Source organism: Olea europaea, chromosome 16, assembly GCF_002742605.1.
Source record: "Olea europaea var. sylvestris chromosome 16, O_europaea_v1, whole genome shotgun sequence".
In the NCBI taxonomy this organism is placed as follows: Eukaryota; Viridiplantae; Streptophyta; class Magnoliopsida; order Lamiales; family Oleaceae; genus Olea; species Olea europaea.
The window spans coordinates 17,900,545-17,961,685 of NC_036252.1; the positions used below are offsets into that span (position 1 = coordinate 17,900,545).

General features: G+C 34.6%; 3 protein-coding genes and 1 pseudogene across 3 annotated transcripts; 1 reads left to right on the forward strand and 3 right to left on the reverse strand.

Moving 5' to 3' along the window:
* Positions 1-14,310: 14,310 nt before the first annotated feature.
* LOC111412865 lies at positions 14,311-28,444 on the reverse strand (annotated as a pseudogene).
* Positions 28,445-34,919: 6,475 nt separating this feature from the next.
* On the forward strand, positions 34,920-35,871 carry LOC111412866 (putative germin-like protein 2-1). The gene is made up of 2 exons (XM_023043741.1): positions 34,920-35,099; positions 35,202-35,871. Exons 1-2 carry the CDS (start codon positions 34,988-34,990, stop codon positions 35,735-35,737), a joined length of 648 nt encoding a protein of 215 aa, XP_022899509.1. The 5' UTR covers positions 34,920-34,987; the 3' UTR covers positions 35,738-35,871.
* A 356-nt stretch (positions 35,872-36,227) lies between these two features.
* On the reverse strand, positions 36,228-39,039 carry LOC111412351 (tubulin beta chain). The gene is made up of 3 exons (XM_023043247.1): positions 38,531-39,039; positions 37,229-37,498; positions 36,228-37,137 (listed from the first exon to the last, which is right to left on the reverse strand). The coding sequence occupies exons 1-3, from the start codon at positions 38,922-38,924 to the stop codon at positions 36,470-36,472; spliced, it is 1,332 nt and encodes a 443-aa protein (XP_022899015.1). The 5' UTR covers positions 38,925-39,039; the 3' UTR covers positions 36,228-36,469.
* Positions 39,040-46,437: 7,398 nt separating this feature from the next.
* Positions 46,438-47,718, reverse strand: LOC111412712. The gene is made up of 2 exons (XM_023043635.1): positions 46,886-47,718; positions 46,438-46,507 (listed from the first exon to the last, which is right to left on the reverse strand). Exons 1-2 carry the CDS (start codon positions 47,716-47,718, stop codon positions 46,438-46,440), a joined length of 903 nt encoding a protein of 300 aa, XP_022899403.1.
* Positions 47,719-61,141: the final 13,423 nt, after the last annotated feature.

The following is a 61,141-nucleotide window of genomic DNA, read 5'->3' on the forward strand; positions in this document are numbered from 1 at the left end:
TCCATATTCCACACAAGAGCTAATACTTTGTCTGCATACTGCATAGTTTTACAGCTCTCTGTCTGGCCGAAAATTTTATTTTTCTGTTAAGTTTTGGTGATATTGTTCGGATACTAAGCCCGTTCATTAGAGTAGTATCTACAGTGCTTGGACTCTACTAATTTTCCGTTGTATTCTAAAAAATAGACATTCAAACTAAACCTCAAGCACCTAGGGTAGGAAGCAAATCTGTTTTAAGAAGACTGTTTTTACACGAACCTCGATTAAAAGTTCATTCACACTTTTATTACTTCCTGCAATTTTAAGTTATTTGTTCTATTCTTACTGTTATTAATAAATTTATTTTAATCTACAATATTGTGGGTAACAACTAATACCTTAGTGTTTGAAGTAGACAAGTTAACCTCTATTAAATAGTAGTGTAAAGTTGAGGCGTCAATAAACTTCTTAATCTTCAATTCGATTATAAAATTCTTATGCTTTTACTTCTATTACCTTATGATGTGTCCAGGGTTATCTTATGAAGAGCCTTCCCAAACCATTTAGTGCTTGATAACAATTCTCGAATAATGATTTTAATCCAAGAAATTCAGTCCAATAATCTTATTAGCATAAATTACGCTTGCAGTTGTTCTTGATTTTGTTTACTTTCGATTTTAATTCTTGATTCCAAAGTTCCTTGAAACGAATCTTATTTCTATATAGTCGACTAATTCCCATGACATGGGGTTTGAGAATGTTTTCCTAAGAGATTTACCACGTTATATCGCATATTTACTGTTTGAATCTTATTTTAGCTACATTTTTTACTCTAATTGATTTCTGATTATGTTGTTGACAATAATTGCATGCAAGTTTAATCTATAGAATAATTCTAAGAAGTGATTATATAATTGTCAAGCTCAATTAGTTAATTTCTATGTTGCAGGATGGCACATTGTATATATTCTGATTGTGTTGTCAAGCTGCCTGAATGGCTTAACTATATAGGCAAGTCAGACGATCACCTAAGGCCATTTCCAACGCTACATCAAAATTTGTACCATTTTGCACTAAGTCTTGCACCAAACCAAAATTTTTCTCCAACTATTACATCAAAATTTACACCAAATGAACAATGCTTTATTATTTTATTCATTCTTTTAATTTTTGACAATATGTTTATTTAAAAAAATTATTTATTTATTTATTCATTTTATAACTATATAAATTAGTAAATCATAACTTCGTTAATTAACAAATATATTGATTACTAAATTATTCACGTGTTTTATATATTATGTTAAATTGACAAAAATAATTGATTATATTATTAATTTATGATGAACAATTACGTTAAATTTACAAAAATAATTACTAAATTAAAAAATCCTTCATTATTATTGATTATATTATTAAAAATAATAATCTTTAATAATATAATTAATAGTGTAATTAATTATTATTATTACTACTACTATTATTATATAGAACGAAAATGACAAAAATAACTTTAATCAATATTTTTGAAAAATGAAAAATAAAAGCAAAACAGACATTACACCATTTAGTGCAAAAAAATGATACAATGAACGCATCAAAATGGTGCAATAGTTGGAGGAAGGTTTGCAACAAATTTTGGTGCAATTTGGTGTAATAGGGCATCCATTGGAGATGCCCTAAGTTCTCGGATTCAATGAAAGCCCCCCAAAATTTTTAGAATTATAATATTTCTGCATTTTTTCTCTTTTACTAAATAGTAAAAAAACTAAAAAAATCCAATATCCAATAATTTTTTACTTCATTCATTTTTTCTCCTTGCTCTTGAAAACTCGAGATTCTATTCTATTATTATTACAATTTGTACTTAACAAGCTCGTTATTATAACTAACTTTGATTTGCAGCAATGAAAATCTTGAAAAACATCACATGTGCCTATGCAATTTTCCAGCAAAAAATCAATAATCTTCATTTGCTAGCCCTTTCATGCATTCTCATGGAAAACAAATGATGTCATTTTCTTGTCAAGTAAAATCATTTTCTTGTATCAACTTCAAGAACAAAGAACACTTCTTATACAAGAAGAATATAATATTAATTTTTGTATTACCTAATTGTGTTGAAGGTGTTTGTAAAATGTGCTTGCATGCTTATAACCGAGTTCCAAATAGTTATACTTACTTGAAATCGCAAAATCGAGGTTGAATTATTTTGCTTTCAAATCTCCAAAATCTGCATTTTCTTGTACTCCAATGGTTCAAATCCCGATCACAATAGAAGGGGATTATTGTCCACAATCTAAGTGCCATTTCTTGTAAAATTTCATGCCAAAAATGTGATTCTAGGGACTTTCCAATTTTGAGGTGAATTTTCATACGAACTTTTTTCACATTTTTTTTTCATGTCTTGCATTTTCCTCTCTTTTCCATAACTTCTATATATGGAAGTTCCAAGTGGTTATTCAGGGAGTTGTAGGGAGTTATGAATTTAAATTCTATTTAAAACATTCCCTCCTTACCACTTTTGAAATCTTGTGGGTCGGGTCACCCAACATGGGCAACCCATTATCCGTATTTTTCAACATCTTCCACTCGCACATGATGGGGTTGATCCGAACCACAAGTGACAACGATTATCACACCTTAGATCCTTCTCAAGATCTATCTCACAAAAATTTATATGGCAAATAGATCGTGCGACCAGCGAGTAATAATAAAGCTCACAACACTATAAACTTGTTAGGGATATATAGTAGCTCTTTTAGAGGAACATCACATCTCGCTATACCCCAAACTTATTTTCCAACATTAATTCAAGTATTTTTGATCCCTCAAGTATTTATGAAACATACTTGAATCCCATATTGCATCATTGCATTTACAATTGTGTTATATACTCTAAAAATGTCAGTCAAAATAGTTTTCCTTTCCTACTTGAATCTTCAATTTGAAATTAGCTGCTTTCCTAGATATTCCTCATCAAATCGAATCAATCATAGTCATTGACAACGTGTTAAAGTAGCAACACTGAAATAAGACCTTAAGAAACAGTCAAAAGTCATAAAGGTATATATATGAGGTTACATAAACGTCAGGGTCTCACACAATGAGGAAGTAGGGATCCATTCACTCATTTACCCAATATTAGTCGTAAAAGCACTCGTGGTATGAAACATGTGCTACGATGTTTTCTCCCTTTCTTTGGGTGTACGTCATATTCTTTTTGGTAAAATAACACCGTACAAATCCTAGTTCAGGCATTCTTCGTTACCTAAATTGAGTTCTCCTTATATTCATTCGTTCAGGCTTTCTCAAATCAAGAACTCGTTCTGGATACTAAATGGGTTTAATGGATAGCAAAATCCATTTCGATTACTTATTGTATTCTCATCTTGATACCTTATCAAGGCAACTGGATCATGTACACAACATGATCACTTTGTTTCATCTCAGCACATCTCAAGACGTCTAAGGCGATTACTCGTGTGAGTGAGCCATTCTCAACTCATTCGACATACTTTATATGTGCATACAAATTATTTATCTCATAATCCCAACATTAGATTACAGATGAACTCAAAATTGTTCATCTATGGGCATACAAAAAACTCAATCAAGAGTTTTATGATACACTAAGTATCGTATTCTACGAAATTCTAGAGATTCCACATTACCAACAAATATATCTCTAGACATTTTTAGAGTATGATGATTACATATCATCATTTACGTAGATATATCGTAAAGATGTTTTCTTTGCTAATGTCTCTCCCAGAAATACCATCAAGCGTTTGGTTCCAACTTGATACTTGAAATCTTAACAAATAAGATAATTGCGTAACTATTATAGATCTCATATTCTCAACCAGTATCATTAGATGCTCAATACATCTATACCAAACAATTTCTTTAGCTGCCAAGATATACATTACAATATATGCTTATTGCTACTTTATGTAGAAAGAGTGCACAAATCTAATAACTAGTTGCGCTCGACTAACTCTCATTTTTAGTCGACAATTGTATATCTATTTCAATCACAGGTTCTTCCTTTGACAACAAAATAGAATAACTAACAGTAGCCCCTTCAAGTATCACAATACACTTTCAAAAGATAATGTTGATACCCACCGACTAGATCCATGGCACCAATGTTACGGCAAGTATACATCATAATATACCTCTATCTCCTAACTCTTAATCGTACTAGATATAGTTCTCTAGATATTTCTTTGTACCCTTATGGAGTCATTGGACATTTATGAAGAATTTTATGATCACATTTCGATATAGGAATATCAACAGGGTATCAATTCCACATGAACATTTATAGTATAAAATTCTTGTGATAGAGTAAGAAGATACGAATAGTCTTCTTAGCACAAATCATAAAATTTGCTAAACTCATGTCTTTTCTCTCAAAAATTGAAGACAACCATTTCAAAATGGTCTCTATACATTCCTTATCATGCTTAGCCAATCCAATTTCATCAATATCAAAGTTAGAATTACAACCTACCATCAGACCTTTACACAAATACAGTAATTTTCATACAAATGTTGAAATTCTTATACGAGATTTAACCTTATTAAAAAAAATTCAAATACGGCTGTCAAGATTTGTATTAGGCCATGCATGTAACTATAAAGTTACCACAATACCAAAAAAAAAGCCTTTAACATGAAATCTAAAAGTCGATTCATGTTGATCTCTCTAATCATTTCTCCATTGAGAATAAAAATGCAGTTCTAGGTCTATTTGGTGTAACTCTAAATTTATACATACTATCAAGGCTAGCGTAGACGTACAAGAAGTTGATCCCATCATTATAAAAAATTTTATCCAACTCAATACACTCACGTTGAGTATAACCTTTTTTAAAAATGAACTTTATCTATCAGAAACTCATTAGTCTTCCACTTAACTTTCAAGAATTTGAATATTCCTAGTAAACATAATGTCCTAATAGAATTTTCATCATATCCCAGATTAGGCTGAAATTCTATACTCCATATATATACTTCCATCACTTTTCTCAAAATTCCTCTTCTGATTTTCTGAACCAAGAATCATTGGCATTAAATAGCTTATAGATCCAACTCAGAACCAAGAATCATTAAAATTATATAGTTCTTAGATGGCACCCACTCAGATAGAAAGCTCTCAGTCAAAACCAAAAATCATGGATATTAAATGGCTCTTAGCTCCCACTCGAAACAAGTATCATTGAAATTAGATAGTTCTTAGATAACTCGCACTCGGATAGATAGGTCCAACTTGAAAACAGATTACTCTCACTTGAATTAGAAGTTCGAATCATTTCTTATATATTCAAAACTAATTCGTCAATACATATAATATCAATTTCAACGATGTTCTCCAATCTTTTCTCTCTTACTGGAAAATATATCAAATATCACTTCATGTGACTCGATATCCATCCAAAATTTCACTTAAATACCTTTTTGGAATACATGTATGTCATCGAGACTTATCTAGTTCTTAACAGACATATGTTCTTATACTCATTATCGAGAACATATATAGTCCATTAAGAATCTATGATAACCCATATTCGATTATTTACGTGTCCAAAACTTATATATTATGAAGATACCAACATTGAAAGAACTCTATTAATTGATATGTTGAGTTAGCCAACGTTCTTTCCAAAACCAAATACGTACTACATATCTTGAACTGCATGTCTTGAATCTCGTCAGTTATCATATTCAACAATATTTCATTCTTTCAATCCAATACACCATATAATTATTGGACATTGAAGAATAGTCAATCCAATAAGAGTTTCTCTCATTACATAGATCATTGATATCTCGTGATAGAGATTCACGTTGTCAAATAGTTCTTAAAATTTTCACTTCCATAATCTGATTTTCTACTCGATCTCATAAAAGTCTAAATCAATACAATAGCTTCAACTTAAGAAAATTGGTCTCATAACTGAAGTGTGCGAATCTATCTATAAATGTAATGAAAAGTAAAGTTCTATCTCTATCTCTTTTAATTACGGCCCACAAAGAAATTCAGATGGATTTATTCTATGGAAGTTCATCTCTTACAACTTTGAATGGTTTTCTCAACTCAAAACCTTAAACCATTGCACAAATATTTAGAACCGTAATAAACATCACCACTGTGAGTACGAACAGAACTACCACGTACAAGTTCAAGTACGAGACCACTCTTTGAAGAACAATAACTGAAATCAAATTTAGTGGAGTTTTTTATACTATCTTAATATCAAATAGGAGGCCATTTTTTCCACTTTGCTACACTAAGTTGTAATATTAGTCATATAAACCTCCACTCCATCTTCATTATCTGTATATATCTATTTTGTATCAAGTAAAAGACTCGACAATAGAATAATATACTTCTTGATCTCATATAAAGTGGGTTTCTACCTTCGAATCCACTATCCACACAAGATAAGATCCATTATGTATAGTGTTGATGCGTAAAAAACACTGAGAGAAATATATTCAAGTACAATATTCTTTAGCTTAACCACTTTCGAGCTAAGAGCTTCAAACCATATAGTTGAAGCACTTGAACCTTTATAACATTAATACTCTACCAAAACCACATTCATTGACTTACTGACCTGCATTTGTTCTAGCTCATTTAATGCTTAAGATTCAAAATCTTATGCGAGCTAGAACATTGCTACACAAACATGTCCTCGAGACTTAACAACATCAAGTCGCATGTCTTTTAACTCACATAGCGGATAGTGTCAATAGAGAAAATTGAAACTTCAATTTTTAAGTCACATTGACTTTCAAAATTCCATATATTGAGAAGAGACTATTTTGAAATTACTACTCATCTAAAATTAATATGACCAAAGAAAATGTTAATACTATGCTAATCACCAACTAAGTCACATTTGAGAAAAAGATCATTTATAATAGAACTTAACAATTTTAAATGCTCGAGTACTAAAATTCACATTTTTCCTGTACTCGACTAAGTTCAATTCTGATATTTATTCTCTAGAGTAGTATGACCTACATAAAGTCTTCTATTACGTGGTTGATGCTCTCTAAAATATCATGTCCTTCTAGTACACTTAAAATCTTATTATACCAAATGTTATCGCATTTAGCTTATCACCTTTATTAAGGTTAACTATTATAGATTTTGATGCCATAATCTATCAAATTTTTAGAGATATTTTATTCTCAATCAATGCCCATTTATGCACATATTTAATTTTTACATTAACGCAAATTAACGTCTACGATAGTTTAACGTTAGGCACAAAGTCGAAAGTTCACAATGTTCCCAATCATTGTCCGCAATCCTATTGTTTCACTATCATAAACTTAATTTAATAACGCAAAATTCCATGGGTTCTAAATGAAAATTGCATTAATTCTTCCAACTTCAGAACTCCCACTCAGTTGATGAATCAAATAGTTCTTGGTCAGATTTTCTCTAAATCTTTCAATCATTGAACTATCACTCAACTGACAATCAATAGGTTTAAGTAAGAATCTCACTAATCTACTAACCTTAGCACTTATAACAATACATGAGTCATTGGATATCATGTATTTCCATAAAATATACACATTTATCCAATAATCTAATTTCATAATGTGCAATTATCACATATATCATGGTTGTCAACCACAGTTTAATATCTGTTGCAACACAACCCCAACGATGGGAAGTGAATCAGAATTTTCATATTCTGTTTAACACCAAAAAAAAATGTCCCAAAAAATATTCACATATTCCACTAGTTTATGTTTCAGATCCATTTATTTTAAATTTTAGTGAGCATGTTGATTTTCAACAAGTCCCATAACCCTTGTTTCTCTAGCCTTCCCTATTATAAGTGTGCATAGATCCAATAATATATGATCAAGCATAAAATTGTAAACAAGTCACAATGGATCACATAATCTAATCAAGACCCACACATCTCATGAAAATATATAAAATGTGGTATTTCAAATACATTCAGAGTATTTTTCATTTCCAAAAAATGAAACACTTCAAAAAAAAAAAAAACTTCCATTGAGCAAATACCATTTAACAAATATTCTTGACCTTTATAAAAGAATAATTTCAAAAATTAAATTGAGTCCACAAAAATATTTTTTGATCATCTGAAAATTAATTTTAATTGCACGCAAAAATCAAGAATATTTGAAGGATCAATTTATAATTTTCAGAATTGAAGTCGGGTCTTGCATGTATCTTCATATGCATGGCCAATTTATAATCTTCTAAATTGAATTTCGATTAATCAATTTCCAAAAGAAAATAATTTTAGGACTAGTATACAACTTTTCAAATTGGTATTAGAATAAATAACATTTAAAAATAGTTTTGGAACCAACATGCAATTTGAAAAATTGCATTTGGTATAATCAACATTCAAAAAAAAAAAAAAAAGTGCGGGGGACCAACATGCAATTTTTCAAATTGCATTTAAAAACATTCAAAAGCATGGGGACTAACATGCAATTTCTCAAATTACATTAGGAATAATTAACATTCAAAAGTGTGGGGACTAACATGCAATTTCCTTATTGCATTTGGAAATATTTAAAAGTGTGGGGACTAGCATGAAAATTTCTCAAATTGCATCTACAATAATTGAGGGACTAACATGCAATTTTCAAAATTTGAATCCTACATCCACGGCAATAGTTCTGTTTTTTTCCTAGCTACTGTTCATCATCCCCAAAGAAACAATTTTTTTTCAAATTTCAGTTGAAATTTTAGAAGACCATAGCTTCTTAAATTTAAGGTCAAAATTTGTGTTCTTTATACCGTTGAAAAGGTCTCGAGAAGATCTACCCAACCGTATAAAATGGGAAGCATAAAACTTAACGTGCAATAAATTATTATGCGATGAAATTTCAATTTTCTCAACTAAGGTTCGATTTTCCTCCCAAAATACAAAGTCAAATAACATGAAATTTTCCAGATATATTCTCCATAATATCATGAATATGCAGTATAAATTTTATGAATTAATATGAAGTACACGAAAAGTTGCCATTAACGACATTCAAGCTTTGAAAGAAAATCGAAATTCATGCATTTCAATCATTCTAGAACATTTTCAACATGTGTTTAAGCAAGAAAACAACTTACTTAGGCTCTGATACCAATTAAAACGTGCTTGCATGCTTATAACCGAGTTTCAAGTAGTGATACTTACTTAAAATCGCAAAATCAAGGTTAAATTACTTTGCTTTCGAATCTCCAATATTTGCATTTTCTTGTACTTCAATGGTCCAAATCTCGATCACAATAGAAGGGGATTATTGTCCACAATCTAAGTGTCATTTCTTGTGAGATTTTTCATGCCAAAAATGTGATTCTAGGGACTTTCCAATTTTGAGGTGAATTTGTATACGAATTTTTTTTTTTACCATTTTTTTTCATGTCTTGCATTTTTCCTCTCTTTTCCATAACTTCTATCTATGGAAGTTCCAAGTGGTTATTCACATAGTTGTAGGGAGTTATGAATTTAAATTCTATTTAAAACATTCCCTTCTTACCACTTTTGAAATCTTGTGGGTCGGATCACCCAACATGGGCGACCCATTACTTGTAATTTCCAGCAGTGTTAGACAAATACGCAATATTCTGCACCTTTCACTACACCAAAAATCACCTTTTACAATGGACAAAAAACGTTGCCAAAGGTCTACCGCAACGTTCAGGCGTCTGTTGTGGGTTGCGGTGTTGCCATAGAGTGAAGAGTTTTGGCAACGTTCATTAAACGTTACAAATAAGAGTTTTGGCAACATTCAATGAACGTTGCAAATAACCTTTTTGGCAACGTTCATTGCCTGTTGCCGTTTACGATTTATTTTTATTTATTTATTTTGCAGATTTGTATAGTAATTTACCAAATCAACCATAAAATAATAAACAAAATTTGGGCCCGAATGAAATTGATATAATTTTATTAATTCATACCAAATAGACAAAACACACATCATTGTAATAAATTGAAGAAAATTTTGATTTACATATTGCCCATCAAATAAACATCATCTTACACTTTTAAACAAAAGAAAATTATTGTATAAACGACTAGCTCTAAAAAATCCTTCTCGTTACTTTCTTCTTGGCCTACATCAAAGAGCCTCCCGCCTTGAAGATACTTGGTGCTTTGCCAAAACAGCATTTGGAGTCTATGTTTCTTCAATCCATTGTGAAAGAGGTTTATTATCAAATTCTCTGGAGGGTACTCCAGCAATGACTTTAATTAATTCATTCGCTATGTGATTTGATTCCGTGGTTTTACTCCCTGGAGCCTCTAGAAAATCTGTAGAACCTCAAAGCTTATTTACTTGTAAGCAATCTTGTAAGCTCAGCCAAACATACTCCTAGGAAGTATGGCAATAACTCTGGGTTTCGATGCCTAATTCTGCTAAAGCATTTCGCGAACAGAACATTAGTCACATTTTTATCTTAGACATTCAGCTAGAGCAATAATATGGGGTTCTAACCATAATTCTCTAAAAGACTGCCCAACATGTTATCTTCATTAATCAATATTTTCATATATACACAAATTATAGTAACACAATTCAAAATTAAAATAAAGTGATACTAATATGAACCCATTGAATTTATGGTGTCAAAATAATACTGCTACCATCTAGTCTTAAAGGCTTTAAGTAATTGTTTCTCAAGGTAAAACATATTTTGTTCTTCCAGAATCAACATCTCTATCATGTAGGAGCCAACAACCATGTCATCCACCAAGATTCTGGACAATATTCAACTTAAACTTACGAACAACTCCATGACCATGCCACCGCACTGAGGTATAACTCATTGTTGCACCTTAAAGAATCAATTTCCATAGCTTCGACACATAAGTATATGTAGTGTAAGCACTGCAAACACAAGGCTCTGTCATTATTCTATTTAAAAGTATTAAATCAAAGCTGATGCATAATGGTCAAAATACAAAACAAATAACCTATGGGACACGAGAAGAAATAGAAGGCATGCTAAACTGCAAATTCAGTTCATTTCAAGGCACGAAATTAAATTGAAGCACCAGATGATGATTGAGAAGACATAGGATCTGATAAAAATAAAAATCTATGAGCATTAGCAACAAAAAACTGAACCAAAAGTGCCAAGAAAAGATTTCTCCATGATAATGCATTATATATCCGAATCAAAATAAATCACTTCTTGATGATCTATCAGATACCATTGCAACTTCAAAATGTCTCTGTTAGTAAATCTTCTTTTACCCACCAAAGTTTAAAGCAATAAATTATGGTAGAATTTATTAATTACTAACAAAAATCAATATTCAATGAAATTTAAAAAAAATTGTGGGTTTTAGATGAGGAAATGCTCTAGAATATAAATAAGCTTAAATAAAATAAACATGTATATAAATATAAGAAAGGGAATCAGCATGACAACTAAAAGAAATCCAATTAATTACCAGCCAAAAAACTAGAATTTCACACTGGTCCAACCAATCGCTTTTAGGCTGACGGTTTTCCTTCATTATTCGTACCCCACTCTACATCAGCCTCGTTAGAGTTGACTAATACAGCACCATCTGTTGAGTCAGCATCCACCACAACAGCCTCTTCTTGGCCCTCCTCATGTCATGCCCCTTTTCGTCTACATCATCTTGCCCACCCCCCACCCCTCTTGTGCCTCTTCCTCTCCATTCTGCTTTGCAACCTGGAGAAAATAACAGAAACCAGCATTCAAAACCAACTTATAAACTGAATAACAAATAATCTAAAAATATAGTTGGAAATTCAACAATATTAACACTTGAAGCACTCTCAATTGATCTGGAATTTCTCTAAATCATAAAGCCCAAATTCCAAAATTAAAAATCCCTAAATCAAAAAATCCTAAATTGGTAAACACAATTAATTACAGGAATGAATAATATCTAAATCAAAATTCAAAAAACTAGGATAAAACATTAACATAGAGTTGGGCCACTGTAGAGAGATGGCAAATGCAAACCATAGAGTTCCAACGATGATGGGAGATGATCGGCACTATGTAGACGATGTACGAGAGGAATGGATTAACTCAACTACTCAAGAAGCAACGCGTAGACTTCGAAGTGGAGTACCGGTGAAGGCGAAGCGCGAGAGAGAGACATGGTCACGTCCACAGCCAAGGGCGAGAACTAGGAAGGAATACCCAAATTGTGAAATGGGAATTATGTAAGTTAGGTTAATATTTTAAACAAAGGGGCGAGACTTTTCGCAACGTTCGTTTTTAAGAACGTTGTGAAAAGATTTATAGCAACAATCATATACACGTAGCGAAAGGTTACTTTTCGCAACGTTCATTGAACGTTGCAAAAGAGTGTTTTAGCAACTAGCGTTGAACGTTGCAAAAGTGTTATATTTTTGCAACGTTCAATCAAAAAGTTAAATTTTTCGCAACGTTCAATGAACGTTACCAAAAGTGACATTGGCAACATTCATCTAAAGAATGTTTCTAAAGCTCAATAAAATTAACCAATCGCAACATTCACATATTAGAATGTTGCCAAAAACTCCTTTAGCAACATTCAAATAATGATTGTTGCCTTTTGAGTGTTGCAAATGAGCATTTTTTTGTGTAGTGTTTCTATGATTTTTTTTCTAATTTTTGTATGCTTTGTCGGGAATGCTATTGCATTTGCAGAAAATCAAGTTCCTCAATCTTAAATTCATGAGAAAAGCGACTCTCTCTCTACCTTTAATAAATGCTTCTTCCTGATAAGTATCAGCATAAAGATTTTTTTGTCATTTGAATTTTATGAATATTCGATTCGAATAGTTCTTTCATATGTTAATTTTACGAATTTAAAACAAGATCTGGTGATTTTATTTTTTGAATTTTTCGATTGAATATAATTTTCTAAGCGGCAATCAAATCCATCAATTTCTTATATGTTTTTGCCCCTGTTTGGTAGCCTTTATAATTTTAAAAAATTATGTTTTGAAAATTATTTTTTGGAGAATACGTAATTAAATAGTAGGAAAAAATTTCGGATGTATGTATAAAATATTTTATTGTGTTAATATGTGATTGGAAATGAGTGTAAAAAATAAATTAATGTAAATTAAAGGCTATCAAACACGGGCTAAAGACTTCTACATGTATCTGGGTTGTCAAGGTCTTAATTTATTCTATTGGACAGTTTAAATTTCAAATAGTTTTTTCTTGCAATTCACATATGACAACAATGCGAGTATTAACTAAAATGTTAAAAATCAGTGTACAAATAGCAATATCTTTTAGATATTATCACTTCTTGTATTGGAGAAAGTTGCTTGTACACCTTGCCTTACACCATGAGCCATGATGTACAACCCTCTCACATGTTGAAGGGGGTCACATGAATAAATTAATAGTGGGCCTTCTCATTGTGAGGGGGTTGTAAGAGTGTACACCAAGCAAGTCTCGTGAATTCATTATTATTCTCTTCTTTTAAACGATGTAAAATATTAAACTAAGTATGTGTTTGGTTTCTTTAAACTCATATTTCCCTAAAATTATTTTCAATCACACATTTCATTGGGTTCATAACTTTTGAACTATATAAATTTCATTAACGTTTATCAAAATCCACTAAAAATTTGATTATTTATTTATTTATTTATTTTTATCTACTAGAAACGTGCATTTGAAGAAAAAATAATTTAGGGTTTGATACCTTAAACTTACCGATTTTTTGCCAATTTACATAGCTTAGGCTAACGGGCACTTTATTATTTTATCATGAATTATTTTATTGTCAAAATAAGTTTTTTAAGGATTAGTTTATAAAAGATTTATTTTATTATCTATGTATTTAGATTAGTTCCGTGTGTGTGCGTACATATATTGTTGATTGGTCCTTTAATGAATAAAAATATTGAAATTTTGTATCTAATATAAAATCGATATTGACCGTATCAACTATTTGTTGAACAAGAATCAATTTTCAACATTCATGCATGAATCATTGAAATTTTGATTGTCGAATATTCGGTGTTAGTTCTTGCTAAGAATCAATAGGTATCTCATTGTGTTCTTTGTTATCGATTATTTCTTGCTAGCGCACATTACGAATTTTTTGAAATGTCTCATGGTATTAATTATTTAAGGGCCATTGTTTTGAATTAATTGATCAGAAAATATGGAACATTTCTTATTCTTAGTCATGAGATAATACAAACAATAATTCAATGAATCAATCGAAACAAATCCAATGGAAAACAATTTCTCACACACTTCAAAAACAAATCCTGGTCCCCGTCATAACTTTTTCAGAAGCTAGAATTCAGACATGCTGCTTAGAAGTCAGACTGAAGCCAATCAATAGTCTTAATATCCACTTGAAATGACTTTGCAAGAAGATCATTCGCTATTGCGGGTTTTGATCCAAAAATAGCATTTGCAATTGTAATAACACCAGGGTTTTGGCTGCTAAGAGCTGCAACGGCAACAGCATTTGTATATCCGATGTTACGTTCGAAATGGACAAGCCCTACGGGAAAAACAAAAGCGTCATCCTTTTCGAGCTTTTTAATGATGAGTCAATTTTCAGGGTTGGAAGTGACGAATCCCACTTCAAGAGTGCCTTCAATTACTGTCAAAATTTCAGTTGCTCGAGGGTGTGTGTGTGTGGAGAGTTGATGCCCCACGGTGCACAGTCTACACGAACTAAGGAAATTCCGAGAGTGCTGAGTCCTGGAATTTGAGCCATAGTTGCAGGGGTCACTCTTGATCCTACTGTTTCGCGCGGGTAGTCGCTAACAATTAAAAAGGGATCAGACGATTGTGTAAAGAACAAACCTCTTGAGACAAAATCCCAAAAAGGGGTGTTTTATTGGCGATGACTTTACAATTGAAATTTAAACAGAATGCCTCCAAGGGGCGCAAGCACACGAGTACTGAAAAAAATGTTTAAGTCTAAATTAAGAAATTGAAATTACATATTCTCTGTTCGAGAGTGTTTGATTCGGGGTCCTTTACTCCATGTCTTTTCTTCCTTTTATATTCCCTTGATGATCTCTTTGTGATCAACCGCTTAGAAACTGCTTAATTACTTTATAACTGCCCACTTTCTTCATGGTGGCCAACTTATCGTGGAACTGCCGTCTCTAACTGCTGCCACTACTCTTTGTCGCTCAACCGTCTTCAACTGAACTCCTTGAATCGTGGAACGTGATAAGATTACTCAATAATTGCTTCGATAACTGCACTTTTGGATAACCATAATATCTTATGTTTGCTAAGATCCTGGGCGATTCGAAGGTTTGGGCGAGAACAAGGTCATAACTCTGGGCGATTGCAAAGCACTTCATTCGCTCAGATCTTGGGCATCTTGCAAGTTTGGGCGATGATGTTACCGCGTTCGTGGGCTTCCACTGCATTCATTAATAACCATATTTGGGCCTTTATCCTGAATTGCCCAGTTGGGCTTCATTCTTTGGGCTATTCGATTTGGGCTGCACTTTTAGCATGTCAACAATTACCCCCCAATATGACAGAATTAATACCAATTATTAATTTTTGCCATATTCACTTTGTGTTTCTCAGCAACATTTGAACTCCCAAGAATTTCAATCATTATTTTCTTCCATAGCCTGAAAAGCCGCGACGTTGCAAGCCCTTATAACCCCCAAATACACGCATTTCATCGCACTACTAAATCACGCCTCATTGTTTTTATGCTTCTCTCTCGCAATATTACTGTTCATCTTCTTGCTTCTCTGTTACGTTTCTCAAGCAAACTTCAACAAAACTTTATTTCGTTCCTAATGGCTGCTTTACAATCCCAATCTGGTGACTCTTTCAGTTTCGAAGACTTCCAGAAACTCCTCACTCGGCCATATATAACTTCAAACTTCCTTACACCAGCCAATGCCGAACTCAATGAGTTCTATCTAGGTCCTTCATTCAACAACACTGAGGCCGTCGAACAAGTGGCAGTGGGCCAGTTGTTCCCTTGTACTCAAAGCCCTCCGTTTCTAAACTCTTTACCGCTGAGGCCGCTTCGCGAAAGAGGTGTTCGCACTTGGCCTAAATCTGATGTTGTTTTCCGTAGATGGCACGCTCGCCTTGTGGGCCATGGTCCTACCAAGGCAATTTTTGATAGTGCTAGGATTTCTGATTTGTTAGAAATCTCTCTTCAACCCGCTATTTTTGATTCAGCGCTTTTCCCTATTACTTTAAGTTTTTGGTCCTCTGAGTCTAATACTTTTATTTTCCCTCTTGATCCCATGTCCATTACTTTAAGGGATGTTGGGGCCTTAGTAAATCTGCCATCTTTGGGCAATACCATTTTCCCTGGTATTTTAATTTCTAGTGTCGCCCCAAAATTTGACAGAAAACTCACCGAGTCCTATTCAAACCTGCAAAGCTGTTATAATCACTCGAGCGCTGAGCCTTCCCATGCTAAGTGTGTCGCCTTTCTTCAGATTTGGCTCTGTAAATATGCCCTCTGTATGTCCAGCATAAAGCCTTCTATGAGCTATTTACCCATAGCGCACGAATTGGCGCATGGTAGGCCTCTGAATTTGTGTTCTTTCTTTTTAACTGTCCTCTATAGAGGCATGGTTTCTCTCCAATTCCAATTGAAGAATGGTGCATCTCCCACTGGCAGTGGGCCTCTTTGGTTTACTCAAATGTGGTTGAGAGCCTATTTTCCATCACTTGGTGCTCTATCCTTTTCCCGTCATTCTGCTAGCTACTATGGGCTAGCTATTGACCCACTGAACCCTATAAATATGTCTAGAAGAGACATCTTTTCATTCTTTTATACTTTGAATTCAATTCCTTCTTTCTTTCCTTTTCCTCCCTTTTTAACTCCAGATTATGTGCAACCCCCATCCACTCTGGACAGCGCGAGCACATCTCTGATCGTTTGCGTTCAGTTTTTGACCGGGAGGGAGTTGTTCAATGATATTTTGACTGGAACCAATGCTAAAGCTGGGGTTGAAATATATGCTCTCCAATTTTTTGCTCGTCAACTTGGTTTTGGCCAAACTTGGCCTGTTCTCCCTTATTATTCAAGAAATTTGATAGATCGCTTCTACACCATTAATAAGGCAGAGGCAGAAGCTATAGATGCTCGCAATATTCTTTTGACGAGTAACTTTTCATTAGCCCCTTTAATCTTAGCCATGCCATCCATCCCCTTTTTGAACAACTCTGGCCATCAGTGCAGCGCAGATTGTTTGCAACTGATGCCAATTGCGCTTTCCATTCACTGGATCAGCCAAACATTTCTTCCACTTCTCTTATTTTGGTCACCCCTGTGTCCATTAGGAGTCCTTCCTCTTCTACTCGTGCCAAACAATCTGTTCGTCCATCTATTTCTCTTCCTACCAAGCCCACTGCAGCTAAGAGTGCCCCAAGCCGTAAACAGCCAGCTTTAGCATCTCCCATTTTGGAGGAGGATGATGATGATGACACTCCTCTCATTGTTAGGAGAAAGGTAATTAAATTAGTTTACTCACAAACATACCTTTCTATACTTGAAACTTTTCTATGTGCTGATGGTTTATTCGGATTTCTCAGAAAAACTCAGCCTCTCCTTTGAAGGCTTTAGTGTTGGCAGCTCCTGCTCCATCATCCTCTGCTGAGGCTGCTTCATCCAAACTAGCTGATGAAGGGACTACGCTTAAAGAGAAACCTTTAGTCCCGAAATCCTCATCACAACCAATGGATGAGCCACCTTCTTCTCAGGGCGTCAACCTCCCAAACATCGAACCAAAAGGTAATACATTTTTTGATGTTTTACCTTTGCTTGTGCTATTGGTTTTTGATTTGTTGCTTTTTGAGTTCTACAGATGCTCCCATGGGTTTGCCCATTGCGCCAAAGTCCTCTCGCCCAGACAAGGGGAAGTCCTCACAAGTGGTGGAGCCACAGGTGGTAGACTTGGCTGGGGATATGTCATCTCCCAAGATTGCTGATGAGGTAATCCTTGCTTCACTTTTACTTCCACTTTGTTTATTATAGTGAAAACCTTCAATGTTGGCAATTTTCTTTGCAGGATGCTGATAAGATTGTGCGTTCCATCCAGGACTTGTTCACTTCCTGGGGACAAGTCAAGACGTCTCGCCCTGCTTCAACCAGTCATCCTTCTGCTTCTTCAGAGGAAGATATGAAGTTTCTCAAGCAGTCGATATTTGAGTATGTGTCCTTTATGGATATGAACATCGATCAGGCTAGTGCTGCCAAACATAAGGATAAGCTTGAGCATTTGAGTGCGAAATTGGCGCAAGCACTGACGCTTCCGTCGCTCAATCTTTCTGCTAATTTTAAAGCGACGTTGAAAGTTGTCCATTCCGAGATTCTCTCCTTGCTGGCCAAAAATGTTGAACTGAAGGCCAAAAGTACTCAATATCTTCGCGTTGTATCTGAAAGAGAGTCTTTGCTTCTGGAGATCAATAAACCTGAGGACAAATTGAAAGAAATCTCTTCCGAAATTATGATTGAAGACTCTTTGATGACCAGTTTGGCTGCACAGATGAAGGAGCTTCAAGCAAGGATGGACGACTGTAAGGCAAGAATGGCTTCTAAAAAACGTAATGCCTCCCAAGGAATTGAGCGAACCAAGTCTTTGGTCGAGCAGTACAAGAAGCTGGATGTTGATGATGATTTTGTTGCTGAATTGAATGTCACTTCTTCTCAGCAGAGCGAGGATTGGGGAAGACTTAGGGAAAGAATTCGTTCAGTCTGGGGTAAATTGTAATTAAGACATCTAATGCCTTAACTTTTCTTTTTGTAACTTCGTATTAACTTTCCCCTTGTAACCTCGTACTGATATCCATTGGTAATTCTGAACATACCAGCAGCCATTATCATTAATGAACGATTAATTTGTCTTCTTGTGTATTTATTGACGTTATCTTTAATCGTCAACCCCCCAAACATTTAACTGCTTTATGCTAAGATTCACGCACACTTTCTCTTGGTATTTCTGTCTCTTTTCCCAAGACTTCGAGCCATTTGATTCTAGTTACTAGGCACGAATGTGACTGTTCATATTCTGTCTCTTCACCTTCACGTCTCTATAAATACACTTATATTCCACACTTGTCATTTCCATTTCCATTCTCTTCTTCAAAACCAATTTGCTGTCATTGTTTGACATTTTGACAATCGATCCAAAACCTTCGTGTTCCATGGAAATGGATTATTTGATCAGCCCATTTTGCCATCTTTCTTGATGTCACCTTTGGTATGGGAAATATAGGAAATATTCTTTGGCTAGCAACAAAGTTCTTCCCATCCTCTCCATGTTCCTTACAAGGAGTTCGATGATGGAAGACAATTTTTGAGGACGCTTGCAAGCCACCTTATTTGCTGAGAGTGCTTCTCAGCCTCCTTGCCCGTTATTGCAGCGATGCATTTAGGAAGGTGATGTGAGGGTGCTTCTTCTTCCTTTCTACTTGCTGAGAGTGCTTCTCGACCTCTCCGCTTGCCTTTGCAGCAGTGCGATCAGGATGGCAATCAAGGCCAATTCACTCTCTTACTCGGCGATCGACCGGGAGATTAGTTTTGCTCTTAATTGTAGCTTATAGAGCATTTAGTATTTTGTATTTTACAACTTTGTAATGAACGTTTGATAATAAAGGAATTTATTTGAACATATTTCGCTCTGGCCCTTATAAATCTACGATCATTCAACACGATTTGATTACGCTTTTATTTGTTCACTTTCCCATAAGGAAAGAACATATTTTTTTAAATATTTGCCATTAATGAACCTCATGTGCTTGGTGCCGTCTAAATCTTCCAAATGATAGGCTCCATTAGGCAACACATTATTTACTTTATATGGTCCTTCCCAATTAGGCGACCACTTGCCATACTTTGGATCTTTGCTATCCAAAGGGAGTATTGTTCTCCAAACCAATTCGCCCAGGCTGAACGACTTGGCTATAACTTTTTTATTATAAAATTTAGCCATTCTTCATTTTTGAACTTACAATCTATTTAGGACGTCCAACTTTAATTCGTCCAACTCCAATAAGTTTTGAACTATTGATTCGGTATACTCATCACCACTTAACTTATGTTACAAACACACCCTGGTCGATTGTGCGTTGATTTTCAAAGGCAAAATGGCCTCCTATCCATAAGTAAGTTGGAAATGAGTAATTTTGGTACTTGACCGAGGCAACGTCCTATAAGCCCATAAGGCTTTGTTTAGACATTCGTGCCAATTTCTGGCATTTTCATCTATCATTTTCCTTATAATATTTTTTAGAATCTTATTAGAAGATTCTGCTTGTCCGTTGGATTGAGCGTAATATGGTGTGGAGTTCACTAATTTAACTCCAAACTCGCTCAAGAATTTATTCACTTGATCCCCATTTAAAGATGTTCCGTGATCTACCATCAAAGTTTGTGGAATTTCAAATCTATAAATGATGTGATCACGGATAAATTCTATGACATTCTTTTGGGTGATCTCCCTTAAAGGTACCGCTTCTACCCACTTAATGAAATAATCAGTTGCAACTATAACAAAGGTATGTTGCTTGGACGATGGGGGATAAATCTTCCCTATTAGGTCTATCGCCCAACCCTTAAACGGCCAAGGTTTGACAATAGGTGCCATCTCTCGTGCTGGCGCCCTTTGTATTGGACCATGCTTTTGGTATGCTAGACAACTCTTTGCAAACTGAACGCATGATTCTCCCATCTTTGGCCAAAAATATCCATTCCTAATAATTAACCATCTCATCCTTTGACCAGCTTGATGAGCTCCACATATCCCTTCTTGCACTTCAGCCATGATCGTCCTGACTTCTTGCAAACTTACACATTTTAGCAATATACCATCAGAGCGTTTCTTAAACAACTCTTCATCTATCAGTGTATAGTTTAGCAAACACAACTTCATTTTTCTACTATCTCCTTTATTAGGTTCTTTAAGGAACCTTTTAATCTCTGCCCTCCAATCTATTGCATCTCCATCTTGTATGCAATGAATTTCAATCGTTCTCGCCCTTCTTTGGATAATGGGCAATATTGTTCCATACTCACAAGTAGACTTCCAATTTAAAACCTTTGAGTACCCTGAGGCCATCTGGACCAATTTATTTGCTACGTCATTATATATCCTATTAACACATTGAAGCTCTATTTGGTCAAATTCTTCCAACAACTCTTGGGCGATTTCATACTGACTTATAATGGAATCACTTTGGCATTTAAAATCACCAATCAATTGGTGAATTACCAATTGAGAATCGCCTCTAATGATCACATTCTTTACCCCCATATCTATCATTAATTCTAGGCCCACGATTAAGGCTTCGTATTCGGCCTGATTGTTGGTGCACATACTGTCCAAAGTGAATGCGAACTTGTAACAAGTCCCTAAAAGATTTATCAATGCTACTCCTACTCCTGCACCTTTAGAGGTTTTCGATCCATCGAAATATAAAACCCAAGGTTTTAATTCGAATGAATTAATCTTTAACTCAATTTGTTCAAGCATATCAAGGCATGGATGATCGGCCAGAAAATTAGCCAAAGCCTGATTTTTGACTGCCTTTTGGGATATGTATTGTACTTCGAATTCTAATAAAGCTAATGTCTAAAGGCCTACCCTTTGGTGCAAAATAGGGCGAGAGAACATATACTTAACCAAATTTACTTTAGAAATTAAATAAACAGTTACGGGCCGTAAATAAGCCCTTAATTTTGTACATATGAAATACAATGCAAGACATAATTTTTCAATGGCAGAATAATTACATTCATATTTTGTTAACCGTCTACTTAAGTAGTAAATCGCCCTTTTTTCACCAAATTGGTCTTCCTGCGCGACCATTCCAGCTATTGTTTCTTCTTCAGCCGATACATACACTTTCATTGGCCGTCCTTGGATTGGTGACACCAACACTGGTGGACTTGATAAATATGTCTTTAGGCTTTCAAAAGCCTTTTGATGCTCTTCTTTTCAGACGAATTCGTCCTGATTTTTCAACTTTAAAAGCGGCGAAAAAGCTTTAGTTCGCCCTGCACAGTTAGAAATAAAGCGTCTTAAAAAGTTTACTTGGCCTAGAAACCTTTACAATTCTTTTTTGTTGCTAGGTGGTTTGACCTCTAAAATGGCCTTCACTTTATTTTTATCAAGTTCAATCCCCCTTTTGTGTACTAAGAAACCAAGAAAATTCCCTGCATTAACACCAAATGCACATTTCAGGGGATTCAACTTTAGTTTATATTGCTTCATTCACTCAAATGAACATCTTAATTGTTCAAAATGGTCTTCTTCTTCAATGGACTTGACCACTATATCATCTATATACACTTCAGCAAACTTGCCTATCATATCATAAAAAATCAAATTCATTGCCCTTTAATAAGTTGCTCCTGCATTTTTCAGGCCGAAAGACATAACTTCCCATTCAAAACATCCTAGAGACCCAGAGCATCTAAAGGCAGTTTTGTGTATATCTTCCTCAGCTATATAAATTTGATTGTATCCTGAATACCCATCCATGAAGGAATACATTACATGTCCGGTAGTCGAGTCTACTAAAGAATCTACCGTGGACATTGGATATTCATCTTTAGGTGTGACTATGTTTAGATTCCTAAAGTCTATGCACACCCTTAGTTTACCATTCTTTTTTAAAACCGGCACAATATTGGACAACCATTCAATATATCTGGCCGTTATAATAAAGCCTGCTTTTAATAATCGCTCTATCTTTTCCTTAATTTCAGGGAGTACATTAGGAGCGAAATGCCTAGGAGGTTGCCTATGAGGTTTAAAATTAGGCTTGGTTGGTAATCTATGTTTCACCAAGTCTCTATCTAAACCAGGCATATGTTCATATTTCCAAGCAAAACAATCTTTGTACTCCTTTAATAAAGCTATTAATTTATCACTAACCTCTTGATTGAGCATTTGGCTGATGAACGTTGGGCGATCTTCTCTTTCATTGCCAATATTTACTTTAATCAGGGGGTCTTGTGCTTGAGCGTATCTAGGCTTGGCGATCCTTATCACTTCGTCGTCCAGTTCCCTTGTAGGCACTTCTTCTTCTAAACAATTCACCTTGTTAACTTCTCGGCTAATACTTTGTTCCAACTCGAACGCTGCCAATTTGTCTCTCAGTGCTTTCAAGGCTGCTGCTTCTTTTGTCTTGTCCTTGCATTCTTTATTGAAAGCTATTAATTTGGCTTTGAAGGCTTGAATATCGGTCATTTGCCTTTGTTGCTTACAACTCATTTAAAACTCCTTGATTATTCTTTTGCCAATTACTGGCTCCTCCAGGGCCACTATGTTTGGCCTCATCTGACTGAACATTTCAGTGAGTGCATCCACCGAAAACGTCTCTTCACTCCGCGCGACAATCTGAGTTTCTTCTCCATCTTGGACTACTCTGACAGGTCCATAATTTCCTTCGTACATGAACCTTTCCACTGAGTTTGCTTCTATGACAAAAGGCCTATGATCGACCTGCACCACCTCTGCTTCGCCCTTGTCATTCCAAAAAACTAGGCACTGATGGAGTGATGAGGATATACAGCGACTCCCCTGTATCCAATCTCTTCCTAATAACACATTGTAACTAGTGGGACCATCTATTACAAAGAAGACTATGGTCCTAGTAGTTGTTCGTATAGTTATGTCCAATGGCATAACCCCTTTATCTGAAGTTGCTCCTCCATTGAAATGTGTCAAGATGACTTTCGTTGGGATCATATCACCTTCTGTCTTTGCGAATTTCCTCATCATCCTAGATGGAATGGTATTTATAACTAATCCATTATCGACAAGCATTTTTACCACAGGTATGCCGTTAACTAGAACTTTAACGTACAATGGCCTCAAGTGTTTGGTCAATTTCATGGCTGGTCCCTAAAAAATAACTTTTTCGGCAGCATCTATTTCCACTTCCTGCTTGTCCTCTGTCGAGTTACCCTTTTGTAATAAGTCAACTTGCAGCATATCTCACTGAGCCTCTGTCTCTTGAATTTCCTTTTTACTGTTTTCTAATGCTTCTTCTTCAGTTACCCAACCTGTGGGAAGAAGCATTATTCTTGGAGGTGATCCATACTTTTTAGAGTAAGGCACTCTCTTCTTCCTTTTGGGCGTCCCGTACAGCACGTAATAATCGAAAGAACGCCCAGATGGTTCTCCTAATAAGTGTACTTCACGAACTCTCTCTCGATGTAGTTGTTTCAACAGAGTATTGTACGATACTTCTCTTCTTCTTCTTTCTACTTCCAGATCGATTTCCTCTTCGATGTCTATCATACCATCATCTTCTTCACCATTGTAGGCCTCTCTAGAAGTTTGGCCTTCTTCATATTCCAGCATGCATGCTTCCTCTTCGTTATCCTCCTTTTCTTCTTCTCCCTTCCCTTTATTCTTGAACTCATTGGCTAGTAAATAGTTATTAGCGACGACAGGAGGTAACGTACCAAACTAAATAGTAAGGGACTGATCTGGATCTTCTCCATCCCTTCTATCTCGCTCAAACTTCGACCTCCCAGAAGAAGTCTCTGGCAATTCTTCCATAGGTTCGCCTATACCAATCTCTTCACTGTCTTTGAGAACATTTTGATTGGCTGCCTCGAGTAGTCTAGGTGCCTTAGGACGTAGCATTCCCTGTTGTTGCCTCATCATTCACCCATAGTTCCGTTGAAAACGCCTCTGTTGGGTCCTAGTCATCTCGTTGAAAGGTATCGCCCTTCCAGCTTTATACTGGAACGAATGTCATATATTTGGTTGGCGAGATTGCAGTCTGAATGTTCTCCCATTATTTACTGGCCTGAACTGCCTCTCAAAAGGCGGTCCCTTATATAACGATGTACTCCGCCCTCTACCAGGCTGAGCGTTTGGAAAAAAACTAGGGCGATGGTGATGCTGCCATATCCCTGGTTTCTCTGCATTTCCACTCACTTCTTCTTTGCATCTTGCACATAGGACGTCTTGGTCCTTTTTAGGCTTCTTCCCTTTGATACGTTCAAAGACGCTAGGATGTGGTCCAGCTTCTTCTTCTCCATCATCTATAGGCAACTTGAATTTTGGCAACTTGTTTTTGAAATCGGACGTCACCATGTTCACTCCAAATGGCTGTGGAAAAGGATTTTCATCCACTGCCATCTTCCTCTTATCCTCAAACGTAATTCGTCCTGATTCAATGGCATCTTGTAATACATGGCGAAAAACCAAACAATTGTTAGTCAAATGTGACCATGCATTATGCCACTAAAAATATTTTTTACTCTTAACTTGTTCAGGGCTTGGCAATTTATGCTTATCGCTCAGCTTTATCTGCTTATCCTTATATAATTTATCAAATATAAGGTCAACTTTGGTTACATCGAACGAGAACATTCTAGCCTTTATGTTTTTATCTTTTATAGGTTCATCCTTATCCGACGGTCTAGGCTTAGCCATTATAGGACAAGTATATGTGTCTCCTTTAAATAATTCTGCCAAACACATTTCGGTTTGATCGTAATACTCGTCATTAATGGTATGAACATCAAAATTTGGGTCTCTATAATAAGTCCCCTTGCTAGAATTTTTCATTTGTTCTTTTTCTCTTATTAATCGTTCATACCTAATCACGTTCACGCTCAATTGGAAAAGATCAGGAAATTCCTTGTCTTTGAACTTCTTCTTCAAATCAAAACTTAGACAACCTTGAGCGATTTTGACAAACTCCTTTTCGGGCAAAGGTACAAAACATTTACTTCTTGCTGTCTTGAACCTTTGAAGGAAACCTTCTGCCCATTCGTTTGGCATTTGACGTAGATTCATCAAATCAGCCAAAGTAACTTCAAACTCAGTCTTATAAAACTGAGCGTGGAACAATTGCTCCAATTATTGCCATATTTGAACAGAGTTAGCTGGCAAATTAATGAACCAGGAGAAGGCTACTCCTGTTAATGAACTAGGGAACAACCTCATTTTATGGTAAGCAGTTACGTCACCACTTTACAGTGTGAATCGCCCTATGTGTTCTAGAGTAGACACCTCTCCTAAACCGGTAAACAGTGAGAATTCTGGCACTTTATACCCTCTAGGCCATGGATATGCTTGGTCTACCCAATCAGGATATGGCTTTGTGTAAGTCGGCCTAATGACAGGACGTACTCAAAAAGTCATCTGGTTCTGTACGATTTCCATAATCTGATTCCTCAACATGACGTTGGGGTCATATGGAATTTCTACAAGTTGGTTGACCGGTTGATTTGCTTGAGGCCTGATGTTTGGTCCTTGATTGGCAACAAAGTTACCATGATTTGGGTCATTGTTACCATTAGCCTGAACATTTATTCTCTCATTAACACGTGGGGTATTCTGCCCATTATTTAAGACATTATCTCTTACATTTAGGTTACCCCCCAAGTTAGATGTACCAATGCTACTATTCTGATTTGGCATTACACCACCCCCCTGGTTTGAAGTAGAGGGGTCAAAAGGTGGTTCTACCCCTTGATTTAAACTTAGGACTGGAGAATTATGTCCCATAATTGTCCTAGTTTGAAAGTAGTTTGCAAGAGGCCCAACTGGCTGACAAATTTGGCGTACTAACTTATTTATTATTTCATTCAAAGTATTCAGTTGTTTGGTCATGTTGTCATAATGTGCATTCCCATTCTAGGTAAATCTTTCCATATTATGAATATTTCGTAGATTTACCTGTTCAACGACATCTTGTGTGAGTTCTTCGAGTAATGCACGCATAGTTCGAGGACTCAACTCTGTCATTAGTTCATAATGACTGTGATTGCTCTGATTCTGTCCATCTGTTCGTGGAGAGCTATGCTGCTCCTCATATTGCTCGATCACAGACTGGACTCCTCTCTGACTTGCTGTTTCCTTATCGAATTTTTGAGGCATATTGTTTCACCTTTTATATCTTCAACACCAAACACCAAGGTCCCACCGAGCGTGCTAAATTGTTTCGCGCGAGTAGTCGCTAACAATTAAAAAGAGATCAGACGATTGTGTAAGGAACAAACCTCATGAGACAAAGTCCCAAAAAGGGGTGTTTTATTGACGATGACTTTACAATTGGAACTTAAACAGAATGCCTCCAAGGGGCACAAGCACACGAGTACAGAAAGAAATGTTTAAGTCTAAACTAAGAAATTGAAATTACATATCCCTGTTTGAGAGTGTTTGATTCGGGGTCCTTTGCTCCATGTTTTTTCTTCCTTTTATATTCCCTTAATGATCTCTTTGTAATCAACCGCTTAGAAACTGCTTAATTACTTTATAACTGCCCACTTTCTTCATGATGGCCAACTTATCATGGAACTGCCGTCTCTAACTGCTGCCACTACTATTTGTCGCTCAACCGTCTTCAACTGAACTCCTTGAATCATGGAACGTGATAAGATTACTCAATAACTGCTTCGATAACTGCACTTTTGGATAACCATAACATCTTATATTTGCTAAGATCCTGGGCGATTCGAAGGTTTGGGCGAGAATAAAGTCATAACTCTGGGCGACTGCAAAGCACTTCATTTGCTCTGATCTTGGGCGTCTTGTAAGTTTGGGCGATGGTGTTACCGCGTTCGTGGGCTTCCACTGCATTCATTAATAATCCTATTTGGGCCTTGATCCTGAATTGCCCAGTTGGGCTTCATTCTTTGGACTATTCGATTTGAGCTGCACTTTTGGCGTGTCAACACCTACTGCATTTGATGTGTTGCCTCGTAAGTGAAGCCCACTTAAGAAGGAATCATTGGCCTCTACAAGCTTTGGATCCTTGCATGCATGACCATTTACAAACACTGCATAAATTATAAACAAACAGAATTAAATTATGCAGAAATTAATAAAATTAGGAATATTATTATTTACTAACCAGCAAACTTTTTTTCTTCTTTAATGTTATATAAGAAAAATGGACAGGTTCAATTACGCAATTGTGAATCAAGTTAGGCCACCCTATCTTTAAGATAAAGGACACGAACTTTTTGTATGTTGTGTGTGCCTGCTTTTTTGAAACATTTTCAATCATTTTGGAGCTAACGTTTAGAAGGACAAAATCTAAACAATATTTAGCAAAGCTTGAATAATAATTAAAATTAGTCAAATATAATTTTTATCCACACATTCACATTCGGTAACACCAACAAATGTTAAGCACTTAAAAGCACTGTCAAAAAAGCATTAAGTATAGTGTAGTACCTATAACTTTGAGTTTATTAGTGCCAAACTCCATGGATCGAGCTAGTTATAGCCATTTTACTACCATGAAAAAATATGCTTAGACATGCTCAATTTGGTTGAAAATTTTGAATTAGATTGTGGTACTTCAAAATTCGATAGTGTTATTATAGAATATATTATATATACCTGGGCCATTGGGGTCAGCAACACAAAAATCTTGAAGAGGGCTGAGGTCAGATGCCAAAACAACTGAGCAAATTGCAATCAAGATTCCAAAGAAAAGAAAATTATGGGATGCCATTTTTTTAAGTATTTGAAGATTCGGTTGGTAAGAAATGGAGAAGAAGAAGATCAGTTATGAGCAGAAGATTTGAGGTGCAAAACAAACTATAATCCAAGGCTGCTTATATATAATAAGTAACAGCATTAATTATTACATATATAATTGCTTATTATGCCGGCCTAGTCAACACCAATGTCTTCATTAAACCGTGTTGGAAGAGCATTTTACGTTTTAATTATACATTATCGATCTTCATTTTGTTTTACATTGCCGGACAGCATATGTAGTGTAATAATTAATTGGGTTGGGACATTGAAACAGGTGGAGCCATGAGTATGGACAAAAATAATAATAATACTTGGAAAATTCTATTTGTACATAATTATTGCACGTGTTCATAATGTGATTTGACAATCATCCGATTATTGATGTGTAAGTGTGAGATTTGAATTAAAGATTGGATTCAGTGCTTCGTATAATTATGAACACATTTATGTAAATAATTATGTACATGTAACACTTCCCATAATAATTATATTTGATTGATACATTGAAAAATAAAAATAAATAAATAGAAAATCATTAGTCCAGACATGACCCCTCCGCCCTTGAGCACGACCAAGGATGTAGTACCCCCAAGGCCCAAGATTTTTTTTTTTTTTTAATTTTTATTGTAAGGCATTTTTCATTTCATTTTTTTTTAATATTAACTCGATTTTGGATCCAATCCTAAATCTGTCCCTAAGCACGACGGACTTCATGAGCAAAAGTTGGATGTGACCATAAAGAAATTTATATTTATATATTCGTTATATTTATTTTTTACTTTACCTCAAGACATAATGAGTTTTTTTGGGTCGTGATAAGTTTTCATTTTTGTTTTCTTATCTTTTTGAGATCGGACATATCCAACCTAGTACTATTCTTCTTTTATTATAAATAAAATGACCTAGTGTGGTCAATTTATTGAGGGAAAAAATTATTGCAATAACTGAGAGGAAAAAAAAAAATTAATAAGACAAATTTTTTTTTTTTTAATGTTTTTCCATTTTTGAAGTAGTCAAATGGTGTCCTGACTAGGTCTGTGCTAGCTTATCTTAAATTAAAAAAATAAATAAATAAAATAAGGTTGAACTCCAACCTTAAGGGCCCCTATTTTCCCGCCTTTAGAGTTTTATGAGGGAGGTAAATCGCAGGATGTGCCACAATAGGCCAGGTAACAAAAGCTGTCTGTACACTGCGCCTACAAGAGTCTAATTCCATGTCTCAGAAATCGAACCTCCACACTGCGGCTACCAGCAAGACGTAAAATNTATCATGCCGAAATATTGCGTTACAGATGACAAATCTGCATAACTAAATAGCAATAACGTATACGAAGTATCGAGAAACCTACCTATACTACACATCCATTAAAGAACGAGAGAAAGAACCACATCTTCAAAAATTTGCACACTCCAACATCGTTTTGCCAAGCAGCATATATATTTAAGGATATTTACTTGTTAAAAAGAAGAATATTATTAGACTTGTGCCGAAAGTAATATCTTCACCAAAGGTGACTTCCTACAAGTGACGTGAAGAGCATTAGTGAGCATTCCGACTAGTCCCTTGACCCTGAGGCCTTTGTCTTCAGCACCAAAAATCAAATGAACGCAGACGGTAAACAAAAACAAGTGAACGGAGCATCAAATTAGACAATTACAAAGATCATTATAATCAGAAACTATATAACAACTAAAATTAAACACGTCCCTAAGGATGGAAATCATTTTCCTACTTATTAGATCCTTTCCAATAACTATGGCAATTGCTGGTGATTAAATTGGAATAAAAATCCAGGGCTCCATGAAGGACCACCTACTATCACAAAACATAATTATACTTTATAATATAAAACATTTAATGAGTGATATTATACACTCTTTAACGACAAAATAGTAATATATAAAAAATTCTAAGCAATACCTTTGATCCATAACTAAAATGTGCTAAAAAATTTAAGCATTTAATTGTTTTTAATTACTGCAAAAAATGATATTCCCAATCAACCCCCCCTCCCACCCAATGAATCCCTAACTTTTTAGGAAGCTTTTGTTAATAAGCAATATCTTCTCACTAAAAAAATTTGGCTTGCTGGCTTAGGTCGCTCATGACTCGGTTCGAAAAAAAATCCAAACCTGCCCGAGCCTCATTTTAGGGCATCGGCCCGAGCCCGACTCGAGTGGGAAAAAAATGGGGCAGATTGCCAATTAAACAAATTGAGCCGACACCGCACAGCTCGATTTGTCGAGCTTTTGCTCGGCTCGAACCAAAAAAAAAAAAAAAATAAAATTAATTTTACTCGAGCCAAGTCCGTGCCTTAAGTTTTGACTCTCGTGCCCACTCGACTTTGCTCGTTGATATCCCTACTTCTCACCATCCTGAGTTGGGTGGTTACTCCATAAACTCTTTTGGGGAAGCAAATTTTTTAACAGATGAAATCAATTTTGCAGAGTTTGGTCTAGGGGCAACCCTGCCTTGGTCTAAGTAGGACTTGGAATATCTGTTCTCGCAAAATCATACAATGTACTCTCCAGAGACCGCACAAGTATTTTCAAAGATGGAATATCTATTCCAGCACAATCATACAATGTACTCTTTCTTTAGTTCTATCCAAGAACCCCTTTCTATGTAAAGAAAATTACAGTCTTTTTCATTGAATTAGTATTTAAATAGTAAAACCCTCCGTAGCTGCTCCTCTCTCATTTTCTTTGATCTCGTGAAATAGCGCTAAGTACACCAATCACAATCAAAACTACAACAATACATCAAATTCTAACCTAAATACATATTTATTTTTTTCATTATATATTTTCCTCAAAAGGCATCAGATCACGAGGGTATTAGTGTAAATTAGTTGGAAAATAAAATTATAAACTACATAATTCAGTTATAGTCTTTGAATTATTATAAATACACATGGATATCTTTCCCAAAAATTCAACAAGAGAATAGATTAGTTTTACTAAAGCACACACACAACCAATTACTTGTATACAAGCTAATTAGACAGTAGCATACACATAGTAAGTAGAGAGCCTTACCTGATTAAAATGGTGACGTGTTTTAATTTCTGCTGTTGAACAAAAAAACAACACCCAAAGGGAAGTTAATATCTTCAACAGCTTGTGCATATGGAATCTAAAGGCTTATCTCCCATGGCTTTTAAAACCCTTTCTATTGTCCCTATCCATCAACTTGGTCTGCTAACTTCTTATTTCTTATTTTTCCATTTCAATAAATCTCTCTCTTCGAATGCCATGATGCTATTTTTCCATAAAAGATCTCACATTGTGACTCTTTCAAAAAATTTAACAAAATAAAATATGCTTTACGATTCCATGGATATGCAAGAAACTCATTAAGATACTCAACCATACCAAGAGTTCTGTAATCAATTTGTCTTGAAGTTGGTTTTAACACACACTCTACCAACATAACTAATCACAACTTAAATTTATCCTGATGATTTTGACACCTGTGAAATGCTTCAAAAAGCATTCTCACCGTAATTCTTCTTGTACCATCAAAGTACTGATTTCTAAGACGATCATTACTATAATCGATCTCCATGAATGATTCATGGCAAGGTAATCCAATAATCAAGCAGAATTCTTGCAAACCAAACTTAGCAACATGGTCATCTAACCGTACCCAAATTTCATTATTTTTCCAACAATTTATAAGTCTCACTATAAATTCATGTACCAATTTACTACTAAATTGTTATCATTCTTCTATATAAACAGCTTTATAAATAAATCCATAAAAATGACTACACATCAAAGAACATTGTTGATCTGCTTCTATGAACTCTACAAAATATTTCAGATATTCTCGATTTGGATATTGAATAATTGTAGCAGAAAACCATTGATTTAGAGAGACTATATATTCTAGAGACATCTGCATAAATTATTCAAAAATAAATATTCATAAACAAATCTAAAAACTAATCTACACAAATTATTTAAAAAATAATATTCATGAGAAAATCTAAAAATTAAATCAGAGAAATGTTTACTTATAAATAAATCAACAATCCAAAATAAACAAACGCAACAATAAAAAGAAAATTGTCTTTGTTATAGAAACACCCATCTCCATCTCACAGAGGCGAGCTCTGTGTCACAGACGAGGGTTCTCTCCGTGACACGAACAGCTCCTTCTCCATGTCAGAGATGCACACGCACTTCGTGACACGGAAAGCCCATCTCCATTTCACGGAAAGCTTAAACAAAAATAAGAAACGAAAATATTATATAAAAAATCATCAGTTCCAAGCTCTAATTCTCCATGATATATTCTCATGCCACAATATAAATCTTTAAATGTTTACCTTCTCCGGCGACATTTTCAACAAATGGTTACCTTTTCCAGCCAAATTTTCCAGCACAGTATGTGGGCACCTTATCCGTCTAAAATCTGTGGACGTCAGTATGAGAATAGAAGAATGACCCTTCAGCTTTAAATACAATAATAAATAAGTTGTGTTTTGTTTTCTTGTAATAATTGAAACATTTTACACATAATACATATACACAGCGGCGGAGCCAGCACCCGGCGAGGGGGCGCGGCCGCGCGTGCTAGACTCCGCCGAACTTTCAGTCGCCGAGCGCCAATTGCGGTGGAAGAAAGGAGAGGATTGGAATGAGTGAAGAAGATGACTGCTGCACTGCCTGTTGGTTTGGATTGGGTCTAAACCTTTTTTTTTTTTTTAATGTTTTTCCATTTTTGAAGTAGTCAAATGGTGTCCTGACTAGGTCTGTGCTAGCTTATCTTAAATTAAAAAAATAAATAAATAAAATAAGGTTGAACTCCAACCTTAAGGGCCCCTATTATCCCGCCTTTAGAGTTTTATGAGGGAGGTAAATCGCAGGATGTGCCACAATAGGCCAGGTAACAAAAGCTATCTGTACACTGCGCCTACAAGAGTCTAATTCCATGTCTCAGAAATCGAACCTCCACACTGCGGCTACCAGCAAGACGTAAAATAACCTTACTCTTGTCTTTTGCACCACTGGGCTATACCCCGAGGGGCCTGTGCTAGCTTATCTTAAGTTTGTTAGATGGTAGTTCACGCTATATCCCAATGCCAGAGTTAAAGGGTCTAGGTTTTATACATTATATTCAAAATGTGACATTAAAAATGGAGGATTTTGAGAATAAAAAGTTGGTATGCTTAAAAATTATAAAAAATATATATGAGATTGATTATTGGGATATTAATTATTTGATGATGATATGATTGCAGTAACTCTTTTTAATATTTAAATAAAATTGAGACAAACTTTATAAGCATGTAACAAGAGTTCAAAAAGATATAATGTAGATATTAAAAGAGTTTATTATAGCTTTAGAGAAACTTAATTATATAATTCTATTTTATTAGATTTAAGATTGATTAATTTAGATTAAACATCCACGACTAATTTTGAACTGTGACCATCTTTCTGTTTAAGTTGAAAGCGCTTAATTTATTTTTCATTAAAAATGACTGTAAGACAAAATTTTTAGTTTAAAAATTTCTTGTAATGTGTATTTAGAAGCTAAAAGATTCATGAACATAATCCATTCATGCATTGGTGGCCCATATATTAAATTCTCATAAATACTCCAAAGAAAATATTCCACAAAAATTGATTAGAAACACTATCTGCAGCATACAAACAAATCCAACAATAAATATGCAAATGAAGAACACCTAGTTAGTGCTAGATTGGCCCTAGTTTTTATTAAGGAGGGTGTTCTCGATCGAGATTGTGATGGATTTTAAAAATATTTTGTAAATTTAAGTATTCATAATTGAGATTTTAATGAAATCCATTAAAATTTAGGTATTCCTAATTCAAATTTCAATGAAATTCAATTAAATCATTTAAAATTTAGGTATCCTCAATAATTATTGGATTTATGAAGATTAATAAAGTGATTTTAAAAGATTTGAATGGATTTCAAAATTCTTATAAAATTTGTGGAAATCTATTGAAATTAATGAAATTCATTAGAATTTATAATCTTTTATAATTTATCAAAATATTAATGGAGGTCACCGTGTAAATGAAAGGATTAAATTGGTTGTACGAGGTCAATGAAGGATTAAATTGGTTGTACGAGGTCAATGACAAGGGCTATTTCTAGGTGCTGAAACGGCAGCTTTTTGATTGGCAGCTTTTTCTTTTATTTTTTTAACTGGTGATAAAATTTTGTCAAATGCATATCTGTATAAAACCTTGTCATTGACCTTGTTCATGTAGCAAATTTCAAAACGAAAAGTGTAATTAAATGAATCGTATACCTTTAATTGAATCTATCACATAATATCATATAGATTGGTGCTAGACAGCAATTCTTCTTTTTTGCCCATTCAAACACCTAACAATGAATTCTAAATTGTTTCTGATCATTGATAACAGATAGCTTTAAATTCTCCTACACTATAAAAACAGCCCTCACTGCTTCATCTCTTGCAACTCAAAGCTTGCAGCCAAGAAACAGTAAGCTTTACAAGTAAAAAACATGGCACCCCATTATCTTTTGTTAGGATTTCTGGTTGCAACTTGTTCTGTTGCTTTAGCATCGGACCCAAGTTCTCTTCAGGATTTTTGTGTTGCCGACCCAAAAAGCCTTGGTATTGAACAACTTCGTCTAAAAACTTATGTTCAGTAGAAAAAATAACTTATTTAGTGTTCATTTAATTATAGTCATTTTTGTGTTTTTGTGTTTTGTGTAGTGCTAGTGAATGGCCGTGCTTGCAAAGATCCCAAGCTAGCACAAGCAAATGATTTCTTCTTCAGTGGACTTCACTTAGCTGGGAATACGTCAAATCCAGTGGGATCCCAAGTCACTCCTGTCAATGTGGTTCAAATTCCAGGGCTTAACACTCTTGGAATTTCCTTGGTTCGTATAGACTATGCGCCATTGGGCATCAACCCACCTCACACTCACCCTCGAGCAACAGAAATTTTAACAGTAATTGAAGGCACCCTTGAGGTCGGATTCGTCACCTCCAACCCTGAAAATCGCCTCATTACCAAAAAGATTCAAAAGGGTGATGTTTTCGTGTTCCCCATTGGTCTTATCCACTTTCAGCGCAATGTGGGAAATGGAAACGTAGTTGCCATTGCAGCTCTCAGCAGTCAAAATCCCGGAGTAATCACCATTGCAAACACAGTCTTTGGTTCGAATCCAGCCATTCCCAGTGATATTCTTGCTAAGTCATTCCAAGTGGACACTAAAACTGTGAAAATGATACAGTCAAAATTCTAGACTTCCTTAGGTCGAAGATTAGCATGTGTGAGGATAAATTGTTTGTCATCGCCGTGTGATACATTTGGTAATTCTTTGTTTTTGTTGTCTTTCTTGATTGTGAAGAATAATGAAATGGCATTGTCTTCTATCAATTGCTACATGTGCTATCTAACCCCTGTTTGGTTCCCATTCTTTTCTTATTAAAATAAAAAATATGATCGTTATCCATTACATCAAGTCATTAAATTTGAAATTCTATCTCTTGTATGGAGCTAATAACGGCTATATATTTTATTTTCATTCTTTAAAAAATGAGAAACAAACAGGGGCCTATTGTTAATTCACCGACAAGAGCTTATTTTCTAATTAAGAAGATCAATTGAAGAGTAGGAAGCCATTGAAACTGGGGGCAGGATATGGTTCTCATGCCATATCAGCAAGGTAAAGTTCTTATCGTGCTCACTGTGGGCAGGAAATCAAGAACCATTGTTTTATGGAGACACTTCACTAGAATTTGCAAAGATAAACATGGTATTATTAGGCACGAAGAAAAACGACTAATACAGAACCCACATTTATACAGCACGACATTCAAGCCTAACATTGGAGGAAAATACATATATATAGTTACAAACCCATGTCAGATATATCAAACCACAAATCACACATATAATAGGTACTTGAATCCGACAGACAACACACGAATCGACCATGAGATTTGGGCAAGCCATGGGTACTTCTAAGGACACCTCAACCTTCAAGCTCCTCTTCTTCCTCCTCGTATTCCTCATCAACAGCAGCGTCCTGGTATTGCTGGTACTCAGCCACAAGATCGTTCATGTTACTCTCAGCCTCAGTAAACTCCATTTCATCCATTCCCTCACCAGTATACCAGTGCAAGAAAGCTTTACGTCTGAACATAGCAGTAAATTGCTCGCTAACACGCCTGAACATCTCCTGAATTGAGGTTGAGTTTCCAATAAATGTAGATGCCATTTTGAGACCCTTTGGTGGGATGTCACATACACTAGACTTTACATTGTTCGGAATCCACTCTACAAAGTATGAGGAGTTCTTGTTCTGAACATTGATCATCTGTTCATCAACTTCTTTGGTGCTCATCTTACCACGAAACATGGCTGAGGCAGTTAAGTAGCGACCATGACGTGGGTCAGCAGCACACATCATGTTCTTGGCATCCCACATTTGTTGGGTTAGTTCAGGCACTGTAAGGGCACGGTACTGCTGGGAGCCTCTAGAGGTCAATGGTGCAAATCCTACCATGAAGAAGTGGAGCCGTGGGAATGGGATGAGGTTCACTGCAAGTTTCCTGAGGTCGGAGTTCAGCTGCCCCGGGAATCGGAGACAACATGTAACACCACTCATGGTAGCCGAGATCAGGTGGTTGAGATCACCAACTGAAATACGGTGCCCAAAGTTAGTTTAATTAGAAACGTCAACACAATTAATGTGAAGATCATATTTATGAGATGCAGATGGTGAACTTACAAGTAGGAGTAGAAAGCTTGAGAGTGCGGAAGCAAATATCATATAGAGCCTCATTATCCAACACCATACACTCATCTGCGTTCTCAACGAGTTGATGAACAGACAGAGTAGCATTATATGGCTCAACAACAGTATCAGACACCTTGGGTGAAGGAAAGACTGAGAACGTCAACATCATGCGGTCGGGATACTCTTCCCTGATCTTAGATATGAGAAGGGTACCCATACCAGATCCAGTGCCTCCACCCAAAGAATGACATACTTGAAATCCTGTACATTTGATTGAAATAAAATCAGAGCACACATAGATAGGAAGGACACCAATTGCATAACTAGATGAAAAGGTTGTCATCTACCTAACAGTGGACAAACAAGAATAATACAAAATGCAATAGGAAAAGGTACAAATACAGGAGGTGACAAACACAAAATATACAACCAACAGAAACACACAACGTGATTGATGGGGAAACTCATAAACGTTTCATTAAATGGTAAAAGTACAACAAAGCAGTCCATTACCATTGCATTAATCACTTGATCAAAAACTAGCCGGTTCATGGGATTAGGCAATTCAAACCAAGTATAGAATTTCACTACATTATGAGAGCCGAGATATCCATTTTAGAGAGATGTTTTTGATTCGAGATACTCATCCCTCATCCCCCAAGTGTAGACCGTGAAATCATGGGGCAAGCAATGTTTTATTAGTCCTAGGCACATATAGTGCTGGGGTTTGTTAAGCCATGTGATCGGTGCAATTTGCACATAGCCAGAATGGGGCTCCAAAAAGGGTATACAGGGTGAAACATGCTATATGTACATCAAGATTGGCACCTCGGTCTACATCCATGTGAGTGTGTTGCATTGATTTTAACATCACCTCTTTCAATCAATAGCCAGATTTTTGACACACAGGGGGTGAAAAACAAGGTGTACCCAATGGGTGTACAAGCACCCACTCTGTCGTCCCGTGCAAGTGAAAGTTCATAATCTGATCCAGATATAAATAATCCAAACAATCACCCAAAAACTGATACACAAATGCATTTGATCAGTAATGAGATTGCATATTTCTCCCATTTGTTTAAAGTTTGCAAAAATTTAGAACTCTAATAAATATCCCCTTATATATCATTATATATCCTTAAACAATTATCGAATGCACAGACACGAACAAGCCAAAAAGAAAAATAATCATAAATCACAAACAAATTAAAAATGTAAGATCTAGTCATGAAAAGTATGACATAGTAATTACAAATCCAGATCTAACAATGTAAAACAGATCAAAATTCAAACCTTGCAAGCAATCACAATTCTCGGCTTCCTTGCGTACAACATCAAGTACAGAATCAATCAACTCAGCGCCCTCGGTGTAATGACCCTTGGCCCAATTATTGCCGGCCCCAGATTGTCCAAAAACGAAATTGTCCGGTCTAAATATCTGTCCAAACGGGCCGGATCTCACGGAATCCATAGTACCTGGCTCGAGGTCCATGAGGACGGCGCGTGGGACGAACCTTCCACCGCTGGCCTCATTATAGTACACATTGATGCGCTCGAGTTGAAGATCGGAGTCGCCGCTGTACTTTCCGGTGTGGTCGATGCCGTGCTCGTCGCAGATGACCTCCCAGAACTTGGCGCCAATTTGGTTACCACATTGGCCGCCTTGAATATGAAGGATTTCTCTCATTTTTGCTTCCCTTTTTTGCAGAAATTAATGTTATTGATTGATTACGTTGTTGATTTGCAGGGCGATTGGACTTGTGTGTGTACGTTTTCCTCTGTCGCTTGGTGAGTGGAGTAGAGGAAATTGTGGGGAGAGTTTGAGTTTAAGGCTGATATTTGAGGTAATTTACGGGACTTGCCATTGTGATTCATTTTTATTGAATCTTCTAGAAAACAGCTAATTGACAAAAATATTTCAGGAGTATTATTTACACCAATTCATAATTCAGATAGATAATTTAAAAATTCAAAATTTAAGTATATATATAATTAATTAAAATTATTTATTAACTAATGATCACATATACATAAATAAATGTCACAATTAATTTATAGGTCACATATTATTGAATTAATTAGTTACAGATTATTTCGAGGTCATAAATAAAAAAAATTTATAGGTCACAAATCAAAAACTTTATGAATCACGATTTATTTCATCGATTACAAATCAAAAAATATTATAGGCCTCAATTCATTTGTTAGTTAAAAATTTTCAAATTAATTAATCACAAATTATTTTTCAGTCACATATCATCAAATTTTTAGGTAACAATTAAGTAATTGGTCACAGATGACAAAATAATTGGTCATGTATCACCATCACCATTGTCGACCACCATTGTCCATACCTGCAATCACCACTACAACCTCATTCTCACAGCCAGCACCTCTACCACCACCCAAAACTACTCCTCAGATACATAACAAAATCATAGTTATTGCTGAAAACCACCATCGCCACCGCCGCCACCATTTTTGCAACACCACTGTCACCCCATCGCAATAGAACACCGCCACACACATCACAACGAACAGATCACACCAACATGTCAAACCCAACACTACCACTTGTAACCTACCTAGATCGACTGCATCACCATCATCGACCGCCACCACAATCACACCCCGACACCACCACTGTCGAAAACCACATCAGCCCCAAACCATCGTTGAAAATCACCACAACCCTGATGTCGCCACCGCTAAAAGCCACAGTAGTCCCAAACCGCCACCGTCACCGCCACCGCCACCACACCCGACGCCACCACTACTGAAAATCGCACTAGACAGAGCAGCAGCCAAGGTTTTGACACCACGACTCTCACATTTGCAGCAAGCAACCTCTACCCCCACCACCACATTGCCACCGCTGAAAACCACTACTACTACTACCTACCCCGACGCTATTACCATTGAAATCCACAGTAGCTTCAACCCACTACCACCACCACCACACCCCAACGTTGCCACATTCCTTGCTGTGGCGACGCCTCTGGAGGGACAAGGAATTGTCACCAAAGAGGGAAGTAGGCGAAGTTAGAGAGAGAAGAGAGAAAGAAGATGATGAAATTGTTTAGGGTTTGGGAGTTAAATTTGGATATTTAATTTTTATATCAATACCTAATTTTTGTATAATGAAACTTGGTCCTTTGTTTTCTACTTGTGATATTTAAATCCTTGCTATTATGTAATTTCCACATTATATTATATTGTATAGCCCATATTTTGTTTCCATCGGAGGCCCAAATTATTGGATTTGAAGCCCAATATCTTAAGGCAATTTGTACGGGGCTTAAATTAAAATTATTAATTTTCATTTAAAGAAAAATAAAATACTTATAGTTTATGTGATTTTATTGACAAATCATAGTGTAGACAATAAAAATTATTAATAATAAATATTTAAATGGATCGGGTCAAATTTAAATTATAAGCTGATTTAAGTTTATTGAAAATTAAAAGTTGGAAAAACCACATAACTACTACATTATAAAAACATATTTCACACTTGACAGAATCTCTTAAAACTTTCACAAATCAAATGATAAATTGAAAATATTAAATATATAATTATATAATATAATATACACTAAATTTGGATAAAAAATACTGATCTCCTACAAATTAGTTAATATACTACATTTAAAGATATTTATTATTTTCCAACTATAATCAAACACTATTTTCTCTCTTTACGCCACGAGTTCCGCAAAAACTCTCTCTCTCTCTCTCTCTCTCTCTCTCTCTCTCTCTCTCTCTCCCCACAATGAGTTCACCAAAAACTCTCCAAAAATCACAAAAATTTCACTGTCATTCCTCAATTTCAAGCTACAATCAATCAATAGTGTCACAATCTCGTCGACATACTGCTAATTTTCATTGTATTGGAGAAAGTCGAAGCTGGAATATGGAAGAATTGGATTTGCCCGAAGCAGATTTTGAAGTTCTGTAATCTGATTTCAAATGTAAGCCTATAATTACTTAGTATAGCTGATGATTTTGAAAAAATGATTTTTTCGAAGCTAATGAAACATTTATCCAAACATAACCAGAGCCTTCTCATTGTTAAAAATAAGATATATTTTGCACAGTGTGTGAAGTGTGTTTTCTCATTAACCGTTGATAGTATGCAATTTTTATTTTTTTAACTTATAATTATAAAAATGCTTATCTATAACTATTTGTGACTACTTATGTGATTCATTCATATTAATACATGTTTCTCTTAACTGTGACTAGTTGTAACTACTGAATTAAATAGGTTGTGACATGTATGTTAAATGTCTTGACAATCCATAACTAAAATTATTTTATTCTGTGATCAATGTCATTACATTGAAAATTGAATCTTTGCAACCCTATATTTGTTGACCTTATGTAAATATATTTACATTAAATAACTTCCGTGTCCTGTATTTACCTATCCGTGACTTCTTCATCTGTGGCCTATATTGATCAATGTTATTGCATTTGAATATTTCCTCATTTTAGTGAATGAAGTGTAACATACTGTTATTTGTGTGTGATCAGGGATGACAATTTTGCATGTTTGCCTATTATACTGCGGTCACACATCACTTGTACTAGTGAATGATTCATGTAAATACGATGAATTGGTTGACCTTGTTAGTACAAAATTAGGCCTTAATTATGCAAAAATAGCTGTGAAATTAATATATTCTTTGAATTCTACTTTACTTCCATTCCGAATACTGAGCAATAATAATTTCTTAACGTATTTGAGGCTAAAATCTTTAATTGGGACTATATTGAATTATCCTATTACAGTTTATGTTATCTCTGCAAATTAATGGCAGTCAACATGTGCATTGCAATTACCAAATTCGTTGACTACTTCCGTTGAGTCATCAACTAATATGTTTTCTTTACCACAAATAGCTCAAGATAACTATGACTCAGTTATAACCATTGAGAAAGGAAACATTTAAAAAGATGTGACATTGGTATCTAAAGTAGATGCTAGACAAGTAGTAGAGGAAAATATTTTTCGTGACAAGGAAATATTGAAAATGAGTTTGGCCTTCTATGCCATACAATATAAATTTGAATATAAGATTTTGAGATCGGACAAAAAGGAGTACATGATAAAGTGTTTGCATAACGATTACAAGTGGATATTTAGATCTTCTTGCTTATGAGAAACGAAAATGTTTAAGATCAGGGAAATTTGCAATGGTCACATATGCTCGATGAATGTTGTTTTAGGATCTCATCGACAATCATCTACCTCAACAGTGTCAAACTGCTTCAAGTACAAATACACTTTTCATGTACAATATATACCCCTAATGATATCTCGAATGACATGTTAAAAAAATATGGAGTATCGGTAAATTACATGAAGGCATGGAGGTCACATGAACAGACATTAAAGTTGATTAGAGGTGATGCAAGAACATCGTTTCAATTGTTACCTTCTTATTTCTTTATGCTAGAGCAGATGAACATGAAGACGGACACAAGAATAGAAACAGATCATTTGGATAGATTTAAATATTGTTTTATGGCTTTGGGTGCATCGATTGTCGTTTGGAAATATTAAGCCAGACTTTGTAGTCGATGGCACATATTTAAATAGTCACTATAGGGTACACTCTTCACGGCTTGTACACAAGACGCAAAACAACATCTTCATACTAGCTTTTGGAATTGGGGACAATGAAAATGTCAAGTCACGGAGATGGTTTCTTGAAATGTTGAAGAGGGCATATGGATCAAGAGATGGATTATGTATAGTGTCGAATAGACACAACAGCATAAGAAATGCCATTGAATTAGTATATCCAAAGGCAATGAAAGGGATTTGTTAATACCATTTACTTAAAAATTTGAAGACCCATTACGTAAAATCAGGTCACAATATCACACATGCATTCAGTGCTACCGTACGAGCTTATACAATGGATGAAATTGAATATCAAATGCAACAATTGGACTCAGTCAATAACAAGATTAGATGATATCTAATATGTGACTGTCTATAACTTATACTATGATTGCTTGTGACTTGTTTCATAATATTATGTGTTCGTGTGATACCTGCAAGTGTACGGGATCGTTGACAAGTAATAATAAGTGAGTTAAGAGTTATCATCCATAGAGAATAAATTTAATTAAGTTTACTAGTTTCGTATGGAATTCTAGTTATGAAAACAAAATAAATATTTTGATTAGATTTAAACTAAACTAATCTAAGAAAGCAATAAAAATTGGGGTTTTATCAAACTATGGACGATTGTATTGGATTTTGACTCTGCCTATTGCTAATTATTTCAATTCTTGATTCGTATTCTAATTTCTTTCACGAGTTCTTGACAATCGATAACACTAATATGTTAAATGTTATTTTTCATGATACACCAACCTATGATTGACACGACCCGATCCTATTCCTAGTCCGAATTCATATGAAAATCAAACATTTAGTTTAAGTTATCAATATGATTGCATGTATGATATATATTATTCCTAATCCTAACTATACATGTTAATTTTGCCGCGTTCTAGACTTGTTGTGAGTATTCCTACACTACAACAAGCAACTAACTATTCAATTGATGGCCAAACAATTCAATAGTGCAATGGGAATGCAAAATTAATCAAGTAACACATGAATTAAACTAAATACTTGTCTTGAATAAAAATAAATAAATAATAGGGTTCATCTCATTCAATAAAATAAAAAACTAGTATAGCATATTAATATATAAATTACAAAAAGAATAATAGAAAAATATCACCCGGATCATGAAAGAATACAAAAGATGTCGATCTTCACGTTCAAAGTTGAGTTCTTCAAAACTTGATGTAATTGAACTTCAATTCCTTGATATGACTTGATCTTCTTTCTCAAAATATAGCAATTGACCCTTTGTTCTTGATGGATTTGATGAAACTATTCTGTATAAAGAGGCAAGAGGGAGACCCTTTCATTGCTGCCCATCTCATGAAATTAGGTCAAATTCACGTCCAAATTGTCTTCCAAAAGAGTTTGAATCAAATAAGGAAAGTTGCCTTCGCGCGCGCATAATTTTGTCTATGCACAGCTTTCAGTATTTTGATCATAACTTTCTCATTTGATGTCCTATTCATGTGATTCAAAGTGAATTGGAAAGCTAATTAAAAGAGCTACAATTCTTCTAGAAATACAATTTTTCCAATTCAAACGTTCTCCATCCAAAAATGGGTTTCAAGTTGACCAAAAATCTTGAAAATATCCTATATGATTGGAAGTCGATTTATGGTAATATTCTAATCATATCCCTTTCCTTTTTTACTCCAATTTGCATTCAATTGATTTCTATCAATCTTCAAAGTATCTTTTGTGGTCCAAATCAACCATTAAATATTTATACTTTGGTCCCCATACTTTGAATTTGCATCATTTAGCCATTTTCCGTTCTTTTTTCCAATTCTTTTTTGAAACATGAACTTTTCCTAATAAAAGTAATAATAACAAATCAGGTACTAATCCGTTCAAAGAATAACAAAATATCATCATTTAAGATCCCAAATAAGTATACAAACAACACTTATCAAACCCCAAACTTGAATCTTTGTTTGTCTTCAAACAAAAATATAACTTAAATAATAACAAACATACAAGCATGCAAAAATATTTGGTTGGACAATCTAGTTTTTTACCACAGAATTCGAGATCATCATATTAAATCTATAAACTGCTTCAAAGTCATAATGCCAAACCAATATCCACTCTTCCAATGCAAAATCGACGTGTGTGTGTGTAAAAAATTAAGTAGACATTAATGATTTCACAAGTTGTTTCAATTCCCCACCCTCTATGGTCAAATATATCCTTTCATCTCTCGTAAGAGTCACACACCCCTAAATTTATTATTTTTAACTATTTTCCCAGCGTGTGATCTAAGGTTGAATTTTTCATTACTATCCTTACCCTCTCTAGTTCAGGTGGACATCACTGGTTGCAAGTCAATACATCAATGAACAAGGATTCTCAATTAATTCGATTGCTTCGACCGCCAAGACTCAATTAGGCTAATTATCTTTAATCAAAAGTTAAATTTTCTCGAATAAGTGTTAGGACTTAACAAGGTTTTAGTGTTTCTGCTTTTTTTCCGTGCATTTGCTTTTTCTGATTTTTAAGAGTTTTTTTTTCTCTCTCCATTAAGCTTTCTAGATGACCCCTGTAGCAGGCTTTAGGTCGATAACTCCAAAGTCAAATGACTTTAGGGTACCAGATTTTAAGATATCTTTACAAGCTTAATAACCCGAGTCAAAAAGGCTTCAAAGAGAACAAATTTTTTTTTCAAGTGCAACTTCATTTCCGATTGCTTTCTAAATCACCCATATAACGAGCTTTAAACCGATGATTCCCAAGTCAAACGAATTTAGGGCCTCAGGTTTTAAGATACCCTTGTAGGTTTAATTACTCGAGTCATAAAGGCTTTAGAGAGAAGTTTTAAATTTCAAAAGATATACCTTGATTAGTGCAATACCCCTTATCACACACTTATTCAATTAAATCGACCTCCAACTCAAAACTTTCACCCAATTTTATCCGGTTAGTCTAAGACAATCCATACAAAAGTTTTCACACATGGAATCCCTATCCACATCCGTATCTTTCCGCAACAGCAAAATCACCCCCAAATTGTGCTAAATTTGGTCTAAAGATAAATAATTTGTATGCTATAGGTAAAGCGTCTATGTTCGATTAATTCAACCTATCAAGCATATGAATCAACTCATTTCATCACAATGTCAAACTCAATTCTAGTGCATGTATAATATCAAGTCTTGCAACGTTGAGCTTCAATTAGTCTAGCATACATCTTATCCATAGTTCATAAATCAATACCAAACCTCAAATTTAATTATTATAGTTAGCCAAACTGTCTAACACACACAAGCACACAAACAAACAAAAATAAATAAATAGATAATAATTTTTTTTAACTCACAAAAATAGAAATTTTAACGAATTTATTATTTATTATTATTATTATTTTTTTTTTTCACAAAAACATACAAAAATGAAAAACTCAAAAAGTTTTTTCCCACCCCCAAACTTAAACTTGACATTGTCCTCAATGTCTTAAAACATAATTGAGAATGTAAGGGGACGAGGAATGAAAGGAAGAAGGTACTCCTTGAATTTTCCTGTTGAACGTAGAACACACTTTGGGCAACTGTTAGATATTCTCCTTCATCATGTTTTCTCCTTGGTCTATGTTGGTTTGAGTGTTTTGCGACATCATGTTCCTACATATGGCAGTTAAATAAAAAGTTAGAGATCAAATAACCTAGAAGATGTGTTACTTAGCTCAAACATCTAATAAACCACTAAATCTCAAAGACCTAAGAGAAAACGTGATATGGATGATTAGTCCCTAAAATAAAAATTAATCTAAATTATCTTAAGCTATTCTAATTATAGTAAAATAAAATAAAATGGATAGAAATATTGGGTTGCCTCCCAACAAGCGCTTTATTTATAGTTTTTTGCTAGACTTTGTTGCTTTTAGGCTCTTCATGGGGGCTTAAAAAGAGAATTTTCGGCCCTGCATTTTAAGCACTAGTTGCACTTCTTTCTTTCATTTTTCATCCGCCACATGATCAAGTTTCCATTGTTATCCCTACCAATAATTCCACTTACATTTGGCTCGGCCTTTGTAACTCTCCCAGTGATCAACTCGTTGGCAATCCTCAAAATATGATGGTTGCTTGATTGAATTCTCCATGGTGAAGCTTTGTTGCTTATCCTCCACCTTCAGGACTATCTCGTTTGTATCAAAATCAAGTAATGCCCGACTTGTTGACAGGAATGGCCTTCCTAGTATTATTGGAATTTGGGATGTCTCTTCTATGTCGAGAATGATAAAGTTAGTTGGAAAAATAAATTCTCCCATCTTGATGAGCATGTCCTCGACTATTCCATAGGGATGTTTCAATGTTCGATCCGCCAACTGAAGGATGATAGAAGCCGCTTTGGGATATCCCAATCCCAATTTTCGGTAAGGAGACAAAGAAATTAAGTTAATACTTGCTTCCGAATCAATTAAACAATTAATACCTTGTAAGTTTCCTATGGAGTACGGTAGAGTGAGACCCCCTGTATCTTTAAGTTTGGGAAGGATCCTGTGCTGGATGATCACGCTGCACTCTTCAGATAGTGTTATTATTTCATGCTCGGGCATCTTCCTCTTTTTAGTCTGCGATTTAGAATAGTTTGGGATTTGAAGAATAGCGTCAATGAATGAGATGTTGACGTGCAACTTTTTGAGGATTTCCAAGAATTTCATAGCTTGCTTCTCCAATTTGGTCTTCTGTAATGTTTGAGGAAAGGGGACCAGAGGTGTCAGTGAAGTGCTAGGAACATTTGCCTTAAGCTGTGGATTATCTGAAACTGTCTGTTGGTCCTTTTCTATTGCTTCTTCAGATTGCTCCATCGGTTCCTTATCCTTAGTAGGCATTTGAGTTCTCTCTGTCTCCTTCCTCTTTACAATGATTTCTGGTAATTAAACACCACTCCCAGTAGTGATGGCCTGAACTTGCTCTGTTGTTAGCTAGCGTTGAAGTCTTTGAGAAAATGGAATGGGTGGCACATAAGCTTTGACAGGGGTGGTGGATGTGGTAGATGGGAGCTCAATAGTTGCATAATTTACCACCTCAGCTACTAATACCTGCTCCCGTGGGTTCTTCTCTATGTCATTCGGTAAGGTACCATGTGGTATATTGGCTAATGCAGCTGCTATCTGTCACACCTGATTTTCTAGGTTATGTATGGAAGTCTGTTGATTCTGCATTATTATTTCAGTCTTCGTGATGTACGTGACCAGTAGATCTTCCAACGATTGCCTCTTACCTTGCTGTTGCTAAATTACTGGTGGATTGCCCTTCATCTGATTTACTTGATCTGGATTATCCACCCACGAATAGTTGGGATGCTTGTTCAAACTCGGATGGTAGTTGTATGGGTAAGATCCATTTTCCCTCTAATAGTTCTGTGCACAACTGACCTCTGCTGACTGACCTATGTGAGTAGAAGCCAAAGGGCAGCTTGAAGTAATGTGATTCGTCCCACAACCTACGCATACCAGAGCTGGATGTTGTACCATGTACACAGATTGAGTTAAAGTATCAAGCTTCTTTGTTATTGCTTCCATCTGCGCTACCAATGCTGTCATTGCATCCACATTATGCAATCCAGCTATTTTTCTCGGAGCTTCCCTATCTGTTAGCCAGTTGGCCTGATTCTTAGCAATCCTCTCAAATAAATATGTGCATCATCCACTTCGATAGTCAAAATTGATCCACCCACAGAAGCATCAACTATATTGCGAAATTCAGCGCGTAGTCCATTATAGAAAAGATATATTTGTGCCAGTTTAGGAACATCAAAATTTGGACATTTCCTAAACGCACTTTTGAACCTGTTCCATGCTTTCGGATATGTCTCATGATCCTTCTGTCTGAAAAGATATACTTCGTTTCTGATTTGGTGGACTCGAGATGGTGGAAAGAATTTCATGGTAAATTTTTGTACCATGTCATTCCACGATATGATACTCCCAGGGGGTTGTGACATCATCCATATTTTCGCACCCTCCTTCAAAGTGTGAGGGAACAAACGCATTCGGAATGCATCTTGTGACATCCCCTCATGGCTAATGACATCACAAAGCATGGTAAAAGCCTGAATATGTTCGTGTGGATTTTCTGTAGCCTTCCCGCTGAACCTGATGTCTTGATGATTCTAGAAAAGATTTATGACATCTGGTCGGATGAGAAAGTTTGCTTGTCCGAACGGTGGATAGACAATAGGAGGTTGAATCGGTGCAGTTACTGGATTCACAAAATCTCTAACCAATATAGGCTAAGCTGGAGGTAGTTGTTGAACCTTAAGTGTTGCATTTTGCAGTGCATTTTGAATCTGATCTTGATTCTCAACCATTACCCTCGTTCTTCTTAGTTCTCTTAGCGTTGTTTAAAGGTCCTTTTGATTTTGAGATCTAGTAAAAGCCTTAAGAGTAAAATAAGAAGAAATTAGGTATCACGATTAAAGCCTAAAATAACAAAAATAATAAATAAATAAAAATAAAAATAATAAAAAATTCAAATCCAATGTAAACTAATAAACTCATACTAAAACTTTATTTCCCGGCAGCGGCGCCAAAAACTTGTTCGTGTGATACCCACAAGCATACGGGATCGTTGACAAGTAATAATAAGTGAGTTAAGAGTATCGTCCCACAGAGAATAAATTTAATTCAAGTTTACTAGTTTCGCATGGAATTCTAGTTATGAAAACAAAATAAATATTTTGATTTGATTTTAACTAAACTAATCTAAGAAAGCAATAAAAATTGAGGTTTTATCAAATTATGGAGGATTGTATTGAATTTTGACTCCGCCAATTGCTATTTATTTCAATTCTTGATTCGTAATCTAATTTTTTTCACGAGTTCTTGACAATCGATAATACTAATATGTTAAATGTTATTTTTCAAGATACACCAACCTATGATTAACACGACCGATTCTATTCCTAGTCCGAATTCATATGAAAATCAAACATTTAGTTTAAGTTATCAATATGATTGCATGTATGATATTTATTATTCATAATCCTAACTATACATGTTAATTTTGTCGCGTTCTAGACTCGTTGTGAGTATTCCTACACTACAACAAGCAACTAACTATTCAATTGATGGCCAAACAATTCAATAGTGCAATGGGAATGCAAAATTAATCAAGTAACACATGAATTAAACTAAATACTTGTCTTGAATTAAAATAAATAAATAATAGGGTTCATCTCATTCAATAAAATAAAAAACTAGCATAGCATATTAATATATAAATTACAAAAAGAATAATAGAAAAATATCACCCGGATCATGAAAGAATACAAAAGATGTCGATCTTCACGTTCAAAGTTGAATTCTTCAAAACTTGATGTAATTGAACTTCAATTCCTTGATATGACTTAATCTTCTTTCTCAAAATATAGCAATTGGCCCCTTGTTCTTGATGGATTTGATGAAACCATTCTATATGAAGATGCAAGAGAGAGACCCTTTCATTGCTACCCATCTCATGGAATTAGGTCAAAATTCACGTCCAAATTATCTTCCAAAAGAGTTTGAATCAAATAAGGAAAGTTGCCTTCGCGCGCACATAATTGCGTCTCTATACAACTTTCAGTATTTTGATCATAACTTTCTCTTTTGGTGTCCGATTCAGGTGATTCAAAGTGAATTGAAAAGTTAATTAAAAGATCTACAATTCTTCTAGAAATACAATTTTTCCAATTCAAATGTTCTTCATCCGAAAAATGGGTTTCAAGTTGACCAAAAATCTTGAAAATATCATATATGATTATAAGTCGATTTATGGTAATATTCTAATCATATCCCTTTCCTTTTTTACTCCAATTTGCATTCAATTGACTCCTATCAATCTTCAAAGTATCTTTTGTGGTCCAAATCAACCATTAAATATTTATACTTTGGTCCCCATACTTTGGATTTGCTTCATTTAGCCATTTTCCGTTCTTTTTTCCAATTCTTTTTTGAAACATGAACTTTTCCTAATAAAAGCAATAAATAACAAATCAGGTACTAATCCGTTCAAAGAATAACAAAATATCATCATTTAAGATCTCAAATAAGTGTAGAAACTACACTTATCATTACGTAGTGTGACTATTTGTGACGTGCCTGTTTAATGCATAAACTATATTTCATTTACTATGTCAAGTTGTTACATTATTTTATTAAAATATGAATGAACTATATTTATTTTAACGTTGGATATGAAAGATAGTCTAGATTGCACATGCCAACAAATCAATGCTCTGCCATGACTTCGAACATAGTTGAATCTGTAAATGCAATCACAAAGGCGGCAAAAAATTACCCTATTGAAGCAATTTTTGAGTTATTAAGGAAAATGATCCAATCTTGGCTTTGCAAGAATGGGGACAATGCACATAGCACTTTCACAAAAAGCTTGCAATCAAATACGAAAAGCTATTTAGGAAAATGAGCCATGATGTGCAAAATCTGAAAGTAATTACAATGCTCAACACATAGAATTATGATGGTCACATTTATAACTATAGCCCTCTTAAATTCACAATACTAATTGATTTATTTTATTTTAGGTTTTTTAGCAAGTCACAATTTGTTTGAAGTGCAAGATGATTCTTCATCATAAATGATTGATATAACTCAATGCACATGCAGTTGTAGAATGTTTCAAGTGGATCAACTTTCGTGTCCACATGCACTAGCAGTGTTTGCAACATTGGAGCTTGATGTTTATGGTTTCTGTTCGAATTATTACGTAATGGATGCATATGTGAATACCTACAAAGAGACGATTATGCTTGTAGGTAATAGAGCATAATGGATTTTACCTGACAATGTGATGAACATAACTGTGCTTGCCCTAAATCAAAAAAGAAGTTATGAGCGTCCTACTGAGACGAGGAAGAAGTCAGCGCGTAAGAGATCACAAATTACGAAATGTGGAAGATTTGGTGAATCTAGTCACAATCATAAAACTTGCAGGAACCCGGTGCCACTTGATCAAATCTAGGAAAAATTGAAAGAAATGAAAAAATCAAACCATTTCACATAATTTATTATAATATGTTAGACATGACCATACTCTTTGTAGTTTCATCCCATTTAATTGTTGATTTGTCGCCTATGTCTTTTTGGATTATAATTTCAAATCCTTTCATTCTGACTTTACGATTTATGAGTTGTCAAATATAATATTGATTATGACATATGAGAAAGTTTATATTGTGCTGTCTATGAACATATTTAGTTTTTCATTTCATATTTCATAGGTTGTTTTAGACTGTATAATTATTTACATACTTCTACTTTGTTTTTGATATTGTGATACTTCTACTTTGTTTTTGATATTGTGACCATCTGGGACTACTTGTGCATATTCTGACCATCTGTGATTATTATTGGATGGGACCTACTCGTGAAAAAATTTGACTAATTGTTTGTGACCTAATTGTTTCTACATTAATAGCACATGTTTGAATGTGACGAGTTGTGACCTATATGTAATTGACAAAACTTGTATGATGATTATGTACAATTATAGGAAGTGTTTACAATTAATTTAAATGGAATTTATTGATTTGGGTGGCTGTAGTTGTATGATTTGCATCTCATGATTTCACAGTTTAAACTTGTTGGAAAAATTGAAATTGTGAAATTTACAATTAGCATTAATAAATGGAGCTTACAAGAGAAGGAGATATTGAATATTGATGGTTTGTTTGAGAATTTGTTATGGTTTACTGGTACAATAATTATATATGTGAAGTTTTTGGAAGTATTTTTAGTTAATTTAAATTGATTTTCTTGATTGAAAATTGTTGTAGTTTATAATTTGGTTGTTTCACATGTTATGACCATCTGTGATTATTACTAGATGTGACATGTTAGTGAAAATTTTGATTAATTGTGACCTAATTCTTTCTGCATTAATAGCACATGTCTGAATGTAACAACTTGTGACGTGTCCATAATTGATAGAACCTATCTCCTGTCTGTCCAAACAAGTGCAATATATTTGTTTACCAAAAAATTGCACAGTACCACGATGAAAATACAATAATTCCTTCACAAACTTGATATGCAAATACTTATCCAGTATGCAATTGAGTTACAAAACATCCACCAACAATTCATACAAAAAATATCCATCGGAAAAATCATCATCAGCTAAGTATCTTCTCCAACATAGATCAACCTAATCTACCCAGACATCAATTCGATCAACAATTTCATCATTCATTTGACGTTGTTTTGCCTCTTTCACATAGTCTTTGTTGTTTATACTTGAAAAATAAGGCTACAAGTTCTGTCCTAGCTTTCCTAGCATCAAATAGCTTTAGTATCTTGAAAATATCATTGTGTAACAAAAATTGTGCATACTTGATCACAAAAGCACCACAATCTTGCATACAATATTTGTAGAAGATAGACATAAGTAAATACCAAATAAGGATGAAAATTTTTACTGTTGTAAAATGAAGACAGGCAATCATACACATTTTATCGCTGAGGTAAATCAGGCACAATGTCAACAGTAAGCTCTTTAGACTATTCATCTCCACCATCATTGGTTTTCAACCACAAATCAATCACTTTCAACAAGTGTGAAAGTATCTTCACCATGGGTACTACCCCTTCACAAACCATATTGCCTCTATATGTTTTTGTTGCTAGAATTGAAAATGTACAAGACACGTTTATTAATGTCCAACTATCCTAGTATCTAATGAGCCTGATTTGTAGGCATGATGGGCAGAAGAACATATTCAACCTTTCTCCAAGATGTATTAAATGCTAACCTTTTCACCGTTGATGGTTTTGAGAAGTTCCTGCTTCTCATTCACAATGCTGGGTTCTTTGACAAAATTAGGGTATAATTGTCGAATTTGTCAAAGATGCAGTCTGTGGTTGTTACCTTCATCACACTATCCCCTAACTTTGCAAATTGTCTAATGTAATAAAAGTAAGCATCCAAATGTTGTAACGAATAAAAAATAACAGGCACAAGTTATGTGAAAAAAATTTCCATACATAAAAAAATGGATGCAATATCATATTGTACTATTTAATGAAGAGTTAGAATCAATCAAAGAATGCCATCAAATTTTTTATGGACAGGAACTGTCCCACATAAAAATGGTGGACTTATAACATCAGTCACATTGAATTTCGCCCTGTATACACAAAATATGCAATCATCAGTAAAAGTAACAAGAATGTAACTACATTTATATTACGTTGTGGCCAGAACTAATGAAGTGTGACCCACCCTGTTGTAGTCACAAAATTTAATGAAAGGTCATATTAGAAATTTTCAGTCACATTAATGCTAATAGTATGCATTAAATATACTTATTTCGAGGCTTATATCCCCTATCAAACCAATTTTGAAATGAAATCATATTTACACTGTCCACTTCGTTTAAATAGTTTTGAAAAATAATGTTTACTGTATCAGATTTTGCTCAAATGGTAACTTGACGTGCATCCATCATAATAAATGGAGATTGTAGCCTTTTTGATGGTTTATGTGCCCTTTTGACTGGTAGTCCAGAAAAAGTCGGTGCAGGTGTGAGTTTCTGAGCCTAAACTATAAAAACTATAATGAGTTAGCACAAGAATAATTAGATGAAACTTGAAAATAAAATTTTTAAATATTACTGCCCATCTTCTCTCTTTTTTGTTAACTTCAGTAGACTGTAGCACACGTGCAATGACTTCTTCGACTTGCTTCTGTACTTCTTTTTTTTTTGCAAAAAATGCATCATTAGCCGTTGTCTAATGATCGTTTGATTACCTGCAAGTGGACGGGATCGTGAACAAGTAATAAAGTGATGTGTAGAGTGTCGAACTCACAAGAATTATGTGTTTGATCTAGTTAAAGCTAACACTACTCTTAATCAAATAGCAAAATCGATTTGTGACTAAACAATATAAAATATATCAACTAAATAGAAAGCAATGTAAAGAAAATTTATCAAATTCGAAAGAAATATTGCTAAGATGTAGAATCCCCCTTGTTATTCCAGTTTTAGTCTAACAATTAAATTGACAATTTGAAATCATTCATGTTAGTCAATGTTCTTAATTTAATTGAAAGCCTCTCTCAATAACAATCAAATTTATTTCCCTCATGTGATCCTCCTATCTCTCAATGAAAGATGCAAATATGATAAATGCATTAATAAGTACTAGAACACTTATTGAAACCATATAAAGCATAGATGTATATCTCTATCTCTATCAAACCTTACAATGTTTATTATATTGTGCTAAAATTCTATTGCCTCTCTCGATAACAATAAAATTCACTAATAATTCAGTTGGTGATCAAACAATTAAAAGGAACGATAATAAACATCCACAAATAAAATCAAACTAAAGTCAAAATAATTAATTAAAAGCTAAAAATATCATAACAATGATTCATCTCATCCTAACAATGTATAAAACTAGCCTAACATATTGAAATTATAAGAAATCATGTATAAGTGGAAGGATATAACCCATATTTTTGATAAATTGAGAAGATAAAGATAAATTTTGAAATCTTGAATCTCTTCAATGGTTTCTTAACGAATCTCCACTTGCGCTCTCTCTTATTTGTCCAATACCAAGTTTGAATCTTCACTTGATTAAATTCTTGCAAGTCCCCTTCAATTCTCTCACGAAAACAAAGAATTCTCCTCGTTTGATGATGATAATTGATGAATAAATGAATATATTATGTATAAGAGATATGTATTAGAGCCCTGTTCATGTATTCTCCTATTGGGTATCTGTAGTGGTCGAAAATTGGTGAAAAATCACACCCAAATTGGTTTTCAAAAGAGTTCTAATTGAATAAGAAAAGTTACACTCTTGCGCGGATTTTTTTATCTCTACACAGCAGTTAGTGTTTTGAGCATAACTTTGTCTTCTAATATCCGATTGTGTTGATTCAAAATGTGTTGGAAACCTAACTAAAAGGGATACAAGTTTTCTAGAGATAGATATTTTCCAATTCGGACGTTTACTATGCCAAAAATTGGTCGCAATCATTGACTAAAAATCTGGAAGATATATCATGTAATTGGAAGTCGATTTATGGTAATATTCTGATAATATTTCATTCATTTTTGACTTCTAATTGCATCAGATTGACTCCCATCAATCTTCAAAATATCTCTTATGGTCCAATTCAACCATTGAATATTTACAATTTGGTTCTTAACTTTGTACTTCGCCATTTTTCGCTTCTTTCTTTCAATTTAACTTTCAACCATCGAGTTTTACCTAATAAATGAATTATACAATAAATTAGGCTATAATTGCTTTAAAGAACTATTAAATGTCTATATTTTTAGGTCTACATAAGTGTATAAAACATACTTATCATCTAACTTTGTGGGTTGCCAACACCAAGATCAAATGAAAGACCTTCGAAATCATATTCAATGGAGATGTCGTGACCAAGATTCATGTGACCTGTGCCTTTCTTGTAAGCCACATCATCGACATTTTCTTCTTGTTTCTAATAGCACAAAATTGCATTCAATAAAAATGATAAAATTACATTGAATGATAAATATTCATTGGTATTTAGCTACATACCTATTCCTCATAAGCTCCTTTTCCAAATAATTTTGAATGAACTTCATCCATAAATGAAGATAAAATGTCAGAAATTGAACTGACAAAAGTTTCAAGAGACGACTTTATGTCACTCATCCTGTCTTTTAAAACCTTTTGAGTGTGAATGACATCATTCAATTTCGAGAAACTATTTGAATGACGCAAGCTCTAAACATAAAGCTTGAACATCTCCACATCCATCTTTTTTCAGTAAGCCACAATCCTTATAAATTTTAAAATTAGTTGGCTTGTATATCAGTAAGCTTCTTCAATTTGTTAACAAAAAATAACTTACTTCAATGCATGAACACTCAGGATGATGAGTAGGTCGAGTATAACCTGCAGAGCTCAAGTTTGCAGCTCCATTCTTTCCTTTTGGAGGTGGAATCACAAAATCATCATCTGTGACTTTTATATTCACCTTTGGCTATGGAACATTTTCTACATTTGCTTTTTTCTGTGGCACACCAACATATGGAATTAATAGTTACGAAGTGACCTTGGTGTGAATGGGGAGGGTAGACTTTCTTTTGCCCACCTGATATTCGAAAATCTCAACGTTCTCATGTGGCTATTTTGGCTTTTAGTATGGCACATCTGTCATGCAATGCAAACAACACAAACAAAATCAGTTTAGATAGTAATACAAGTTAGATCACATTATACAGAACATAAAGTTACATAAGATATATTTTAAATTCATGTTCACACTACAATTCACATTGAAATGTTTCAGATCACATTAATGTAGCATGTAACATTATTGTAACAGGTAACATTATAATCTTGCAAGTCACATATAGAAAGTCACGTGTGGTATTATATTGACGTAACAAAAATTCAAAACATTCAAATCACAATAAAATTGCACATCACATTAAAACATTACAGGTCACAAACATATTGTATTTCATGTCACAATATAACTACATTTCACATTTCGAACATGTCATGTACGGTACCATAAGCTTAAGATTAGTTGGATCAATATCATTTACCTGACCCTGATGGATGTAAAATTTAAAAAACGTTACACATATGTCATATCTTAAATATGATTAGCAAGACATTTCGAATTTTAGGTCAAACTTACATTCTCATTGGAAAACACCTTCTCATTCAAAAATGCTACAGAAGGGTGTTTGTGAGCACTCTAATTCATTATCTGAGGATATTTTTACCCACACATGTAGCCACATTTTCCTCAATACCAAGTATACACTCATACAACCACACTTGAAAAGCAATTAAAAAGCCAAACAACATGTAGTGGCTTGTTTCTTTCTCCAAACCCTTCTTCAATGATGATAACATCAATTCAAAGAGATATTTCCCTCAAGGGAACATGTTCAAAGTCTCAAAATCATCATCAAGTGCAAAAATGTAATGGTCTACCACCTTGGCTTATGATGTGGCAAATAGGTAATTGGTGTTAGATAAATGATCCCTAATCTAGCCACACATATTCAGGAGCATCATCATCCAGTGATAGAAATATCATTTTCACATCATGGCTTATGACCGTCGCAATCTAGTCATAAGGCAAAATTCAGCAATTGAGAAGCGACAGAATCTTCCATTTATATTAAATCACATCTCTTGTTTATTCGGTTGATTGACTGCTCGTAACAAGACTTGATGAATCAACTGTGGTTGAACAACTATTTCCCTACAGTGCATGTAATAGAAGAAACATGTATGTCCAATTATCTACTTCTGTGAATCATTAAATTTAATCACAAAATTCATGATAACATGTTGAATACAGCTGGCAGTTATCTTTCTCAAAAACCATTTGCTTGGTTTTATGAGGTACTTCCATTACTATACAAATCATCACACAAAAAATTATTATTACTTCGACATATATAAACAACTTGACATCAAAATATACATACAGGACATTTTATAAAGGTCTGAACATATCATAAAACACCTTAACTTCAAACCCCACAACATTTTATACAGGTCACATATTATCCAAAATAAGGTCACAAACAAATCATGCAGGTCACAACAGTTGAATATATCACATATATGTCATAAAGTCTAAAAATCATTAACATCCTGACTCCAATCAAAACCGAAAACATTATAAAGGTCAGAATAAAAAAAAGTCACAAACAAAAAAATGCACAACAACACTAAAAGCATAAACATCGATTTCACCTTTTTCGAAGATTTTCCACCCGAACTTCAGATCTTAACCCTCTTATGAGAAGAAGATTTTGTAACCTCCTTCTTCCTTTTACCTTTATCTATTTCCCTCTTTTTATCCTCCACGGAACGAGTTAAAATCATTTTCAATACTAGTAATTTGAGAAAATAATAAAAGTAGGGACGATTTACTGTAACTCTTTGAGTGATAATTGCGAGTTTCAAGATTAACAAAATGTTTCTACGAGAATATTCAAGATAATGAACAAAAAACCAATGGCAAATGGATGATATGAAACGATCAAGGTCATGTAAAGGTAGGAAGGGAGAGTGAGAGTGAGAATGAGAGAGAGAGAGAATGTGAGCATGGAGGGGGGAGAGAAAGAGAGAGAGAGAGAGGGGGAGAGAGAGAGAGAGGGAGAGAGAGAGAGAGAGAGAGAATGTGTATCAATTTGACAGACATGTATGGAATAAAGAGAAAATATCATGAGTATGGAGGAGAGAGAGAATGTGTACACATTGACTTTGGTTTAATAAAATTTATAAATTATAATTGATAAATTCAAATTAACACCTGATATTTGCAATTTAAATTAACCACCTTATTTGTCTTAATTAGTCTATAATTGTAGGTTTGTGAGTAATTTTCCCTTAAAAGTTCATCAAAAGGCCCGACCTACATTAAAAGTTTATCCGACACTAGAAGCCCATCCTATTTTCAAAATTCAATAAAAATATATAAAATATAAACTTAAATCAAAAGCAGTTGGTCACCAAATTCTCTATAAATAGGACCAAATATACATGAAAAATTACAATTGAGTGTGTGCAAGAGAAAAATTAGAAGTCCAGAAGAAATCCCAAAGTCCGAAGGAAAAGAAGAAAATCTCTTCAGTCCAAATTTGAAAAATTCCAAAATAATAATAATAATAATAAATAAATAAATGAAAAAAGAAAAAAATCAAAGTCTTCTTCAAATTCAAGCAAGCTCAAACTAGTCCAAGAAATCAAAACTGAAGTGTTAAAGTTCAAATTCAAGCCATGAAGTCAAATTCAAATTCAATTTCCAAGCAAGTCAAGTTTTCAACAAATCAAATCCCCAACAAGCCTTGAAGTTCACGATTCAAGTCGTATAAAATCTTGTCTTCAAATACTCAGGTTGTTAATCAAAGGATTGTGCAGTTTTGCAGTCACAAAAGATTAAACTCTACTTTAATCTACAAAAAAATTAGTTTGACTATTTCCGTATTTTATGTACAAAATTTGTTGTACAAATAGTATATATAATTTTTTTACAATGATTGTAACTTACACTATATTTAATTGTAAAATGAAATTATAATAATGGTAACTCATACTCTGTTATGTTACAATGTATATCCTACATTTATAAAAGAGCCTAAGAAGTGTTGGATTGGTGTCGCAAATATGTATCGTCTTCCACCAATTTCTTTTTTTTTCTATAAAGATGATGTAGTGTTGGGCCCATTTGTCATCTTTGTCCATTCACTCACTCAACCTGCTACTCCTACACTTCTCTTTTTCTTCTTCTTCTTCTTCTTTCTAGGTAAATTCGAATCTGTAAAAGCGTCAATGTTAACAGGGGTGATAAGTGTGTTTTTACACACTTATTTGGATCATAAACATGACTTAAACATGGATAAAATGGTTGAATTGTGACTTAATCCAGTTAAATTTATGCATTGTAGGTAATTCAATGGAAATTTTGGAATTCAGGAGAAAAGAGCCGAAGAAGGACCAAAACGCAACAATTTGATAGTTCGAGGACCAAAGGTGCAAATATTGAAAAGTTGAGCTAACTGCAAAACGAGCGGGAAGACATGCCAAGTATGAGCTCAATGACAAAGAAAAACAATTGGAAGAAGAAAATATTGAAGAGGGACTGAAATGAAGACAATTGAAAGTTGGAGGACTACAGCGCAAATACTCAAAAGATATGCCGAATGAGGGGCATAAGAATTGATGGTATCAATCATCAATTGGAAGCTAAATTTTGTTGAAAAGATGAAGAAATCGAAGAAAGAAGTCAAGAGAAGCAACAAAGAAGTTCAGGGACCAAATTGAACAAACCACATAGATGGTTACCTCTATGCGACCGCATAGTGTAACCTTCTATGCGGTCGCATAGAGGGCTCCAGGGATTCAATGAGCCCAAACTTATTGATCTATGCGACTGCATAGATTCCTTCTATGCGGTCGCATAGAAGAATTTTCTACTCTCGGCCGCGGTTTTTCGTTTTGGTTGAAACTCCTTTTCTACTTAATTTGGACGCGATATAAATACCAAAATTCATCATATGAAGAGGTAGAACGACCAGGGAGAAGGAAGAGACCAAAATTGGAGGCAAGAAACTTGATTTTGGATTCAATTTCACACGGGCTATAGACAGGATTGAAGATTATACACACGGATTGAAGAAATTCCATACGGGTGTATTCTTATTATCTTTTAATTTCGTTTTTCAATTTCTTGATTTTGCAATGATGATTATAGGCTAGGGTTTTT

Bases quoted from the DNA above. Each gene is read 5' to 3' on its own strand.
- LOC111412866 (XM_023043741.1), top strand. From the start codon at position 34,988: ATGGCACCCCATTATCTTTTGTTAGGATTTCTGGTTGCAACTTGTTCT. The intron at 35,100-35,201 runs GTATTGAACAAC...TGTTTTGTGTAG, and splicing joins TGCCGACCCAAAAAGCCTTG to TGCTAGTGAATGGCCGTGCT.
- LOC111412351 (XM_023043247.1), bottom strand. From the start codon at position 38,924: ATGAGAGAAATCCTTCATATTCAAGGCGGCCAATGTGGTAACCAAATT. The intron at 37,499-38,530 runs GTTTGAATTTTG...TCAAATGTACAG, and splicing joins GAATTGTGATTGCTTGCAAG to GATTTCAAGTATGTCATTCT. The intron at 37,138-37,228 runs GTAAGTTCACCA...ACCGTATTTCAG, and splicing joins CAAGCTTTCTACTCCTACTT to TTGGTGATCTCAACCACCTG.
- LOC111412712 (XM_023043635.1), bottom strand. From the start codon at position 47,718: ATGCCTACTAAGGATAAGGAACCGATGGAGCAATCTGAAGAAGCAATA. The intron at 46,508-46,885 runs GTAGGGATAACA...TGCCATATGTAG, and splicing joins AAATGTAAGTGGAATTATTG to GAACATGATGTCGCAAAACA.